The 72,089-nt window shown below is 39.3% G+C and overlaps 1 protein-coding gene across 1 annotated transcript; it reads right to left on the bottom strand.

Moving 5' to 3' along the window:
• Positions 1–39,095: 39,095 nt before the first annotated feature.
• Positions 39,096–65,136, bottom strand: C2H20orf96 (chromosome 2 C20orf96 homolog). Its single transcript, XM_044661535.1, has 11 exons — positions 65,120–65,136; positions 64,453–64,498; positions 59,221–59,335; positions 57,323–57,447; positions 56,328–56,486; positions 51,902–52,001; positions 47,646–47,803; positions 47,445–47,546; positions 47,204–47,290; positions 46,514–46,632; positions 39,096–39,219 (listed from the first exon to the last, which is right to left on the bottom strand). Exons 1-11 carry the CDS (start codon positions 65,134–65,136, stop codon positions 39,159–39,161), a joined length of 1,089 nt encoding a protein of 362 aa, XP_044517470.1. The 3' UTR covers positions 39,096–39,158.
• Between the last annotated feature and the right edge of the window lie 6,953 nt (positions 65,137–72,089).

The following is a 72,089-nucleotide window of genomic DNA, read 5'->3' as shown; positions in this document are numbered from 1 at the left end:
TAGAAAATTTTTTTTCTTTGTTTTATTCCTGTAACAAATTTTCACATAAGTTTCCATGGTTACATGATTCATGTTGTCTCTCTTCTCTCTTCCCTCCCCCCTCCTGGAATTAACAAGCAATTCCACTGGGTTATACATGTATTATCAACCAATGCCTATTTCTATATTATTCATTTTTGTAATAGAGTAATCTTTTAAAACCAAAACCCTAAATCATATACCCAAATAGACAAGTGATAAATCATATGTTTTCTTCTGCATTTTGACTCCAACTGCTCTTTCTCTGAAGGTGGATAGTATTCTTTCTTATAAGTCCCTCTTTGTGTATAATGTTCCTCCAGTTCTGCTCATTTCACTCTGCATCAGTTCATGGTGGTCTTTTCCAGTTCTTTCCAAAAACATCTGGTTCATCATTCTTTATAGCACAATAGTATTCCATCAGCATCATATACCACAATCTGTTCAGCCATTCCCCAAAAATTGAGGGACATACCTCTCCATTTCCAATTTTTTTGCCACCACAAAAAGCCCAACTATAAATATTTTTGTACAAACAGGTCCATCCCGATTTTTCTTTATCTCTTTGAGGTACAAACCTAGTAGTAGTATTGCTGGATCAAAAGATATATGCATAGCTTTTCAAACAGTTTATAATTTAATCTACACAAATATTTTATGTGCATTATTAGAAAGATCCCCAGATATGCACTTTCCATTTTCCTTTCTGTTTTTGCCTCTTGAATTTTGTCATTGTTATATAGAAAAGCTACTAACCTTTGAAGATTTATTTTGCAGCCTACAAATTTTTCAAAGCTCTATTCTCCATTTGTATTAAGTAATCCAGCATAATATTAGCAAATAGAAATAGTTTTATCCTCTCTTTACTCATCTTTATACTTTTTATTTCTCCCTCTTGTCTTATTGCTATTGCTAATATTTCAAAAATTATCTCAGATAACAATAGAGTGAGTGTTCAACAATGAAGAGAGTGAGTATCCTTGCTGCCTTTCTATGTTTATTGGGAAAGGTACTAGACTAGTGGATCCCCTTTGCATAGAACTCCTATTTTTGGCTTTGAATAGATGTATTTTATGATATTTTTAAAAGATTACTCTAGTATCTTTTTTTTTTAAGTACAAATTAGTGTTGTACTTTGTCAAAGGTTTTTCCCACAACTATTGAAATAAACACTGCAGTTTGAGATGTTAGTGTTTTTAATATGATTATATTGATTACTTTCCTAATGTTGAACTGTTCTTGCATGATTGATCTACATCCAACTTAATCTTTATGAATGTTTGTTTTCCTGAAGGAAATCTCTGCAATCTGTTTGACAGGATTTTATTTAAAATTTTTAATTGATATTCATTAATGATACTGGTCTACTGTTTTCTTTCTGTGTTATTCCTTTGTGTGGGTATTAGGATTATATTTGTTTCATAAAAGAAATCTGGTACTGTACTTTAACAAATTTTTTAAATAACCAGTGTAGTATTGATACCACTCATTTTTAATTGTTTTTCATTTCATTTCATTTTCATTTTAATAATTAAATTGTAATTATTAAATTTTTTAATGTTTAAAAAAATCCCCCTGTGAATACATTAGGAGTGTCTCTGACACTCTGTAGTTTCTTTACAGCAATTTCTAAATTTCTTGTAAGATTATTAAGATCTCTATTTAGTCTTTTTTTAGTTTGGATATTTTATAGAAGATATTCCTCTACTTATTTTGTGTTCTCAGTTTTGTTAACATATAATTATGTATAGCATGTTATAATCATTCTTTTTATTTCTTATGGTTCTGTTATAATTTCACCTTTTTATTTGCTATTGTTCATTTGATTTTCTGCTCTCTTCTTTTTTTAATCAGATTGGCTAAAAGTTTATCAATTTTATTAGTCATTTCAAAGAACCATTTTTAATTTTGTTTATTATTTCTACAGGGTTTAGTTTGTCTTTTGAAATGATTTCTCCTCTAATTTTTAATCTCCTCTTTTGTGTTTATTTTAGCTTTGCTTATTTATTTTCTTTCTAACATTTTTAATGCATATTGGTTCATTCATTTTTTATTTTCTATTTTGTTAATGTATGGATATGATTTTTCCCCAGAGGACTGTTTTTATCAGCCTCCCAGACATTGTTTTACATAATTATTATTTCTATAAGGTTTTTTTGACTCACTCATTATTTAGGATTTCTTTGATAAGGTTCCATTTGGGTTTGGGTCTTTTGTTTATGCACTCTTAACCAATTATTATTTTTATTGCATTATGATCTAAAAGGGATATGTTTATTATTTTTTAATTTTATATTTGCTTGCAATATCTCTTTGCATATACAAGGTCTGTTTTTGTAAATATCTCATGTGGTGCTGAAAAATAATACATTTATTCTTCAACAGTCCCATTTAGAAAATGCCTTAAGTTTTTTAGCTCTAGATTCTCCAGCCATTTGTCCAATTCTATGTTTTCCCTTTTGTTTAGACTTATCTTTCTGTTAGACTTATCCAAAACAGGGAGGCAGACATTGAAATCCCCTTCCACTATTGTATTACTGTCTATGTCTTCTTGTAAATGAGTTAATGTCTTTTATGAATTCAAATGCTAAGGCATTTAAAGTTTAATGATAGTCTATGATTCCTTTTAGCATAATGAAGTTTCCTTGCTTAAATCCTATTTTATACTGCAGTTCTTTATTTTTACTTTTTCTGATAGCATTGTTATAATTTTTTTTGGAATCTCTTGATCATTAGAAAAAAATTCCAGCTCCTCATTTTATTCTGTGCATATTTTTAGGTGTTTCTTATAAGTAAGATCGTGGTGTTTTACTTTCTTATCCAATGTCACTTTTTCATTTTATTGAACTGTTTAACCCATTCACATTTTAAATTGTAAGAATTGAATTTATAATTTCCTCTGATATTGAAGGGACCTTTTCCAAATTAAGATTTTCTCCTCTTTTTCTGTAAATACAGTATATTGTCTCTTCAGTCATTTTAGTCTAATCTACTTTACGAAAACCTTATTCTCACCAGCTCCCTTTTTCTTGCCCTCAAACTCATTTGTTATCCCTTTTAATAATTTTGAAGTTTTACTCAACTTAGTAGTTTCTTTTTTCCTTTTATCTAGTTCTTGAATTCTTCCCATTTCCCTTCTTAGTTAAGTAGAAATCCTCATTTCTTTTTTTCATCTTGTTTTGTTCATTAGTTTTTTACAATTTCATTTTCTGTACTTATTTTCTTAACAAAAAATCTCTTCCTCACATTCTCATAATTATTTATCTTTCCTTCCCATTATAGATTTTATTTTTTGATTCATGACCCTTATACTTATTTCTTCTTTGGTCTTCATATTTCTCACAGAACTAAAGCTTCTAAACTACCTGCATTAGGTTTCTTTTCTTAAGTTTCTGTGGTATTGCATTGGAGATTTTGACCCCTCAGTCCCTTTTCTGTTGCCATTCTTAGAAATGTATGTTCTCCCATATGTTAGAGAGGATATTGCCCCATGGTAGCAATTTTCTTGTGACCTTGATTGTGCAGTTCATTATTAATCTTTCATATTCATTTCTACTACCACCCCCATTTGCTTTGCTATCTTCCCTTGGAGTCTATGCCCTCCTACTCTCCTGGGTACTAGTTGATTCCTCCTCTGATTTTCCCTCTCCTGAGACAGGCTAAGTGGTCCATCTATGCACCAAATCCCTGAAAATAACACCCACTGGGAGGTTCCTATCTCCTTTTATAGAATACCTTTCCACTGTGAAGAGTGAATCAAACTCTCTTTGTCTATCAATCAGTAAAGTTTAAGTTAATCAATCAAAAACTTAAGTATCCCTACTTAGTACCTTCCCAGTCACTAAGTATGAGAGTTCACAAGTCACTTGCTAAAGTGGATGACAACTCCAGAGGCCACTGCCCAACCCCTAGCCAGTGCTAGGCAAATTGAAAGACTGTGATTAGTTCCCATAGAGTGGGAGAATGACAGGAAGTGACATGGAGAATACTGCTTTAAAAAAGCCAGTTCAAGGATTCAGGGGCTCTCTGTTTTGGTGAGCCAGACTGGAGAAGGAGACTCTTTCCTTGGATCTTGCAGTGGCGAGTGGAGTGATTCCTTCCTTGGTGCTTTGGTGAGGAGACCCTCTCTGCTTATTGGCTCTTTGGTGAGACATTCCTTTTAACATGAGTTCTGGTGATATTCTCGGTGGTTTTAGCCTCATGTATACTGAAGGTTATTGATAGATTCTTCAGCTTCTCCTGACTCTTCAAAAAAATTAGGACTTTGGATTCTGGTGAGATTCGTTTTCACTTTCAGATCCACATTTGCAGTTCTGGAGACATTAGGATTAAATTTAGGGTATTTTGTAGTTAGGCAGTACCTTCTGTCTCTTTATCTACATTTTTCCACTTTCACTCTTTCCACCTCTTTGTAAATAAAGCTGCTAAAAGTCATTTTGATTTAAGCTGTAATATTTTTAAATCTGCAACCACAAAATTACTTTAGAATTCTCATATTTAGCATAAAACCTAAATTTAAATTCTTACCCTACCCACAATGGGAGCATTCAGCAGTAATATTCTCTTCCACCAATGAAATGAGATTTCTCCTTCCTTCCTCCCTTATTTCAGCCCCTCCTTTTGCTTCATTATCCTTTCTACCATAGGTTCTCTTCTTCCTAAGAGATGTTAAAAGTAATTTTTTTTCTTCATTTTTAACCTTTGATTTGACTAGAGTATGTCACATATTCATTCTCCTCTATCTTCTTCTTCTCCTATCTCCTTTTATGCACTCTTGCCTTCTGTAGTTCAATTCCATAAAAAAAAAAACCATCTATAGGCAATTGTTGTAAGGTTCAGTCTCAGATGTTTCAAGACTATTTCTTTATTATCACTCCTAGTTGATTTTTGCTTTCACCCTTATCTCATATATTTTTAGAAAGAAATTTCTTAATGGTCTCTTTGTTGTTATTTTGTTGTTGGTGGTGGTGTTGTCTTTGCTTGTTGTATTATCTTTCATGTATTTCTAATATCTGAGGTGTTAGAAAGGCAAATAATTTGTTCAGATATGGTTTTCTTCCTAGAAAGGTTTCAAATGCCTCTTTTTATTAAATATTTTTATCTTTTTTCATTAATGGTTACATTCAGGTTTTATAAGGTATGTCACCTTGGGTTGTATTTAGAGTTCTTTTGCTCTTTGAAATATATTACATTCCCTCCTGAAGTTCCTAATAAGTGAAAACTAGTCTTATTCTAATTTCCTTTCCTTTATATTTGAAGGATTTCTCCTGGTAACTTGCAGAATTTCTTGTTTGGCAGTGGAATTGCTTATTCAACTACTATGTATCTTGGAGGAAAGTTGGGTTTTTTCTGGAGACTATCTGTAGGTTCTTTCCTTTGGCATTTCATTTTCAGTGTTCAGAATTTATGGGCACTTTTGTTGTGTTATTTCTTGCATTATGGTGTTGAGATTTTTTCCTTATTTGTTGAGTTCTTCTAGCAGACCAAGAATCGTTAAGTTATTACTATGTATCTTGTCTTCAAGATCAATATGTTTTGCTGAGATCATGTTTTCTTTCAGTGTTATTTTTTGTTTCTCTTTTCCAGATTGTCCTTCACCTATGTATTTCTGCATTCGCAGTTATTTTCACATTTGTTTCATTGGTGAGATTTGTCACCATGGATAAAAGTGTTTCTTTTCTGTCAATTATTTCTGCTATGTAGGCCATGAATTCTGTTCTCACAATTCTTATTCTCTTTTAAATTAGTCAGCCACATCCTATTAGGCATCCCTGCTTTTTTAGGAATCCACCATTTCATCTGCTTCATCACATGTTGGGTTAATTTTCCTTTATCTTGTAATATTTATTTATGGATATCTAACATTAATATCTTCTCTGTAATATCTTCTCTGCTTATACTCAAGGTCTTTAAATAAGTTTCCTTCCTCCTGAGATCTGTGATAATTTAATTCTTTTTACTTATTTTCTCCTATTACTCACTTTCTGACTCTTTCTCTTTGATGGAGTGTTCCCTGGGGAGCTAAACCTCAAAGCCAGCTAAACAATTCATATTTCACCAGCATTAGTCTCTGACCCAAATGACTTCTGGGTGGGAAACAACTGGTCCCAATAAGATGATAGGTTCTTTCCATCAGTTAGTCAAGTGCCAGTTAACGATATATATATGTCTTACATGAATTCTCTCTATTCCTTTGATTAAGCTCTTTTAGAGCACAGAAAGTTGCCATGTTACTGTCCTAGCCAAAATAAGCTTTTGTCTTTTAGTTTTCCCAGGCACTGGGAAGAGAGAATTAAAGAGTTAATTTCTGTTATAAGTATGCTGTTGGCAGTGGCAGAGGGGATACTTTAAGAGTATATTAAGAGTTAGGGATTAGGCTTCTCTACTGTTAGTTTTGGTGTTTTTTATTTTGATTGGGTTCTTGTTATTCTAGACTATAGGGACAGATGAGATTACTTTATTTCTTGTACGTAATTCCTATTTTGGAGAAGTTCAAGAGGTCATGTGAATCAGAGAAAAGTGTCTAATCCTTCATCTTGTTGGCCCTAACTTGATTCTTATTATTATTATTATTATTCCTATTGACTCCCAGAGGAGCATAGGGCTGCAACCATCTCATGCCAATGAACTCTGTTCTGGGCAACTGCCCCCAACTGGGCATCTCACGCCAACGGACTCTGTTCTGGGCAACTTCCACCAACTGGGCATATCTTTGCCAGGTCTGTTTTGGCCTTCCGATTTTTCTCCTTCCTGGTGGGTTCCATATTTTTTTTCATAGCATCCTGACTGATGGGACACTGAACTGTTCTTTCCCAGAGTCTGGTATTGGAGATCTTTTCAGGCCATCTGATGTCCAAGATTTGAAGTAGGCCTGGAGTTTATTGGCTTTTGCCAGCACACGTTGTGGACTCTGTTGGAGAACAATCTTCCAGACTAGGCGATCGTTGGTTTTGTTGGTTTAATGAGGTTGCAGTTTCTATAGCAAGTGAGATTTTTACGGGGTGAGGTTGCTAGCCTTGCGCCCAACCCTCCTCCTTTTTCAGCCGGACTTGGGACCGTCCTTGGCGGAGTTGCCCTAACTTGATAGTCCTATGAAAAGATTTAAACAGTAAGGCTGAATCTTCTCCTCAATGAAGGCTCAGACACCATTGGTGGCTGTAAGTAATCAGAGTAGAAAAGCTGGAAGATGGTGGAGACTAGAGAGCTTGAAAGAGTAATGAACATGAGAGGAGGAGGGAAAGGGCAGAAAGTGACACAGCTTTCTCTCAAGGAAATTTGTATCTCAGCACCTCAATTTTGTGTTTTTTTGTGTTTTTTTTTTTTTTAACCTCTAGATTCAGCTTGACTGTAGAGAAGGGGGAGGTTTAATTCTGAGGCCCAGGTTCTGTTTCCATGAATTCCTGGCTTTGGAGCTTGTCTGAAAACCAAAAGGAGGTAGAGATGTCTGCTCTTCAAAGAAGTCAAAGTACTTAGCAGTCTTCCTTTTCCTAACACCCTTGTAAGAATTAAAAATGATAAAGGCTTGTATAAATATATAAATTAGTATTTTAATTAAAGCCATGTTGATAGATAAAATCATTAGACCACGTGCTTGTAAGCATTCAAAACTGCCGCCACCTCCATTTTGTTTCCTGTTTCCTCGCCATCGCCTACTCGCCAAAGAGAGCACTCCCTCCTAACCCCGGAGATTTAAGCGCTCCCCTGCGTCAAGACGTCGGAAACGGAAACCAGTTGGACCATGTTGGATCACGGGAAATGTAGTTTTGATACATTTCCCAAATTACTTTTTACACCCTGATGAAAAAATTATGTACAGTTGTATCCATGGCTGTGTCCCACTGAAAGGCAGCAAAGATTGGAAGAGGGACATAGCTCTTTTCTCAATAGGTATGGGTTGAGCTAGACTATGGCTAGTCTTTACATATCTAAACACTTAAACTAAGGAGATTAGGATTATCAACCACAAAAGTACCCTTTAGTGCTTGGTGGAACCCTTTAACAACAACAATTACATGAAATGAACATCTAACCACCACCCTTGCCCTTATCAAAATAGGTTCAGGCACTTGGTTAGCAGCACCTCCTGGTGGTTAAATGTAAATGTAAACTTTCTAATATCTGTTAAATAGAGATGATGAGCTCCTGAAACTAGCAAAAAACAAATTTTTCACAGGCAAATTGAACTGAGGATTGGGGTAATTAATCACTACTGTTGTCACTAATAATCTTTTCTATCCAAATCTAATGACATGTTCTCCCTAATTTCTTCAAAGAATAATGATAAAAGTAACTAGTCTTACTTTATCTCTGTTCTTAGTATGAAAGCCTCTACTGTTTCTGCATTTCATATCTTGGTTTCAAATGTTTACCTTATCAAGGGAAAATGCAATGCATTCTTAAACTCTTACCTTCTGTCTTAGATTCAATTGACTCCAAGGCAGAAGAACAGTAAAAGCTAGGCAATGGGAGTTAAGTGATTTACCAAGGGTCACCCAAATAGAAGTGTCTGAGGCTACATTTGAACCCAGGTCTCCCTGACTCAAGGCCTAAAATCCTATCCCTTGTGCTACCCAGCTGCCACAAATATATTCTTTTTTTTAAACCCTTATCTTCCATCCTAGAATCAATACTGTGCATTGATATTGCACAATAGTAAGGGCTAGGCAATGGGGTTTAAGTGACTTGCCCGGGTCACACAAATGTATTCTTAAAAGCATTAATACCTGTATTTTATTAAAGGCTTTTTGTATGGGGATATGTGGGAATAACATATGATTTTTATTGTTTTTTTATTGATATACCTATCTGTGATTTCATGATGTAGATACTCATTGAAGTAATAGTAGCTACAGAAACAACTTCAGAGCCAGGAAGACCAGGGCTTCTTCTGTCTTTGACATACTGGCTCTGTGAGTTACATTTAACCAAATAAGACTTTAGGCAACTCCCTAAGATTCTAAAATTGTAGAGAAGGTGCAAACCTGTGCTGATAGAAGGAGTTTCCTTACCTGAGAGCTCCCTTTACCAGCAAAATCACAAGTCCAGTCCCTTTCCCTATTTTCCTAATATTAAACCATCCTTTCAAAACCAGTATTCATCCTAAACAAATCAAGCAGAATGAATCCTGATAGACTGATATACTCTTTATCTCTCTCCTCATTCTTCATCTCTATGAAGCCTTTGATGATACTAATCATGTCATTAGTCAAATTTCTATGCCTTAAATTTGGGCACTAATGCATTGTTGATGGAGTTGTGAACTGATCCAATCATTCTAGAAGGCAATTTGGAACAAAACCCTATAAACAGTCTATAAAACTGTGCATACACTTTGATTCTGAAATACAACTACTGGATCTGTATATCAAAAAGATTATAATAAAGGGGGAAAGACTTACTTGTACAAAAATATTTATAGCAGTTCTTTTTATGGTGGCAAAGAATTAGAAATCCAAGGGATGTCTATCAGCTGGGGGATGGCTGAACAAATTGTGGTCTATGTTGGTGATGGAACACTATTGTGCTATAAGAAATAAGCAATAAAATACGAAATAAAATGATAAGCAGGATGACTTCAGAAAAAGCTGGAAAGATCTACATGAACTGATGCAGATTAATATAAGCAGAACTGGGAGAACATGGTACACAATAACAGCAATACTATATAATAATCCACTGTGAAACACTTAGTTTGCTCTCAGTAATACAATAACACAGGAAATTTCTGAAGGACTTATGACGAAGAATGCAGTCCACCTCCAGAAAAAGAACTGTTAGAGTCAGAATACAGATCAAAGTACACTATTTTTCACTTTAGTTTATTTATGTTTTTATTTGGGAGAGTTGATTTTATATGAGTATTCTCTTAAAACAATGACCAATATGGAATTATGTTTTGCTTCATAATATATGTACAACTCAGATCAAATTGTTTACCATCTCTGGGAGAAAGGAGGGAAGAGAAGGAGAGAGACATATATAAACAATAAAAATTGTTATTCCATGTAATTGAGAAAATGAAGTATCTTTGAATAAAATTATAGAAAAAAAGAAAGAAATTCCCTATGCTTTTGGTTTCTAGGGCCCTGTACCAAGTTAAATTTCTAACAAACTTGACTTTAAGGAATTAATGTGGATTGGGGAAGACAACATGTGTATCAGTAAGTATTCCCCTAAAACAAACTCATCCTCCTGACTCCCTGTTTCATCTCCCACACTTAGGTACAAATACACAAAATTATCTTTGATTCCTTACTTTCTCTTGTGTCACATATCATGTTGGTCCCTAAGTCTCATCAGTCAAAATTCTATCTCATCATTTCCATTTCTGCTATTGCCTACTCTAGAGCAGGCTTTGCCTATTCCTGTGGACCTTGGTCAGGGTGGGCAGCCAGGTGGTTCATTGGATAAAGTGAGAGAGCTGGCAGGTACTACTTGGAAAGGGAAATGGGAGATCATGGTTTCATTTGAATTTAACCAGGCAGTAGTGGCTAAATTCTCCAAAACCTTATAAAGATGTCTCTCTATACTGATGAGTTAGGCTTGAGGGGACCCTTGAATCTGGAAAGTGAAGACTTTGAGAAATGGCCCATTTAAGTAATATCCCAAAAGGTACAGAGACAGAGACAATGCTGCATCTGCCATACCTCAGAATACTAAACTCAGGAACCCATCTTTTAATTAGGTATTTTTAAGATGGCTAAAAGGCTATTCTACTCACACTAGAGAGTTAATTTTTGACTCTGGACCACAGGAAGCATTTGAAGTTCTCACAATATTAAAGAAGAGTTTAAGTCAGTTATGGGTAAACTATAGCCAATGGGCCAGGTGCAGGCCCTCCCCAAAATGTTCTATCAGGCCCATGACATTATTCCTAATCTGACGAATACAATGAGTAGGATACAATACAATGAAACTTCCAAAGAGTTGCCTTAGAAACAGACTGACAGATGAGCATTTCATTCATTTGGCCCCCTCTTTAAAAAGTTTGCCCATCACTAGTTTAAGTCAATTCCTGGGTTAAGTCATAGTAGGTTATTAAATACCAACTCAGGTTCACTGGAGCAGCCTCTAAATTGTTGGGGTGACTCCACCAAAGACAACTTTGCCCCCAAGCCCCTGTTTCCATGGCCTCTTCTGGATAGATCATGTAATAAACCTGAGGGGGAAGCAGAGGTACTGTTGATACGCTTTAGTTTATTGTAGTGATCTCCATACTACTTAACAACGGCCAGAATGACTTGCTTTTCTTTTACACAAAAGTCTGGAGAATTCTTCCATTTTCTTTCCCCTTTCACAGGATTAAAAAAGCTTTTGTTTTCTTTTTAACTGCTTTTTCTTTTTGGGTCTTCTTTGTATCCCCAGAGACATCTAGTTAGGTGGTATAGTGAGTGGAGAGAGCACTGGGTCTGGAGTCTGAGGAAGATTCATCTTTCTGAGTTCACAACCAGCCTCAGACCCTTAATAGCTAGGTGATCCTGGACATGTCACTTCACCTTGTTTGCCTCAGTTTCCTCATTTATGAAATGAGCTGAAGAAGGAAAAGGCAAACCACTCCAATATCTCTGTCAAGAAAACCCCAAACATAGTCACAAAGAATCAGATGTGACTGAAACAACTGAACAATAACAAATTGTATATATCTCCAGCTTGGCACATGGCAAGTTTTTAATAAACGCTTATTGACTAATGTTGACTGAGTAATGAATGGCCTGATCACCCCATGCAAGTTCTCCCCAAGCTAGATCAGGTTAGGAGAAATGAATCAGAGAGGAAGTAGAATTCTCTGCCGCTTGACCAAGATCTCTGCCAAGGGCGTCAATGGAGCTTTCCCTCTCTTCCCAGTGGCAGTCTCTGTGCTAGGGATCACAGAAGGAGAGAAATGACAAATCCTATCCTTGAATTTATTATTTGCAAAGCAGTGTACTCGTAGTTCTTAATTTATGATCCAATACTTTTGACCTCTCCCATTTAAAATTAATTCCTTTATGGTAGAGACAAAGCCTTCTCCACCTTCACTAGTGGCCCATTTTTTGGTGGCCTCTGCATAAAACTGATTGTAGACAAGATGGAATGAAGAGAGAAACTGCCTGGAAGAAATTGGGGAGGCTTGATTTAAGAAGCAAACTTCACCAGCAGAAGGAATCATTTCAGTGGGGCAGGACTTGGTCATTCTGACTCTGACCTTGGTAAAGACTGCTTTCCATCCTGGGGGCCTCTACTGAGAAGGGTCCCAGGGCTTCATTAATCACTCATCCCTGTTCTCTGCCCTCAACCCACCTGCACTGTTGAATGTCTTCTACTCTGGAGATCAAAAAAGCAACAGCAACATGGTGTCACTTGGAGCTTCTCACCAACATATTCCTAGCAGCACTTTTTGTAATGGCAAAGAATTGGAAACAAAGTTGATACCCATCAACTGGGGAATGGCTAAATCAACTGGAGACACCAGAATGAAACAAGGCAATGGAAGCAGAGCCAGGAAGCCAAAATACACAAACACTGCAACAATGTAAACAGAAACAATAACCACCAAAAAGAAAAAAAGAAAAGGAGTGTTGCAAGATCACAGAGAAGGAGTGAGGATCTGAAAAGAGGCAGAGAAAAGAAAAGAACCCTGTCTCACCCTTTGATGGGGTGGGATGTCTATGCCTGCAGTGCATCACCCTGATTTTCAGACTTTATTGAGGTGTCAACCAGTTTTACTTATTATTTTCTTTCTTTTAAAAATTTTTGTCTTTAACAAATATTTGTTACATGAGATAGCTCGTTGGGAGAGGGAAAGAAGAAAGCTGGAGGAGAATTTGGTGATACGAAAAAAATCAATAAAATTCATTTAAAAAAAGAATTCTTTGTAGATTCTCTCAGTATGATATGCTATGACTATCATATTCCCCTTATTTTTCTTGAAAGAGAAACCTCAGAGGACTTGCCCATGTTCACTTACCACTGAGTGACTGTGCCCCATGCCAATCAGTGACATACCAAGGATCTCATGATTATGTCTTACCTAATTTTTTATATTCCTCATGCCTCGGCACAGGAGTCCGCAGCTTTTATTCAATTTTTCAGTTGAATTGAGTTATTATTGCCCACACAGCTAACTCTGGGGAGCTCAAAGCCTCATAGTCACCTTTAGAGAGACCCCCTCACCCCCAACTCAGGCCCATCTTACCCTGAAGAAGTCTGCTCAGAAGCGGAGTCTTCCTGGGCTCAGGGCTTTAAGGGTCTTTTTGGGGGCAGGAGGTGGGGGGCACAGAATTGGGTTTGGGCCGTGGGCCTTTGGTAAAATGATTGTTTACTTTGATTCCTCCTCAGTCCTTATCTCAGGAAACTCCTCTTTCCCTGAAAAGAACCTCAGGAAGGAATAGCAACTAGAGAGCACAGCCTGGACCCTCTGGCCTCCCAGCTCCTGTGCTGGCCCTAGAGAACCCAAGCGCCCATAAAGCCACTGGGTAGAGGCTATGGGAAAGGGTATCTAATCCTCACCGCGGGGGGAGACGATCCATTTTCTGCCCCTTGTCTTCCCAACCAGCCAACCCTCCGCCCTCAGCCCTCGCCTGTGAGTAGGCTTCCTTCAGAGCTGCACCATCTACACACTCATCAAGTACTTCGTCAGGCTGTGGTGCGTGGATGAAAGACGACACCCAGGAGACAGGCTCGAATACTTTATTGGAGCCCAGAGATGAACAGGAGATGGGATGCCAGGAGGAGGCAGCGCCGGGGATAGGCTGGGTCCCACCTGTTAACTTGCACTTTAAGATTCCGCTGGGGGCTCCGCGGGGGCATCCCCCTCTGCGGGGGGAGCATCAGCAGGTGCGCCGTCTGCAGGCGGGGCCGCAGCTCCTCCTTCAGGTGCTGCGGGGGCTCCGTCAGCGCCTGGGCCGGCGGGTGCAGGCGCGGGAGCGGCTGCAGGGGTATTCGCCCCGGCGTCTGCTGGTTTGTTGGCAGTGGAATCCGGCTCTTCCGAGGTTTCCTTCGGCACCTTATCTGAGGGCACACAGCACTTTTGCTTATTGGTGCACTGCGAATGCTGCTTCTCATTGCTCTTGCAGGTACCCCGACAACGTCCTACGTTATTCCAGCATTTTTTCGCTCCCCAGCCTCCTGTCCAGGAGGAGAGAGCCAGAAGTGAATGGGGGAACCTCCGAAAGGGAAGAGACAGAACCTGCCCTGGGGTCTACGGACTCAGGGACGCTGTGATCCCTGGCTCCAGGGTCTGGGAGAATGGGAGATCCGGATCAAAGGAGGGGGATGGATGGTAAGTGAGGAAGGGGAGGGGAAGAGGAGCCTACGAATCCTAGGGGCCGGGCCTCCCAGCCTCCCCTCTGCGGATCCCCAAGTTAGATAGAAATCCCCCGGATCCCTCGAAACCCCTTCCCATCTCCTCGCAGAATCCCAGAGCAGTTGAGAAGATGGAGAAGACTGTCTTAGGGTCTCAGCTGGATTTTCTGTCCCCAGGAAACACAAAAGAAGTTTTTTTAAATATCTGCTCAGTTCTCAGGTTCAGAAAGAAAGTCAGTCTCCAGAAGATGTTGTTAAGTTGTCCTGTCGGTCCCACTCTTTGTGAGCCCATTTGGGGTTTTCTTGGGAAAGACACAGGAGTGGTTTGCCATTTCCCTCTCTGGCTCATTTTACAGATGAGAAAATGGAGGCAAACAGAGTTAAGTGACTTGGCCAGGGTGACACAGCCCTTGAGTGGATGAGGACACATTTAAAATCCAGTTCTTCTGCCTGGGACTTGTCACTATAACCACCTAGCTGCCCCATTCCAAGAAGATGGATGCCTTTTTTGATGCTAAATGGGGTTGTGGGAAGAGATTACCAATAAAATGATTTCTTCCCCTGAACCAAGTTGGGGATGGTGGGAGGAAGATAACAGGAAAGGCTGTCAATTAGACCCTGGTCTAAATGGTGTAGTGGAAAGAATCAAGTGTCAAAGCTAGGGGGCCCAGCAAATAGAATGCCTGGCCTAGAGATGGGAGGTCCTGGCTTCAATTTCAGATACTTCCTAGCTGTGTCACCTTTGGCGAAGTCACTTCACCCCCCCTTGCTGAGCCCTTACTGTCCTTCTGTCTTGAAAACAGTACTTAGTATTGATTCTAAGACAGAAGGTAAAAGTTAAAAAAAAAATTTTTTTTAATGACTGGCTGGGCTCACACACCAGCTTTTTCACTCTCTGTGTTATTTGAGAAAATATACTTACCCTCTCTAGGCCTCAGTTTCCTCATCTGTAAAATGCAGTGGGGAGTGTTGAACTAGATAATTTCTAAATACTTTTCAGCATTGAAAGAAATCTAAGCTTCTCTGCTCTAAGGGAAGCAGTAGGTTATAGGAGAAGGAACTGCTCTGTAATCTGAAGACATGGGTTCAAACCCTACCTCTGGCACTACCTATGTGGCCTTGGACAAGTCAGCATCTCTCCCTGAGCCTCAGTTTCCTCATCTGTAGGAAAGTAGAGGGGGTTGGACTTAATGGCTTCTGAGGTCTTTTACACTTCTAAATTTGATTCTATGATCTTTAATTCTGCTAATTCCTCATTAGAAGCCCCAGAACATGTGAGGGAAAGAATAGCACCTCTGGGAGGGGAGTCTCTGACCTAGAATGCATAATATACCTGCTCCCTCTACCGCGTTCATTCCTCTGTCTCATATGCACGTGAGGCAGCATTTTAAAACATCTGCTCAACCAAGACAACTTGGAACTATTGCACTTTGCAAAGGAATCAAAGGTTTCTGTTGGTAAATTGTATTGAGATTTGGAGTAAATAGCTACTCAATTGTCATTAATGAGAGAATCCCTTCTTCTCAGACCCAGTGCCTTTCTCCCTCTTGATTCTCCTTGACTATTGTAGTCTCTTTTACAATATGCCTTATACCTCCATCTTGAAAGTTTCATCCTCTTCTTTGCTTTTGAGACCATTATATTTTCCTAGATGACTCTCTGACTCATTGACCAGTCCTCCTTCTTGGGTTTGGATCCTTCTCCTTCTGCTTCCCAATATTTGGGCATATCCTAAAGCTTTCATTTCTTCACACTTTCTAATTGACTTTTCCCCTTTCATCTTGATGTGGATGACTCACTCCCCCCCCCCCCCCCCAATCTCTGTCTCCTTTCCCAGGCTCACACTTGCAGCAGCCCATAGATCATGTCCACCTAGAAGCCCTACCAATTCTTCAGGTACAACTCACCTACAACCAATCTCTTCATCTTCTCTGTAAACCAGTTGGCTCTCCTGACTTCCTTATATCTGCTCAAGGCACCACCACCACCTAGTCATTCAGCCTCAAAAGCTCAGAATCATCTTTGTCTCCAGCCATTCCCCTGCCCATAGATCCCTTTCCTATCAGCTTCATTCCTTCTGTCCCCATCCTAGGACAGACCCTCACTAGTCCTGTGGCAAGTGTAGAATTGGTTCTGTTGCCTAGGCCAAGTCCTTGTGGTTTTCTGGACCCTTCAGCTTGGAAAAATGAAGGCTGAAAAGGGACATTGTATTAAAAATGCCAAAAGGAATGAAGCAGGATGCCACTGTGTTCATTCTGCCCCAGAACACTAGACCAAAGTAATTTTCACAAGGAATTCTTAGAAAGAGTAAAAAAAATGGTTCTACTTCCTACATTAAAGAGTTAACTTATAGCTGGTAGGGTACAGGCTGGAAATCAAACTACATTAAAGAAGAGTTTTTGTTTTTTAATTCCTAAATGAAGATGTCTGGCACTGGCTCTACACTATACTTCTGTAGAAAAACAGAGCTTATGTGATCTTACAAAGACTCTCATCCAACCCTTCTCCTTTTCCTGATGAGAACAAGGCTAGGCCCAAAGTCACAAAGGGGAGAAAGTCAACCTTTGAACCCAAGTCTTCTAGCTCCATATGCACTGTTCTTTCTGACTCACCACACTGTCTAATGCCAAAAAAATACTGCCCTCCCCCAAAGACCCAAGTCCTCCTGAAGGACAAAATGTTCATCTTTAGGGACCTTTAGGTATCCCAAGGGGCATCTCTGCTCTTTATAAATGGATTTCCATGTTCCCTGATGGCCCTGACCCTCATCCCATGGACTGTCATGAGCACCTGCAATTACTCCAGGGTGACCCAGTCCCAGCTCTCTTTCTTCCCTCAAGAGAGTTCCAGGTTACCTTGGGTTGTCTGTGCCAGAAATGAGATAATGGCAAAAGACAGGAGAAGGAGCTTCATGGCTGCTGTCCCCTGGACAGAGGGCCAGCAAGGCTAATGAAGATGTGAGGGAGCTCCCTGTGTGCTGTGGGTTGGAGCTCCAGCATTTATTACCCTCCTCAGGGGGGGCTGGTCCAGGGGTGGTGAACCAGAGAAGGAGCAGAGGAATTCGGTACTGCCCAGAGTAGTTAGATTAGGTCACACTGTCCGTTTGTAGGTGACCTCAACTGGGTGTCTCTTGGGTTCTAAGCTCCATCTTCAACACTGTTGAGGGAGACATTAAACATAGTCAATGTGGTCAGTCACAGAAGCATGGGAGGAACCTTGGGAACCATCTCATTACGGAAGAGGAAACCCCTCATTTTAGAAAAGAAAAATGAGACCCACATCACAGGTGAGGGAATGGTTTACACGAGGTCTTGCTGGCTCCCCATATTGGAACATGTATCCTTTGAATCTCAAGCCAATGCTTTTGCCATTACCCTCAATTGTCTCTCTCCATGTCTGCCTTCCTGTCAGAGGGGAAAGGATGTGTGCATTTCCTACCTTTTTCTTTTATAAAGATCTCCTAACCAGAATGTGAGACTTTGGTTTCCCTCCTTCCTTTGGTCTTCAGTTCTCATCAATTAAATATAAAAGATAATTTTAAGAAAGAAATGTAAGAGCCAGGCCTCTCTGACCAATAGAAAATGGAAAGATTTGTTTGTGCTGACTCTCAGTGGGCCTGGTTGAAGTCTTTCTCCTTAGTACCTCTCCTGGACACCCTGAGGCACTCAACACCCTGTAGCTACCTCCTCCCTCCAGCTTAAAACTGCTCTCAGAAAATTTACCTGGAGTGGTTTATAAAAAAAAAAAGGTCTGTCTGACCAGGTGAGTCAAGAGTGCAGTTCTACCTCTAGCTTCATGATTGTGAATAGAACCTTACTGCTCTGGGGGTCTCAATTCCCCCATACGTAAAATGAGATTAAATGAGGTGATTGATAAATCCCTTTGCAGCTCTGACATTCAGTGTTCCTTAGAACTTTCTTTCTTTCCAGCTCTTATCTTGTAGGATTCTAGTGTGCAACCCTCAGATTGCACTCACCCTGCCCACCCACCCCCTTATCCCTCTGTATGAATTTTAGGCATTTCCAAATTCTGAACTCTGTATGGATTATGCAGGTGGAAAATTAGCCACACCTGAGCTACATTCCCAGCATTCTTTTAAGTTATGTCCTCATTTGAGGTACAGAGGCTTTGAAGATAAACTACTTTGGAGATAAACACCCCAATTTGCTTCCTATACTTCCTTTTAACTAAAACCTTTTCCCACTCCAGGTAAGAGGTGTCCTTACTCCTACAACCAGCCCAAAATCCTTGCCTTAAAAACCTCCTCAACCCTGCCTTTGCAACCAGATTCTCCATAACTCCCACCTGGGATTCTGGCCCCCACCATTACCTCTTCACCACTAGAGGCCATTATTGAGCACTCAGTTTTACCTCTTGCTGAACTGCAATGGCTGCTTTTCTACTACTGGAGAGGAGCAATAAAATCATATAACATCATATAAAATATTATAAAATAAGAACAGCAGATCTTGAAATTGAAAATTATTTTCTTTTCCTTTTTCTTTAATCTGACCTTTATAAATACAACACCAAGCATCATGATTGCCACTTTACAAGAAACCTTTTTGGCTTTCATTCAATTGGGAACCTTTAAGTTCTCAGAATGGCTCCTTCTCCTTATACTGCTAGAGAATTTTCTTTACCAATTCCTAAATGTTAAGGCACAAAAACTTAACATACAGAAAATGCAAGCTAAAATACAAGCCAACATTCAAATTCAGTTGTACAATTTTAAGCACTCCTTAAATGGTCCAGTGGCAATAAAAGATTCCATCCAAGATATATCCGATTTTTCCAAGTCTATTTCTGAACTACCAAGAGAAATTGATACTGAAATAGACATGGAAGACCCCTCTCCTATGTCTTGGATGGAAAACCTTCTCTCTCTTATTGAGCAACTCCTGTCTAACCTTCTCTCCCCTTCTCAGTCTCCCAGTGCCCCATCCTGCCCTGTCCCTTCTACCACCCCAGAATGACCCCCAGCCCCAAAAAAAAAACCCCATCCTCCTACCATACAAGTTCCTACTTATGCTATCTCAGTATCCACACAGACACCTCCTATGAAATTACAACCATTGACTGATTCCTATGAAGGCATTTTCCCCTTAAGGGAAGTGCCCACAGTACTACCAACTAGGTATATGTTAAAATTAAAACTACATAGGCCTTTCACACCCCAGGATATAAAGGAATTTAAATGTGATGTTCCTAGTTATGAGGATAACCAATCCTGGTAACAAAAAAGATGGCCGATATATTCTTTCATTTTTATCCATCTTATAAAGATGTTGAACAATTTCTCCATGCATTTTTAACAGAAAGTGAGAGGGAAAAGATTATCTCTCTCATGTTAATAGAGCCCGAGGGCTCATTGCAGCACACTGGCCACCTGTGGATCCTCACTGGGGCTATAATGATTACAATGAATACATGGAATTATATCATGCTAGAGACACCATTCTAAAAGCAATGAGAGAATGCTCCAAAAGGCTGGATGCATGGAATAAATTCAAATGCCTTAAACAATCCGATGATGAGATATCCTCCCAATTTATAGATAGGCTCATTGAGCTGGGAGGTAGGTACTTAGACCTTGATATTTCTACAGAAAGAGACATTAGACATATAAAAGAACACTGTCGACAACTATTGCAGAGTAGTCCAAGATATTTTAAAACACATTGCCCAAAGTGGCCTGAAAAGGATATTAATGAGTTGAGGTAAACTGCTGCTTATGTCTTTAAAGGCAATAAAGAAAAACAATCAGAAACTAATGATTTACTAGAAAAGACCCAGAAAGAATTATTTAACTGACAGAATTCATAAACAAGAAAAAGGTCATGATACTCAACCAATGGCACTTGCTCCTCTCCAAGAATGTAACTATCAATCCCTATTTATTTTTTTTATTTTTTTTTTTAATTTTTTTTTAAACCCTTGTACTTTGGTGTATTGTCTCATAGGTGGAAGATTGGTAAGGGTGGGCAATGGGGGTCAAGTGACTTGCCCAGGGTCACACAGCTGGGAAGTGGCTGAGGCCGGGTTTGAACCTAGAACCTCCCATCTCTAGGCCTGACTCTCACTCCACTGAGCGATCCAGCTGCCCCTCAATCCCTATTTATAATGGAGGGAAACGTCACCCATAGCACAGGCCTTGCCTCTCCTAGCCTCCCCCTCACTTATCTCAGTAATGATGGTCAATTAGAAATCTACAACATCCCAGAACAGTAGATTGGATTATGGTTGCTGTGGTTATGTGGTTGCTGGCAATGGCAATCAAAGGGACCCCAGAGATGCTTCTCCTGAGGCATTCTGCTGCTCCTTGCTCCACCAACCAGAAGTGAGGTCAAAGGTTCCCTAATAACCTGGAAGTCCCAGAACTAGACACACTGTGCCAGAGTTCTGTTATTTTGGCCTACAGACCTCTGGCACAGAGTGTCTACACTACACTACAGCAAATGGTTCATCCTTGGCATGTAGGGGCAAACTTCTCTGTATACAGCCACATGTCATTGAAAATGGCTACGTGTGTCAGTGCTGACACGTGTGTCATAGGTTCGCCATCAGGGATTTAGGCTTTCCTGAAAGGACCCACATTTGAGCTGGATTTTGAGAGATGGATAGGATTTTGACAGGCAAACACTAGGGAAGGGCTTGAGTGAAGGCAGAGAGGCAATTTCAAAGGACCCAAAGTCAGTTAGTTTGGTTAGAACATAAGGTGTCTGAACTAGAGTGGCAGTTGTAGACATGGAAGCTTGAAAGGAGGAAGGCATGACAGAATTTGACAGTAAACTAGGTCTAGCCTGATCAAGTTAAAGGAGTCACACATCTGAAGTCAAAGGATGAGAGTTCAGGTTTGGACTCTCCTACATACTAAGTGTATGACCTGGAGGAAGTCTTTCATCAGGCTGGGCCTTGTTCCCTCAAATATAAAATGAGGCAATTAAGCTAGACACTGTGTGAGGGGTCTTCCAGATCTAAACTCAGGATATTATGGTTTCATATAGGATCCAAAGGAGAAAGAGAAATATAAACATAACTTGGAAACTTCTAACTCAAGAAAAAGGAGTTTTCATGGAAAGAAATGGAGTGGATAAGATGGTAAATTTAATGACAATACTATACAGTTATTCCCTCCACATCATGACTTTTCCCCTCGCAGTTGCGCTGTATCATGTGTTAAGGGGGAAACCAGGGAAAAGTGCCTTAAACAGTAAATATGGGTCCAGGTGGGTGTGTGGGAGACAGGAATGACAGAAAGGGGCCCAACAAGTAGGGAGTCTGGGTTATAACGGCTGTTTGGATGTCTGTAACAGAAATGGCTGTTGACCTCCAACTGCCACTCAGCATCAACAAGACAGAGCCTATGGAATCTGATAAGTAAAGGCAAGAGTTTAATAATACATTTTAATCAGGGACAAACTAAGGTAAAGGATGGGATTAGACTAAGGGCAAACCACAGGGTCAAGGGAAAGGGACTTAACTACACTCTTCTAAGATCTAACCAAGACAGGGCCCAAAGAAAGCAGTACTGGAGTCACAAGAGGAACGTTCCTCCCAACCTGGTTCCAGCCAGGTTTGGTCAGCTTGGCTAAGGACCTGAGGATGGCTTTACTTGGGATCTCATGGTTAATACAGGGATGGTTTCCAGATGCTAGGAGTAAACTCCACCAAAATAGATGATCCAAGGTATCCAGGTAGGGAGAGAAAGTTTGCAATGCTGTCCACCAGATCACAAACCACACGGTTGAAATTCGAACTTTCAATTTTCCAGATAGCCTTTCAGAAACGATGGCCATGCCTGCTTTTTGGCCGTCTTGCTCAGCTTTTTGGGGCAATTTTTTAAAAAAGGAAAGTGGCTTTCCTCACCATGCTTTCGCTAAAAGCAACAGCACGTTTTTGCCTCAGGTGGGACTCAGCCAGCCAGCCAGTCCAGCCCAAACCGCCTTGGGAGGTCAGGCCAGCCGATTCTGGCTTTTGGCTTTAAAACTAAAATGCTGGAGCCCAGCCAGTGTGTCTCTGCCATTGATCTCCTGACTCCTGACCTGATCTCCATTCCTACTGCTTCCTGACTACAAGCCTGCCAGTGTTCCAGTCCCTGTGATCTCCGCCGCTTTTCCTGACTCCATTTCTGGGAATCCGGAATCCTGAGATTTCCAAGAAGCGACCCCCACCCTGACTTGCTGAACGCTGCGGTTCAGCTTCAACTCTATCACTAAAGAATTTGGGAAGTATATTCCCCTTTCTCCCTATTTCTAGCCTTCCATGTGTTTCTCTAAAGACCTAATTTAGGCAACCCCTACCCACACAAGCTCTACACATGGGATTTTCTACAAAACTGACCTAAGTTTTTCTCTAACCCCGAGCCCACCCACGTGGACCTAGTGTCTGAACCTTGAACTAGGGATTACTTTCAGGCCACATGGCCTATTCACCCCCATACCTGCTCAGAACTTTGAACTAATAGCAAAGACTGATTATTAAAAAAAAAAAAACCTTAAACTCAGCAGAACTCAATCAAAAGAACTTTAAATTGAACCAGGGGTAGACTTTTAAACCTCGGAACTGAATGGGGTTTATTTCTGTTTTAAAGAGATTTGTATCTTACTGTATTTTGCTAATTAGTTTTGTAAATTAATCTTGCTTATTTCATTGATTTTCCTGTTGCACTGAATCATTTTAAGTTAATGAAGTTTGTGGCCGCTAGATTAATTCTGTTTATGATTTTATTGTAACTCCCAAATAATGAAAGAAAAATCTATTAGAACTGGTAAGAGGTTTTGACTAGCTTGTTTATCTGATACTACTGGATTTATAGAGCACATATTTTTTAAAATTTATTCTGTCTTGGTAATTGCAAAGAACCTTGAAAGTTTCCATGCTTTGAGAATTACCTTGTGATTTTACAAGAGGTCTTACTTTAAATCCTTAAGAATTGTTGTCTTAAAGGATAAAGCTTTTATATATTTTATTATAAGAGAAATTATTACCTTAAATGGGTAGAAGCATTTCCTACCCAGGATTTTTTAAAACAGGAAGCCAAGGAGCTCCTGTATATTCTTATCTGAGGATAATTTAGACTAGAAGGTTTTCTTTTTTAAATACCAGATTTTGCTATGGAAGCAGTAACAGAGTTTGTTGAAAAACTCTTAGCCAGATTTACAAGTTGTAACAAGTAAATGATTTTAAACATCATTGTTTATTGTTTTAAAATGTGCTATTGGAAATAATGGTACTCTATTTGAATGTGCATTGTGAATCTGCTATTTGTAAGATCCATTTGCACTCACAGAATGAAAACCTCATTTTTGGGTAACAAAACCTTTCTAGTTCTAAGCTATATATATATATTTTTTTTTTTTTGATTTTTCCTTTTTCTCATCTTGTACTGGAAGTACATATATAATCATTATTTATCTTTTTTTATAAGCTTAATGAAAATACCTGAGCCTATAGGACTGTGATTAAATGCCTCTCTGATTCCAGAAGGGAATATAAAAGCCGTTAATTAGTGCTAAAGAAAGCACATGGTCAGAGACTTGACTAAAATCTGCATGGATTGCAGGAGTTCTATGGCAATACTTTAGGGCTTGGAAATTGGGGTTTGAGTCCTGGAGTCACAGTCTTTTCTAAAACTTTAGAGGACGTGGGTCCCCTCCACTTAGATTCCTAGAAAGCACCTAAGATTGGTTATTTATTTGGCTCACTTCCCTGAAAAGCTGATGGTAAATCAGAACAGAGAGAGACATTTTCCTTAAGTCCTGGCCCTGAATGGGTAATTGCACACTGCTGAATTCACTTTAATTAGACCTTTATTCAAAGGTGTAAGTTTATTTTCCCTACATTTTTGCACATTTTACATTTCATTCACAAGTTAATTTTTTCTTCTTTTTTCTTGAATTTTATTCTTTGTATTTTGCCAATTGATTTCATATAACCCCCAGGACTCAGCCACTCATCCTTAGCTGACCTGAGGTACCAAATTTGAACTTTGGGGTGCAGTTGATTGAACTATGGGGAGTGGAAATTGAGTTGAATGCAATTTGTTCTAATTGTACACTGTTATACCAATAGGGGACTGCCCCCAAATTGGTTTTTTGTCAATGCGGCTAGTTTCATCCATTTGTTTATCCATTTCTTTTATCCCCCAAATTCTTAAATTTTAGAAGTTGTCTATTTTTACAGGTCCAGCGAAGAAAAAGGGCTAACTTTTTTTTTTTTGCCGGACCTCAGGGGGAATTTTAAAAGTGAAATTTGGGAAATGCCATCTAAAAGTATATATATTTATTTACTATGGACACGTGGGGACCTTAAAACTACATTTCCCGTGGTCCAACGGGTTTCCGGTTTGGTTTTTTGGGCATGGGGATGCCTGTGTCACCACGCAGAGGACTGTTTAAATGGGAGGAGTATCCAAAAGGAAGTCCTCTTGGCTAGCAGACTCAGGAAGAGACAGAAGGTAACAATAATGGCTGGGCAGCAGTTTTTGAATTCTTACAAGCAAGTGGTCTAATGACTATCTATCAGCATGGCTTTAATTAAAATACTAATTTCTATATTTATAACAGCCTTTATTATTTTTTATCTTAATATAGGGAATCCAGATACAACTCCCCTAGCTCTGAGATCTCCCAGGGTCAGCCACAGTTTTTGTCCCAACCCCCATGGAGTCTCTCTCAGGCACAAGCCACTTCCTCCTTCCCCTGCATTCCATTCAGAATGTCCATGACCTCCAGCTAAGGCTTTTCCTAGCCTGCTTACACACCACTTTTAAACTTATGCCTATTACACATGGGTCAGTATAAGAAATTAAATGAGAATTTGGGGAGAATCCTAGCAGAAGCTGCAGATGACATGTGAAGACCAGCAAAGCACATTAGAGAAAGGTTAGAAACTCAGAGATGCTTAAAATATATGTATACCATTGTAGAACATATTTTATCTTTTTATGCCATAAATATACACAATTTCTTTTTAAAAATTATGTAAAAAAGTTAAAGTTTGTGAGAGAAACGCCAGAGCTAGCAGATGATACACCAAGGCTAGACATATAAAGATATCTTTAAAAGTTTAGTAACTTTTTCTCTGGTACAAAGGGAGTTCTACAGCATTTTATACAAATTTTTGAGATCATGTGGGCACCATGTCCCTAACCCCTGTGCCATGGAAGGGATAGGTGTACTTGGAATTAGCAGAGACCTAGGTTTCAGTCTTCTTTCCAACACTTTTTAATTAGTTATAAGGGCCCCTACTCTCAGTTTCTTCATCTGGAAAATGTAGTGCTTATATCACACCACTGTGAGGATCAAATGAGATAATTCAAGTAAAAGCCCATATAAAACTTGAAGCTAAGAATGAGACAGAGACTGAAAGATGGAGAGACAGATAGAAAGACAGATAGGCAGAAACAGTGAGAGACTGAGAGGAACCCTCAGACCTATGAATGTGTATGGGAGCCAGACTGACTCATGATCTTTGACTTGCAGTGCTTAGAGCTCTAGAGACTGCTCTGAGAGGACCTCCTCTGAGGGAGATCATCCAATCTCTCCTTGGAGCTTAGCTTGCTCCCAACTGGAGAGTTCATTACTCTGATGTATTTTCTGATATTCTTTAATCCATAAAACTTCTCTGATCTCTACCTGCTGACTTGCTTAGACAAATGAATGAACACAAGTTGTGATAGTCTATTTTTGTATAATAAGCTAAAAATGAACCCCTCTCTTCCAAGACTGATCAGGGAAATGGATTTCCTTTTGAGCCCCTAAACTAGAGATTTTTGAGGAGTGGCAGATATAAGTATAATTGAATGTTCTTCTTAAAGACTGGAAAAAAGACAGCTCAACCTCAGCAATGCTGGACTTCGCCAGTCCCTTCCCCAGATTGCATGCTGACATTACTGGGGGAGCCCTTCTCCTGTTTTCCAGAGATGTGGTTCGGAAATCATGTCTATCCATTCCATCCTTGAGCCTGGTCAATATATGAGTGATATATATTTATATACATTTATGTTGGCATATATATATGTATATATATATATATACATGAAGAGAGAGGTAGCCTCCTATTCCCCTTACACACCTATAAAAGTAGATAGAATAGGGGGCAGCTGGGTAGCTCAGTGGATTGAGAGCCAGGCCTAGAGATGGGAGGTCCTAGGTTGAAATCTGGCCTCAGACACTTCCCAGCTGTGTGACCCTGGGCAAGTCACTTGACCCCCATTGCCTACCCTTAACACTCTTCTGCCTTGGAGCCAATACACGGTATTGACTCCAAGATGGAAGGTAAGGGTTTTAAAAAATAATAATAATAAAAGTAGATAGAATAAATGCAAAATGAATATAAGGTAATTAGAGAGAAAGCACTAGGAGTTGAAGAAATCATGAGAGACTTCCATTCATCATCATCTAGCTCAACAGAGCTAGAGAAAATCATGAAATGTCAATGACTAAGCCTACTGTAGATTTATGTTCTCTAACCTCAACTGGGTCTCACTTCAGTGAGTCAAATATCCTATTCCTACCTCATTGATTTGCTCTCCCATTCTCCATGGCAGCTATTGTAAACCTATTCTGTCTTCAAACCTTCCATGGCACCACTTTCCCCTGCCCTCTCAGTCAAGACCCTTGTCTCATATTTCACCCAATACAAGACCATTTGATAGCAGTTTTCCCTTCTCCTCTCTTCCTCAAAGACACTAATCTAATCATCTGCCTCTGAAACCATCCTTCCATTAATACAGAAATATTGGGCTTAAAAGTTAAAATGCAGGCTCAGAACAGGTGACTCAGTAAATAGAGAGCTCAATCTCTAGAGAAAGGAGGTCCTGGGTTCAGTTCTGGCCTCAGAAACTTCCTAATTGTGTGACCCTAGGCAAGTCACTTATCTCCAATTACCGGGCCCTTACCTTCCTTCTGCCTTAAAACTGATGCTTAGTATGATTCTAATATAGAAGGTAAGGGTTTAAAAAAACAAAAAAGCTCAAAATGGGGGAAAGTGTGGGAAAACTTTATGGAACTTGTTTTCTACTTTATCAGACACTGGATGGTTCTATTGCTTCTGAATTTCTTGTCTAGTCTGTTAGTCTGTTCCATTGATCTATCTCTCTGATCTTGACTAGTCTGGAAGTGCTATTCCTTCTTCATCCTTACTCTTTTTTCATAATTTCCCTTGATATTTCTAGATCTCTAATTTTCTAAATCTATTTCTCTAAATCAGTGGTTCCCAAACTTTTTTGGCCTACCGCCCCCTTTCCAGAAAAAATATTACTTAGCGCCCCCTGGAAATTATTTTTTTTAATTTTAATAGCGATTAATAGGAAAGATATATGTATTAATGTTTCTACCTTTTTCATAAAATATAGTAAAGAAAGGTGTAAATTAGAAACATTGAACTTTGAAATTATGAAACTTTACTGAACTCAGAATAGACTGTAATACAAAAAAATTTAAAACATTCGAAATCATCTTAATCAGGATGAACCTGGTGTGCTCCTACCAATTTAGTAATCCTCAGCTCTATTTTCATCATCAGTAATCTTAAATCACGAAGATTGACTATTTGCAATTGGTTTCTTTTTTTTGTTAATAAATTGGTTACCACATTGAATCCATGTTCCACTAAATATGATGAAGGAAATGCAATTAAGAACTTTGGAATTACAGGGATCTCCTTTTGCAGCCAGAATTGTTGGTAGCCACTTTTGAATTTAAATATCCATTCATCATTTGTAGTTACTTCCATCAGTTCTTCTTGTAACTGTGGAGATTCTTTGGTGTTTGCACTTGAAAAAGGATCCAAAAGCCAATCAGGTATGTTCATTTTCAAAATATCATCAAATCATTGATTAAAATCTGAATGGAGAGCATCCAAGTACTCACAATAAGAAAGTATGTCTTCATCTTTATTTTCTGCTCTTGATAAATTTGGGAACTGGCTGAATTCCCCTCATCCAAAGTTTCATTTGTACAGAAGAAGTTTTGTCACAAATGCAGAAATAACAGATTTTGTTTTTATTAAATTCACTTCATCACCTTGAAGCTGAAGATTGCTTTCATTAAATTTTAGAAACAAGTCTGTCAAGTAAGCAATGTCACTTTTGGATTTAATTAAATTGGATCGTAAAACATCATTTTTATCTTTCAAGAACTCCAGTGCCAAGTCAAACAGTTTATAAAACCTATCTAAACAGGCACCCTTTGACAACCAACAAACTTCTGTATAAAGCAGCAAACTATTAAATTCTTCATTTTTTTCAATACAAAGCTGTTTAAATAATCTGTCATTCAATGATTTCCTTCTGATTGTGTTAATAGCTTTAATTGCACATTGTAATGAGTTATGTAGGCATGCACTTAAATTTTTGGCAACTAGATGTTGACGATGAATGATACAGTGTACTGTGAATGCATTCAGCACCTCCTTTTTTAAATATGCAAGAAAACCTCTGGAGCACCATCTGTGGCTACTGATAAGATATTACTCAGAGGTATTTCTTTTTCTTTAAAAAAACTCATCCAATGCATGAAATATTGATTCTCCTGTAGTATCAGTTTGCAAATATTTTGCAAATAATAATTCTTGGCAAATTTGTTCCTCCTTTGTGAACCGCACGTATGCTAAAAGTAAAGCTTCATTTCCTGGCAGAGTTGATTCATCGAGGTGAATAGAAAACCAAGATGTTTTTAAATATCCACACAATGAATCTTCAACATATTGAGCCATTTCATCAATTCTTCTTTGCACTGTATTATTGCTCAACAAAATTTTCTTGATAATATCAGATGCTGGCTTGTGTAGCACAGTACATATTACTTCACTTATAGCCAGTATAATTAGTTCTTCACCAATGGTATGAGGTTTTCCCAACTTGGAAATCATTAACAAAATATTGTAAGAAGCAAGCAAGCCATCACCATCTTGTGTGGTTGTGCTTGAAAAGAGTTTTGTCAGTGTTGGTTGTTTGATAAATTTTTTTTTAGTGTTCGAAAATAAGATAAATCCTTATCTTTTTTATCACCATAAATTTTAGTCAAATGTTCTTGTAGTCTGGAAGGCTTCATAGCTTCATTTGATATAACTTTCTGGCAAATCAGGCACATTGGGAATGTATTGTTTACAGGCTACTCAATAAAGCCAAATTTCAAATATTTGATATTGTCTACATTTTTTCTTTGGTTGAGCCATTATTATCTGTAGAAAGAAAAAATAAAATTTTATGGAGGTATTTTTAATAATATTTTTAGTAATTTTTTGAAATATTTTTGTAAAAAACAAACTAAAATAAATACCAATGAAATAAATAAACATGATATTATTCATTGTAGAGAGCCATAAATAAACAATTTGATCTGCAAATCCTATCAGATCCAGCTATAACTGATGATTATAACCAATTCATAACTTCTTTCATTATTTAAAAGTTTTCCTGTGTAATAAATCATTTTCATTTAAAGAAAATGGGGATTATGTGGGAAGCCATTAAGAGAAATTAGAATCTCAAGTAGATATTTTTATCTGGACCCCATCAAAAGATCAAGACTGGCAGAGCCGTGTGTTGACCTTTCTCCCTATAAATAGGTATGAGACTGGAATGGGCTATCTGAGATAAAAATCTGAGATTCCTCTTTTGATTCCTTTCATAATTCACACCTTTCTTTAAAAAGCAATATAGTCTTATTGAAAAAGCTTTGAGTTCTCAGTAATCAAGCAGGAGGAGGGTTAACACTGTTCCCCTTTGACCAGGAATGCAGCTGCCTGGTACAGCCAAGGCTGAACCCTTAGCAGGGGCATTTTACCCAGAATTAAAGTAAAATAATGAGTCTCAAAAATACTGTTTAATACCATCAAGGCTGAGAAATTCAGGGGCTCTCCGTCTTAACAAAATGTCCCAGACTTCACTTAATGATAAGACATATAGTTGATAGTTTAGCATAGGTTTTATCTATACCTTGAAGCTTCTAAGGCTTTTGTTTTGACTATGGTAAAAATACTGCTCTGTGCAGTTGTGGGAAACTTTCTTGGGCTTTTGGGGAAGGGGATCTTTAACTTTCTATACAATAAACTGGTGACTCCATTGTACCTCGGAGCACTTTGAGCTAACAAGCCATGCTTCCAATCTGTTTAATTCTTTACATCCAACAACCACCCTAAGCCACTCAGAAAAGTCTCTGATTATAGAGCAGGATCTCTATAATTGTAAAGTGCATATAATTATTACAAAATAAATAAATAATACCCACCAATTATAGTCGCACTATTTGTTAGCTAACTTTAACTTGTCACTATATCACAACAATCTAACCTTTGTTTGAGTTATATTACGCGTAATAATTACGGGAAATATCCTGATTCATAGTGTGTTCCAAAATCTGCTGTTAGTACTGCCAGTAGCCAGCACTACTGCTGCCATTCCAAGCTTTGGCCTTTCGATCAACCAATCGCACGAGTGGCAGTTACCCGAAGCAATGCTTGTAGTGCTCACGTGTTTTGGAACAGCAATTCAGTGGCACCACATGAACAGTAGCAGTGCACAACTGCACATACCTCAATGCAAGTGAGGGAGTATGCGGAACCGAGCCAAAGTCCAGTACGTTGTTCAAAGAAAAATTAAGCATTATGAGCGGAATACATAAATCAATTTTTCTAAATCTTCTCTTCTTTCTTTTATACTATCACCACCCCCTTACAGTTATTCACTGCTCCCAAATGCACCTGTGGCCATCACCACTCCCCTGGATCACTGCAGCACCCGCCAGGGGGCAGTGGCGCCCACTTTGGGAATCACTGCTCTAAATGAATTTTATTACTATTGTATTACATTCTATAAATTACTTTCCTGGTAATTTGATTGGCATAGCATTAAAAATGTAATTAATTTTGGTAATAGTTATTTCTATTATATTGGCACTGCCTAGCCACAAGGACTCAATATTCCTCTAGTTATTTAAGTTGCTCTGTATTTTTTTTAACCCTTGTCTTCGGTGTTAGAATCAATACTGTATATTGACCTAGGACTGCCCATCTATAGACCTGGTTCTCATTCTACTAAGCCACCTAGCTGCTCCCACTTTATAATATTTTTAAAGTCCCTCTATACCTATACATTGTAGAATTTGTTTGTTTTAGCATAAAAGTATATTGTACTGCATAGAGAGCTGAGGCAAATTCATAAGAATCCAAATCATGCCTCAATTGATAAATGGTCAAAGGATATGAATAGACAGTTCTCAAATGAAGAAATCAAAATCATCTATAGTCATGGAAAATGCTATAAATCACTATCAATTGGAATAATGCAAATTAAAACAATTCTGAAATACCAACCTCACATCTATCAGACTGGCTAATATGACAAAAAAACGGAAAATGCTGGAGGGGATGTTGGAAAATCAGAATGCTAATCCACAGCTGGTAGATCTGTGAACTGATATAACCATTCTGGAGAAGTATCTGGAACCACACTCAAAGGGCCATCAAACTGTGCATCCCTTTGACCCAGACCTACTACTAGGTCTGTATGCCAAAGAGATGAAAGATAGTGGGAAAGGCCTGCTTGTTCAAAAAATATTTAGATCAGCTCTTTTTGTGATAGCAAAAAAAAATTGGAATTTGAAGACATGTCCATCAACTGAGGAATGGCTGAACAAGTTGTGGTATATGATTGTAATTGTACCACTATTGTACCATAAGGAATGACAAACAGAATGATTTCAGAAAACTTGTATGAACAGATATAAAGTGAAGTGAGTAGAATCAGAGGAACATTACATATAGTAACAGAGATATTGTACAACAATCAACTGTTGTAGTGCAGGATTTTGCATGCAATATTGGCTTAGGCAAACCTGTCAGTTATCAGAATGGAATTCTGGCATGGCATGTGCCAGGTGCCAGGTGCCAACCAGCAGTTGGGCTATGGCTATAAAAAGCCCCTGCAAACCCAACCTTGGGTTCTGATTTCCCCTAAGCTCACCCAGACAACTTGTTACCCCTGACCTTCCCCCTGGGGCCCCAGGTAGTGAAGGGAGAAGGGTGGTGGATCATGGATAGGAACTTAGGATAGGATAGCCTACTGGTTAGGACCATCTTCAAGATTAACCCAACAACATCTTTTGTGTAGCTACTGGCTTAAATAATATCTGGCCAAAGACTATTTACCTGCCAAGACCTTCTAGGACCTTTGCCAGCACCAGTCAGTTGCCCATAGCAACAGCTTAATAACACCTTAGCCCTCTTACCTTGGTTTCCCCTCCCCAGTTTCAAATAAATCCCTTAGCCTTAATTTGTGAATCCTGTGATTATTCCAACACCATCAAGGCTAAGGAGACTAGGGAGAGGAGAGAATACTGAGTAGTTAGAGTTACTGTGGAGTTGGATCTGAGCCTCCATTTTTAACCAGGAAGTTAAGTTCTCAGCTTCCTCCCTGCTGGGTTCTGCTCTCATCCAATAGGAAGGCTGTTACCTCAGCAGGGAGGGGCCACCTCACCTAACATCTTAAAGGAGCCACAGCTAGCAGTGAAGATACACTGGGCACCAAGCTATCAGGGTTTGAATTTATTCTCATACCAAATTCATTCCAGCTGAGGCTGCTCACCTTTGTCATTAACTAACCCCAATCTCCTGCTAAACTGGTTACTGGCTCCCAGGCCCCTAGTGACTCCTTTAACATCTTCTTCTTATCATAACACTGTGAAGGTCTAAAGTATTAACAACAATGCAAGGATCCAAAACAACTTCAAGGATCCTCATGATGAAAAATGTTATCCACAGCCATAGAAGGAACAATTAAGAGTATGAAGACAGATGAAACAATACCTTTTCTCACCTTATTTCCTTCATGAGTTTTTTCTTACATGGGCAATATATGCCTTCTTTCACAAGATAAGTAATATGGAAATTTGTATCACATGAGAACTTTGGAATAAAGTATCCATTACCATCTGGGGAGGGTAGAAGGGAGAGAAGTTGAATTGCAGAAGGCCAAAAAACAAACGTTAAAAAAGTGTTTCTATATGTAATTGAAAAAAATAAGTTTGCGTTTTTAAAAAGCGTATTGTCCTTAGTCCAAGATTCTCTTCTGCTCTATTGACATGATCATGTGGTTTTAGATGTTTTGGTCTTGAATATGATTAATTAACATTGATTGTTTTCCTAATAGTTGAACCATTCTTGCATCCCTGATATAAATCCTACTTGAGCATAATGAATGATTTCTTGGATAAATTTCTAGTCTACTTGATAAGATTTTGTTTAAAATTTTTGATTCAGTGTTCATTAGTGATACAGTAATGGGTATTAGGAGATGCTTAACAGTTTTTCATTCATTAATCGTTTCTTTGTTCATTCTCATCCACTTTTCTTCATCTATGGATGCAGTTAGTGTGGACTGCATTCTCTTGGATTGCTTTTGTAAGTTTTCATTTATTTCATATAAGGCACAGTGTCAATTGAAAGACACCTCAGCAGACATTGAAATAAACCTGTACCTGGATGGAAGCCCAAGACCTGAACACCTCAAATGAAGGAGAATTAATCACCTCCTCCAGGCAGCCCATTCTACTTTGCTACAATTCTAAATTGTTAGGAGGTTTTCCTGACACCAAATCTAAAGTTGCCTCTTTACAACTTCCACCCACTGTTCCTGGTTCTGCCCTTTGGAGCAGAATAAGTTCAATCCATCTTCTCTATGACAGCCTCTCAAATACATGTTTCCCTAGAGTCTGATCTTCTAGTGAAACACCCTCAATTCCTTCAATCAGTCCTTTCCTGATATGAACTCAGTGCCCTTCACTAAACTTGGTTGTGCTTCAACTAAGTCCTTAAACCTTAATTGTCCTTAAACTCTGGTATCCCTTAATGAACACGATATTCCACATGTGATCTGATCAGAATGGAACAAAGAGGGACTCGCCTGTATTCCTGGAAGCCATGCTTTTCTTGATGCATCTCTATCATCACATTAGCTTTTTTATAGCTATGTCGACATGGAATCTAGAGACCCCAAACTTGTGGCTTAGTGAGGTATGATGAACCCCAAGTTTAGAAATAGCTTGTAGGTTGGAGACCCCCAAAGCTTGTGCTTGTTCCTTGTTCCCAAGAGAATCCACCCTGAAGGGAATCTCAGGCTAGCAGTTGCAGATTCAATAATGGACCCTAGGGTTAATGCTAAATACCCTTTTGTCTTAGGTAGTCTTCCCCCATTGTATCAGAGACCCTTCCCAAGAAGACACACTTGGGCAGGGACCATCCTTTAGTATCCATTGTGTAAGCAGCCCCCCCTTACACCCTAGCCTCTAGCTATGATTCCTTTCCCAAGCTTGATTGTATCCTGTCAATATAATGTCAATCATCTCTCCCAGCCCCTGGATCTCCCCAAATGGTATATATAAGTTCCCCAATTTCCTTTGTTCCTTGGAGTCATCATCTAGCGGGGTGTCACTCCCAGGGGGTCAGGGAGCAGAGAGAAGCAGTGTTCAATTCTTGGACTGTGGAACCTAGAAAGAGTCAGAATTAAAAATCCTGACCCCTGTATGACATTATGGGCCTGACCCTTATATGACATTATGGTGAAATAGAATTATCCACAGGAATCCCAAACCTTGCAGACCTCCAGTCTCCCAGGACTGACCTTATCTACCTTGCAGACCTCCAGTCTCCAGGGACTGACCTTATCTACCTAGAAGACCTTCCCCTTCTCCCTTTGATCTCTTCCCCTCAGGAATTCACCTTATCTACCTTAGGACATTCCCCTTATCTACAAGATGTCCTAACCTAAGGACATTCCTCTACCCTGTTCCATTCTGACTACTACTCCATAAAAACTCTAGCCCAGGTGCAGCTTGGGGTCACTCACCAACTTTAGGTGGGAGACCCTAGCTCGAGCTAGACAATAAAGTCCCTTTGCATCTTGCATTGTTGGTTCAAGACTCATTTATTGGGATACTTCTCCGGGCATAACAGGACTCTGCACAAGGTGCAGCTCTGCAAAAGAGGCAAGGTAGACCTAATCCCCCTTTCCCTTGATTAAAGAGTGGTTTTATGACTATTTAATAGTTTTGCGTTTTTTCTAAGTTAACAGCTATTGTATTGCTATAAGCTCATACTAACCTTGCAATCTACTAAAATCCCCAGAATTTTTTTCAGTTCTTTCCAGATATCTTTATATATTGTCGACGTGGAATCTAGAAACCCTAAACTTGTGGCTTAGTGAGATCTGATGAACCCCAAGTTTTAGGAATAGCTTGTAGGCTGGAGACCCCCAAAGCTTGTGCTTGTTCCCTGTTCCCAAGAGAATCCACCCTGAAGGGAATCTCAGGCTAGCAGTTGCAGACTGAATAATGGACCCTAGGGTTAATGCTAAATACCCTTTTGTCTTAGGTAGTCTTCCCCATTGTATCAGAGACCCTTCCCAGGAAGACCCACCTGGGCAGGGACCATCCTTTAGTATCCATTGTGTAAGCAGCCCCTTCCCTTACACCCTAGTCTCTAGCTATGATTCCTTTCCCAAGCTTGATTGTATCCTGTCAGTATAATGTCAATCATCTCTCCCAGTCCCTGGATCTTCCCAAATGGTATATAAGTTCCCCAATTTCCTTCGTTCCTTGGAGTCATCATCTAGCGGGGTGTCACTCCCAGGGGGTCAGGGAGATGAGAGAAGCAGTGTTCAATCCTGGACTCTGCACAAGGCGCTGTTCTGCAAAAGAGGGCCAGGTAGCCCTGTTTCCCCCTTTCCCTTGATTAAAGAGTGGTTTTATGACTATTTAATAGTTCTGTGTTTTTTCTAAGTTAACAATATATATGTCTTTGTTGAATAATGCTATTCCATTACATTAGTGTACCACAACTTAATTGTTTCACTTTTATGATATCTGGTTGCTTGTTTTTTGTAATTACCTATAATTTTGTTATTAAAAAATTATGCAGATAAGTTCCTTTTTTTGTTTTTGGTAATACTTTCAGGGCGTATTCCCCAAATTTGAATTATTAAGTCAAAGGGTAGGATTACTTATATAACCATATTGCTCTTTTAAAAGATTCCAAAAGTTTGTTATTCTGTCAATAAAGGATAATTATACTTATTCTTCACAGACTTGCCTAGTTTTGTTGCTTTTATTTTTTCCCTTTTGATGGAGATCAACATGAAGATGAATAATTTTTTTCATATTTTGAAATTGCTTTGACTTCCATCTTTGTGATTATTAATGAAGTTGAAATTTTAAAGTTATTATTTATTTATATTTCCTCTTTTGAAATTATGTCCAGGTGGGAAGATAGCAGAAAAGGGTTTGAGGCTTTGCAATAAGATAATTTATAGTCTCTTCTATTTTTTCATTCTTTTGATTCCATTTTGTTATTTTTTGTTGTCTTAAGAAGTTATTATGGGGGGCAGCTGGGTAGCTCAGTGGAATGAGAGTCAGACCTAGAGATGGGAGGTCCTAGGTTCAAATCCGGCCTCAGCTACTTCTCAGCTGTGTGACCCTGGGCAAGTCACTTGACTCCCATTGCCTACCCTTACCACTCTTCTGCCTTGGATCCAATACACAGTATTGATTCCAAGATGGAAGGTAAGAGTTTAAAAAAAAAAAAGAAGAAGTTATTAGCTTCCCCTTGCCCAATTCTAATTTTTAATGAGTTATTTTCTTTGGTGAGTTTCTGGACCTCTTTTTCTAGTTGGTTAGCCTTTCATAATTTTCTTAGTTTTCTTGCATTAGTCTCCCCATCATATGGCTCAGCGGTGTCCTACCTTAATGTGCATGTGAGGGTATTGTCCATGAGGAATCTCGAAACCCCCAAACTTTTAGCCTAGTGAGATCTGATAACACCCCCCCCCCCCATCTAGTTAAATTGAAGGTGAAAACTTCAAGTTTTACCTTGTCACATGAGAGTTTCTCTGGGAGGAAAAGTGCAATTTCATGAATCTTGGGACTTACAATAGACCTCAAAGTAGTTTAAGTAGAGATGGCTAATCCCATCAGGTGTTAAGTATCTCTTTTTGTCCCAATGGTTTCTCCCCTTGGGAAAAAAACTCCTTTACCAAGGTAGCCCAGCCCTTTGGCTGCATCTTTCTCTTTTATATCCACTGTAAAGCATCAGCCCCTCACTGTTATTCCTGTCTAGGATTCTTCATTTTCTTTGTTACCACTGTAAAGTCAATCAACTACACTCTCTCATCCTCAGTCCTCAGTTCCCCTAAAAGGGTATATAAGTTCCCCAACTTCTTTTGTCCTTCAGAGTAATCATCTTCCTGGGAGGAGACTTAATAAGATGTTGGCAGAGAAAAGCAGCTTTATTCAGAGAAAACAGCAGATGGTGAGGAAGGGGATAAGGGGGCAGGGTGAGGGAGGGGAAGAGGAGGAAAAGGAATTTTGCCCATCAAAGTGGCTTGCTCAGGGCAAAAATGTCCTTTCTTCTTCTAGGTACAATCATAGACTTTTATAATAATCCTGATGAAAAATTCTCCTCTTCCCGTCTGTCCAATCCCACAGAAGGGACAGGAAAGTTGTGAGGTTTATAGTCTTGAGCACATGATTTTCAACATTATATACCCCTTAAAGACCCCCATGACTATCATGGGATTTTCAGGTTGAGACCACAATGATACTTTTGAAACTCACTGTACTTTCCCTTATTCAGCTTATTTTATCGTCTGGCTTTCTTCCCAGGGTACAGATAACCTCTTCTCAAGGTTTTTCAAAATAGGTCAGGAAAACTAGAAGTGTTATGGGGTGGGGGATGGGGCAGGCAGTTTTAGTCTAAGGAATACTAACACTAAGGGGTCTTGAGAATTGGGGTTACAACAAGCCAAATACTACTCTGAAAATTACACACTGAATCTCATCTCACACACCATGGTGACATGATTCATGTTGTCTCCCTCCCCACTCCTGGAACCAACAAACAATTCAACTGGGTTATACATGTGTTATCATTCAAAACCTATTTCCATATTATTCCTTTTTATAATAGAGTAATCTTTTAAAACCAAAACCCCAAATCCTATACCCATATAAGCAAGTGATACATCATATATTTTCTCCTGCATTTCTATTCCAACAGTTCTTTCTCTAGCTAGCACAAATAAAATGATTATTGTATTGCTAGCTTGCCAATACCATATGTACCTCTAGCCAAAAGATCTTTAGAGGAAAAAGCTAGTTATGTGAAATGGTTCACTGGGGAGACTAGGTATGTAAATATGGTAGATTTCAACATGCTCATCTCCCAGTACAATCACAGGGGGGATTGTGAAGATAGAATTAAACTCTCTTTGTTTATTTTTGATGTAATCAATCAGCAACCTTTAATTTAATAAATAAAAAAAAGTTCATACCCTCAAAGGCCACAAGCACTGTCCCACCTTGGGCAGTGCTAGGCAAATTGGGAGGCTGTGATTGGTTCCCGTGAAGTGGGAGAGAGACAGGAAGTGACATGGAAGAGAGCTGGATCATGCACCCTTTAGCCTGTTGGTGATCCTTCATCCCTGGACTCCAATCTCTCTCCTCATAGACCAGAAGATGCGAGAACCCACAACCACCAACTGAGGCAGAGTAGGTATAACAACTATTGGGGATACATGATCATTGGCCACTTCAGAAACTCATCCCTCCAACAACTGAAAATCACATACTACCTAAATGAAAATTTTATTTTATTATTTAACTTGAGACTGTGTGACATCAAGTAAACAAGAAGTGACAATCAGAGGGACAACAAGCTGCTGAAAACTACCCTAGTTGGACAATGATGTCCTACATGAAGCTGGGAACACAAATCCCAGGATGGAGAACAAAGATGATTGGAAGAAAAACAAGGGATCTCAGACATGATCAGCCAGAGTGGTGTCCTGTCCTGCTCCAGGGCTAAAAGGGAAGCACTTCTTCTTGGGGGATGTTAAGGATGACATCCATGTCTGGAGTACACCTAGTAGAAAACCAAGGGAGGAAGGAATGAGAGGTTACAATGAAGGGACCTTACAAGTTCAGTGGTTATCTCTAGAACAAAGCTACCACAGAGGCCTCAGGAATATGGGCAGTTGGGGACACTTGGGTGAGGAGCCTTTTCAGTCCTTCCTTCAAAGGAGGTTGGTACCGGGGATATAGTGGAGAAACAGAGGACATGCCTCTTCCCCAAAGGCTCTAGGAACTGTCCTGTGAGAGAAAAATCCCCCTATTCCCTTATATGAAAATTATATCTTAATGTTATCATTAGTCTTGAGATAATCATAATTGCAATTCTAAGATAGTTAACATAATTGTAATGATTTTAAAAGTCTTTTTCTTAATATTTTAGTAAAGTTTTCAAACTGCTTTAGCATAGGCCTTAGAGTCAGCCTCACCCTTCTGAGTTGATGGATCAGGCACCCTAACTTGTGATCCATTAAAAGACAGTATGCCTGACCTTTAGTTCAGAACATGGTACCACTCATCACCATCCACTCTTAGCCCAGGCATCACTGCTTCTCCCCTTTCCATCAAGTAATTCTTTAGTCATGGTCAAAAATTTCTTTTACCAAATAAGGGCTGATTCCCAGTTGACCTAAGCAATGATTGTTGCTTCTGGGTATCTCTATTCTTTGAGGGGTATGACTATCTTGTACTATTTTTGTACTGGTATAAAAGTTGTCAAATTCTTTGGGGTATAAAAGAAGGTCTCTCACAGTGCTTGGGGTCCTTTGATCATGACCAGGGGTCTAGCTTTGTTGTGGGACCAGCTCCCCTACAATAAACCTACCTTTCTTTATGACTTGGATATTTAGTTAATCATTTATGTATCTGTGGTTAGAAAAAATTATGCAACAATTGGCAACTCTGGTGAGACTGGCAATGTGCCATTTGGAGGGCCTACCTACAGGAAGGTGTTCTTTTCTGAGCACCCACCTTTGGGGGCTTTTTGTTCCCAATCCCTTCTGTGGGGGGAGGATTTAATGAGTATAGACACTTCACCAGTCCAAACCACAAGACCACATCCAAGCTGGTGGGTATATTTCAAATCACAGATTGAAATGTACTCATATCTCTTTTCCTTTAATCCTACTAACCTCAAAATTTCAAAATAATCATAAATTTTAAATATGCCATAGTTTCTGACTTAGGTTTTAAAACCTAACTTAGTGGAAATTGCAGTAAGTTAAACTTTTGCTTTTTTCCTTTTCCAAGCTGTATGTGAAATTTATGCTTAGAATTGTGAACAATTTAATATTGAAATTTGTCTAGGATTACAAATTACTTGTTGAAACTGGTTTTTCTATTTTGAATCTAAGGCCACTCTCACTTTTGGGCAACTAGCACTAAGCAGATAATTTGGATTTGGTTTTTGGTTTGGGGGGGGGTTTTAACTGGTACCTGGGAGAAAGGTTTTGGGGTCAGGTGGGTCACAAAGTTGAGAACAAAAGCTGGAGTGGTTGCCCACCTTGTCTCTTCTTTCAAGAAGTTTATCCAGATTACTGATAACCTCTCCTTCTTACTCACAAAAGCAGAGCTGCCTCATCTCTGGTGAAATATCACTGAATTTCTCCTATTGAAGCCAACTTTGCATAATGAGCTCTAGTTATCCCCCTGCTGCTCACTAAGTTGGATTTCTTCCTTTTGAAGCCAACTTTGAGTAACAAGCTCTAAGGGTATCTCTGTCCTGCTCATTAAGTTTTGGGTTCAGAGTGCATGCTTAGGTATCCCCCATTGAACAGGTTTTTGGGGCAATAAAAGGAGCCTAGTCTGCCCAAATTGGTTAATGTTCCTCTTCTCCAGGACTGCAGCTCTGACAGGGAGATGTCCCTTAAAATGGGCTCTAGGCTTACGAGGAGAGAAATTCCAGTGGACTCTTCTCTAGACAGATTCTTGACAGCTTGGGATAATGGAGATCTGCCAATAGGCAAAAGAAAAAACAGAGATAAATCTATTGAATACTGTTTTAATTTGTGTAAAGCAATTTCTGGCCTAAATTTGGAACTTTTAATTCTTATGCTATAGACACATTGGAATCCTTTTTAGAAAAATAGGGAAAATGGGGAAAATATTTGATTTGTTGGGGGAAAAATTACCTACTATGATTTTAAAAGAAAGCAACCAGAGGGGGCAGCTGGGTAGCTCAGTGGATTGACAGTCAGGCCTAGAGACAGGACGTCCTAGATTCAAATCTGGCCTCAGCTGTGTGACCCTGGGCAAGTCACTTGACCCCCATTGCCCACCCTTACCACAGTTCCACCTAGGAGTCAATACACAGAAGTTAAGGGTTTAAAAAAAGAAAAAAAGGAAAGAAAGCAACCAGAGAAAGAATAATAATTGCCCCTTTTGTTCTCCCTGAGCTGAAGGAGAATTAGAATAAGGGAAAGCGTGAGGAGAAGGTATCTATCCCTGCTTTCCCTTTCCAGGAAACTTAACCAACAACAAAGAAGTACCCCTACAGGACTCTAATATTATAGGAGATAGGAGAAACATTAGAGGCAACTTAATTGGAGGAATGAAGTTTTTCTCAGATAAACCAGACCCAGAGGTCATTATGGTGTGCAAGGCAATCCCAGTCACTATAAAATAGGCAGGGGTAGCTCCCGGGATCACTTAAGTACTTTCCGGTATAACATTATTAGATGTTATTGCTTATTAATATGATTCAAAAGGTGTATATATGGTGGTCTTCTTCTAATATATATTTTATTTGAGTCTTTACATTTGAATTTTATAATTGCTTGCTATACAAATTGATTTTATAAACTGGAAAACTGTAATATTGTTTAGTTATTCTTGACAACTTAACAAGAGGAGGGAAACTCTCCTTATTTCTAAAAGCTAACTAGGAATGTCTGAGATCCTAATAAATTAAAGGAGGTACATAAATTAAAAGAAAGTAGAAATTATAAGTTGAAATTTGTTTGCACATGATATGTAGATAAACTGGAATACAATTGGGGAATAAAAACTAGAGGATCTAAGCAAGTAGAAGGTAAGAGAAGTGTAGAATGAGAATTCAAAATTAGTTTGAAAGTGCTTTCCTTTTAAGCAAGTGAGATGAGGAAGAGACAGATCACAAAGTTTGAAAGATAGAGTGCCAATAAGAAACTTGAATATAGAAGAAAATTTACAAGTATGTTTGATCTGGTTATTGCACTTGGGACTATCGGTATTTTGGTTTAAGTCTATGACACAAATATATATTCCTAAAAGGAGGGATATTATTAATAATAATAATCATATCATTTGAAAATTGGTTTTGAGGGATAACATAGTTTGAAATAGTTTTATAGTTATAGTTTTGAAAAGCAAAATCAGAAATAAAATTTTTGAAACAAAATTACAAATAAAATTGATAGAAATAAAGCTAGCTTTGGTATATGATAATATAGAAATGCTATAAAATTTGTTTACAGAAAAACTTCATAGAAAATATAGGAGAAACAAATAGAAATTATTTTGGTACTAAAAGAAATACTATTTTGGCCTATATTTGAAAACTTGTCTAGAAACTCATTTTTAATGTAAGAAATAGAAAAGATCTGAGATTCTAATCAAACCTAGCAAATCCATTCTTCCTCCAACTTTTAGAAAAAGTAAAACATCTTGCTCCATATGGATTTTTCTGATAATTATGTTTAGTTAGTATGGTTTCTCCTTTAGTATAGTTTGGTATGTTTTTAGGGAATTTTCCATTGCTGCACTGACTGGGATAGAACTATTCTAAATCCCTATAATAGATTGGTACCTATAGTACCTATAGATCCAAGAGAATTCTGTTGTGAATTATAGACTATTGTATTATTGTAAGATTAAAATTAACATCCAATAACTCCAAGTATTATATTTTATAAGATGTATTAATAATGACTTGAAGTTGAGGAAATAGAAAAAAGCTGAGTAAAAAGAACTTTTCTTGGCTGAGATAACAGGAAAAGAGAAGAGAGGGTGGAGTTACAGAAACTTTTATCTACAAAACTTAAGGATATAACTGTGGGGACAAAAGAAGAATTCTGGGAAATGGAGTCCTATGGACAAAATTCTAATTACACACTATCAATAAGGAATCAGGAACATATTGTGAACTCAATGTTTTATAGATATTGAAACTGGAAAAACTGATAGTAAAGGAAATCATGAAAATGAATATATCTATCAGGACATGAAATCTAGAACAGATCCAATGAAATCAATTCCTAATCCTCCTGCACTTGAGAAAGCCTCTGTTACCTAGATCTTGTCTGTCATTTTGAGCTACAGAACATCCAAATGTGCACATTTCCTAGATACTGTCATGGACTATATTATAGACATACATTCCATATTAAAATAGATTGTTCAGTCTTTGGACAGTATTCATTGGTGGTATTCAATCTTGCCCTGTCATGCTTTAATTTAGTGGCTAAAATCTACCAGCTCATAATGTTACAGAGTCATCACTTTAGTCATAAGAATAAGAAACACATAGAATGAGAGGACACTTTCTAGTCACTTTATGAGGTTACATACAAAGCTCACAGAAATGAGTGGTGGTCCCTGTGAGCTCAGGAGAATCTATTCCTACATAGTAGCCATCATTCATTTCTACCATTACTTGGGTTTTAGTTTTGAAGTTCCTCCTGAAAGCAGTCTGACTCCCTTAAGGGTGTGCTATTACACATATCTCAGGAAAAAGGAAATAATTTTGCTTTTGCAACTGTCAATTACAACAACACAAACAATAATCATGTGGATGGAATTTCAACTCTCGGACAATTTTTTATCTCGGTTGGTCAAGCTTTTTCCTCTCTTCCTTCACATTGGGATGGCACCTGTGAAGCAGCCTTTCTAACCCTTACTCTAACCATGCAAAATCATACAGAAGCTTTGGTAAGAGTCAGCTTTTCAAGACATTTAGTTACACGAGGACATAGAAACAAGAGATCTATTTAGGAACGTTCTAATCCAATAGCAGCACATGGAAGTAGCTCTGTGTGTGAATTTTTAGGTATTGGTTCCAAAACTCAGAATTACACCAGTGATAGATTCTATAAGGAAATCATTCTTTTAATTTGAGGGATTGGCTCATAATATAACAGCTACTATCATACACATCTAGTGCTCTGTAACAAGCTTCAGGGTGAATTTCTGTTCATATGGGTATGTACTGAGCCTGTGCTATAATTAATCATGGTCACATATATATCTCAATTGTTATCATCAATGATACTGGAGAATTATAAAAATTATTAAATGATACTTTGCAAATAGCACAACATATTCATATAAATGAGGATATTACAACTAGGTGGGACCCATCCCTATGGACAGCCACGTGGTTTAATAGTGGTGGCTTATAGTAATTCATTCTTAAATAGGTCCTAATCATTTTTTTAAAAATTCTTATGATTATAACCTGTTGTATTACTCTATCTAAATGTTAGTTTGCTTCTAGGCATATGTTATAGATTGTTCTTCAGGCATGACATCTTTCCGTAACTACCTGTATTGTTTAATACTAGATCCACAACAGGGGAGGATGAGCAGAGTTTATGGCTCTGTTCGAACATGGAGCCCCAGAGAATGCAAAGCCTCTGCAGGAAGTGAACTGGGACTCAGTGCAGGAGTTATCTGCCTCCCATTATTGTTGTTTAATATTACTCTGCCTGTAAGATACTTGGTCCTTTTTAGGAAGCTAAGGTCGTGCATGGAACACCTCAGCTGGCAACGTGGCACCCGGCAAACAAGTCTTTCATCTCCAGTCCTTGGCATGGACTTTTCTGAGCTAGCTTGTATCTACACTACATGTGTCTAACCTCAAGCGTCCTTCAACCTGTTTTGTTCCTGGACTGTAATATCAGTAACTTTCATTTTCTGGAACATTTACTAGTCCCTACTGTACTTTCTGTTATTGTACTTAGGGTGATTTGATGATGTATCTTTTCTTAAGTTGTACCCATTCACAACATCATTCTGTTCACTGCTCCCAATTTGTGTTGCTCTTAGATTGTGATGATCCAGCAGAAAACTGTCTGCTGGCAGTTTTCTTTGGATCAGAGGAGGGATAATGTGAGAGAAAAAGTCCCCCTACCCCCTTTTATGAAAATTAGATTTTAATGTTATCAGTAGTCTTGAAATAATCATGTGTAATTCTAAGATAGCGTAAGTCATTAATTTAGCAGGCTTTTGTGAAAATTGTAAGTATTATGGTTTTGGATTAAGGGAATAACTGCTTTTGCACAGGCCTTAGTGACAGCCCCACCCTTCAATGTTGCTGTAGCAGGCATCCTAACTTGTGATCCATCACAGGTCAGGATGCCTGACCTTTAGTTCTTAGCCCAGGCATCACTGCTTCTCCCCTTTCCAGCAAGTGATTCCTAAGTCAGTCAAAAGATTTCTTTTACCAAATAAGGGGTGCTTCCTAGCTGACTTAACCAATGAATATTGCTTCTGGGTGTCTATTCTTTGAGGGGTATGACTATTTTGTACTATTTTTATATTGGTATAAAAGTTGTCTAATTCTTTGGGGTATAAAGGAAGGTCTCTCACAGTGCTTGGGGTCCTCTGGTCATGACCAGGGGTCTGGCTTTGTTGTGGGACCAGCTCCCCTAAAATAGACCTATCTTCCTTTATGGCTTGGATATTTTGCTTATCATTTGCATACCTGTGGTAAGAAAAAATTACACAACAGTCCTAAAAACAAAACGAAACCTAGTACCAAATTACTCCTCATATGAAGCAATGACTTAAAATCTAAATCTAAATCTTCAGAAAAGTAGTTTGCTAGGTTTCAAGGTTCCCCCAAGGAACAGGGACAATGTTTAGGCATGTTGCCCATAAAGCTTTGTGGAGGTTGGTACTGTAAATGGGATAATTATCAAGTTCTTGAGACCCCATTGAATGGTTTTTGAATTGCCTTCAATCTAATCCTGCCCCTCTCCTGTCCTTTTGCCTCTATTATGCTCTCTCCTATGTTTGCTCTGAATTACTTCTATCTTCAGCTCTATCTGATGAAATCTTTCCCATCTTCTAAGCCCCTGCTGAGATGTCCCTTCATCTAAAAACAATCAATTCTCTTTCTCTCCTTCCCTTTAGGTTTCTTATTCTCTTCCAACTTGAGGTCGCCTGAACACTTGGTGGAAGAGCTAAGAAGAAATTTCAAGACTCTGAATTTCCTTTCTAGTGATCTTGCTCCTAAAACCACTGTATCCCTCAGGATGGTGAAGGAATCCCTTTGGAGAAGGCAGGGCTCCAGAGGGAGCTTATTCCAGGCTACTTTTTAGATCACATACTTGGATTTCCGAAGCAAGATATCATCAAAGATCGCCTCCCGAGGGTGCTTTCTCCGCTTCTCAAGAGCCTTCACCTCAGCCTTCAGCTTAGGAAGTTGCTCCTTCATATAGTCAATGTGCTAAAGGGGAAGAGAAATGGAAGGAAAGTAAGAGTAAAGGAGGAGGAGTAAAGTAATTTTCTCTTTTTCAGAGGTGAGACCCATGTCTCTCAGGAAAAGTAAAATAAGTCAAAAGAAGAACAAAGAAATATTTAAAATTGCAATGAGCTGTCATCATGAGTCTGTATCAGAGTGAGCTCCCTTAGGACAGAAAGGCAGAAGAATTGCAAGATAGTCTTGGAGGGTAATAGGCATGATGGGTGATTGGGGAGGGGAGGTACTAAGGATGAATGGTGAAGCTTTAATGATGAATTTCCAATTTCCTCCCCAAACAAGTGTTTGTTGTAATTCAGAGGTGATCAGAGTGATGAAGAATGCCTCGAGCTAGTCATTCCCTATCATGAGAGAACCAGGGTAGGATTGTTTCCTGGACTCCTAAATATTGCCCCAAATCCCCTGTTAAGAGAATTCCTCCATTTGGACTGTGTTTCCAGGAAACCTAGGTTTCAACCTTAGGCAAATCAGAGTGTGAGTTGTTTGGCATGTGGCCCATTCCCCTGCTAATCCCTGTTTTCTCCCAGATCTCACCTACCGCTCTGAATTGAACCATTTGCCTCAAAAGTTGCTGGTTACTTAGGGTCCTCTTCATAAGAGCAGCTTGATAGGGACGGATGATTTTCTGTGGGAGGTAGGAGAGATCAGCGGGATGCCACAAGCAGAGGCACTGCTCTGATACAAGGAGGGAGGGAGGGAAAGGGAGACCTTGGTGCCTCACAGTCCCACTGCTGCCAATGGGTAGGTCTTCAGAAGATCCACAGGACCCTACTACTCACCTTGGCCATGACATATAAAACCTGCTCTGAATTCACCATCAGCTTTTTCGACAACATCTGAAGCACATCCTTGCCCAGCTCCTCCAGTTCCTCCAGGTCTTCCTACCAGCCAAGAGAAGGAAGTCACATCCTGGTCCCAGGATCACATCTCAGGTCCTGGGAGGAGGTGCCTGGAACAGAGAGGCAAGAGATCTCTCTTACCTGATTATTATCTTTCACAGCCTGGATCTGGCGCATAAGTTCTTCAATCTGCACAGACTTAATTGGGTACTCTTGGTCCATGTAGGTGCTCAGGAAATTCAGCTCCTCTTTGGTCTTCTGAATTCTAGTTTTCACTTTTGTTATCTGCTGTTGCAATCCTGTTAAAAGTTGTGAGGAGGAAGAGAGGAAAAGGGGAGGTTTCTGTCACCAAAAATTACACTCCTTAGTCATAAGCACCCTCCTTCCTAAAGCTATTTTATGACCTGTCCAAGATCTCACAGCAAATGCATGGCAGAATGGACTAGAATCTGATTCCTTAGCTAGGGATGTTCCCTCTATATGATGCTGACTCCATTGCAGAGACAGATAGGCTCTGTGGCTCAAGGTCTCACCACCTCTCCTTTCCTGGGGAGGGTAGTCCACAGGAGTCTGGATATAACTTATGGGCCAGATCTACTCTTCTGCTCCAGAATGGTCTGATTGTTTATTTCAACAAACATTTATGAATCTCTTACTGTGTACCAGGCACTATCCTAGGCACTGAGGATGCAAAAAAAAAAAAAAATGAAATAGTCTTTGCCCTCAAGAAGCTCACTTTCGAACAGAATATAACTCTTATTTCATTGGTCTCCCTACAGTGTGAAGCTGCTTTGTGGTAAAGAAAAGGCCTTCAACACTGGTGATCTTCCTCTTTCTCCCATCCCTCTTCCCCTACCTTTCTGAATTAACCTAAGTAAAAAAAAATCCTGTCTTATTCTGTTGGGAGGATACTTCTGGAACTTCCATCCATGAGAAGGCTAGAGTTACCTACATCAACTTTTCTGCTATCTCTCCTATTGCTTCTCCTCCTATACAATGTTTAGTTAACATATCTATCCAGCACCTACTGCATACAGAGTTATGTCCCCAGGTAGTATTATACTCTGCTTTTATTAGGAAGAAGAACTATCAGTTTTATTTACCATATGGTTTTAGTAGGTTTGGATTGTTTTCTTTTAAACTATGAAACATAGATTGTACTAAGCAACTCTCCTGGGAAAGAAAACATGCCAACAACTTAAACACAGAAAACAGGTTAATACAGAGAGACAAGAGATGAAGCAGAAAGGCCAAAGAAAAGGAATCTACCTAATGGTTCTGGTGTCTGCTGGTTTGCAGTCCCATCAAGGAGTTGAGAACCTGCTCTTTGAAATTTGGTGAAAAGGTTCCTAGGGAGTACTGGGTAGAAATAGGTATCACATCAGTCTAGATCAGTGATGGGCAAACTTTTTAAAGAGGGAGCCAAAGGAAAGGAAATGCTCAACTGTCAGTCTGTTTCTAAGGCAACTCTTTTGAAGTTTCATTGTATTATGTCCTACTCATTGTATTCGTCAGATTAGGAATAATGTCATGCAGACAGACAGAACATTTCAGGGGGCCACATCTGGCTCGCAGGTTGTAGTTTGCCCATCACTGGCTTAGAACAAAAATTCGCTGGTAAAAACAAATCCTTAAAAAGGGAAGTACAAAACATCAAGCAAGAAAATGACTCCCTAAAAATTAGAACTGGGCAAATGTAAACTAATGGTTCCATAAAACACCAGGAAACAATAAAACACATTCAAAACCAAAAAAAAAAAAAAAGAAGAAAATATGAAACATCTACAGGAAAAACAAGTGGCATAGAAAATAGATCTAGGAAAGTTACCTAAAAATCATTGCACTGCCTGCAAACCATGATCAAAAAATGAGCCTGGACTACAAGTAACCAGAAAACCCCCCAACAAGTCAAACATCATGGAGCCACAGTCAGGATTATAAAGGCCCTAGCAGCTTCTATATTAAAGGATCTAGGACTACAACTAAGAATTACCTATCCAGAGAAACTGAGCATAATACTCTTGGAGAAAAAATAGATATTTAATGGAATTTCCAAGCATCCTGGGGGAAAAAAAACAAGTTGAAAAGAAAAATGAAGACACTCAAGAGAAGCATAAAAATGTAAACAGAAAAGAGAAAACTCAAGGGACTCAGCAGGGTTAAATGAATTACATTCCTACTTGGGAAAGTGATAACTAGGATGCTTAAGATTTGAGACACCAGGTACTTAAAGTATTTAAGTTATTTAAGGGATTGAATGGAATTAAACTGATAACCTTACTATATAGGAAGATAACTAAAATACTTCAGATATCTATAGGATATTTGAAGTACCTAAGGTATTTAAAGGATTTAGGATAGTTAAGGTACTCAAAGAAATCAATGGAGTCAAACTGATAACATTACTACATGGGAAACTTAAGATATCTGTGATCCTTGAGATATTTAAAATACCCAGTGTATTTAGGATACTTAAGGTACTGAAGATACTTAAGAATTTTATCACTATTATGGCAGTGAGTAGAAGCATACATAGAAAGAGAGAAGGAAGTAAGCTGTATATGATGAGATGGTAATAAAACAAAAATTTAAAAAAGATCCAGGGATAAGAAATAGGAACACATTGGGAAAAGAGAAAAAGAAGAGAAAGACAAGGGTAAATTATCTCAGATGAGGGAGCAAATAAGAGTTAATACAATGTAGGAGAAGACAAAAGGCTAAGAATATCAAGGAATTAATAAAAAATATTAAGGAATGTGACTTTACTACAGGGATCTCAAACTATATTATAAAGTGGCCACCATCAAAACAATATTGTATTGGCTAAGAAATACAGTAGTGGATTAATAGAATAGATTAGGCAGTCAATACACAGTAGTAAATGATTATAGTAACCTAGTGTTTGACAAACCCAAAGATCCAAGCTTTTGGAAGAAGAACATTATTTGACAAAAATTGCTGAGGAAATTAGAAAACAGTATGGTAGAAACTAGGTTAAGACCAAACACTTCACGCCATATACCAAAGTAAAATCAAAATGGATACATGACCTAGAAATAAAGGGTGATACCACAAACAAATTAGGGGAACACAAAATATTTTACCTTTCAGATCTATGAACAAAGGAAGAATTTATGACCACATAAGATGTAGGGAATGTTATAAGATGTAAAACAAATAACTTTGACAATATTAAATTTAAAATTTTTTTGAGCAAACAAAACTAATTCAATCAACATTTGAAGGGAAACAAAAAAACTTGGGAAAAAATTTATAGCAAGTGTCTCTGACAAAGGCTTCATTTCTCAAATATATAGAGAACCAAGTCAAATGTATAAGTATACAAGGCATTCCCCAATTGATAAATGATTAAAGGATATGAAAAGACAATTCTCAGCTGAAGAAATTAAATGCAAATTAAAATAATACTGAGGTGCCATTTCACACTTTTCAGACTTTTTAATATGACAAAAAAAAAGGAAAATAATAAATTTTGGAGGGGATGTGGGAAAATCAGAACACTAATACATTGTTGATAGGACTGTAAATTGATGCCACCACTCTGGGGCATAATAATGTCCAAAAGGTCATAAAATTGTGCATATTCTACTATAATACCACAACTACTTCTGTATCCCAAAGAAATCAAAGAATGGGGAAAAGGACCTACTTGGACAAAAACATTTATAGTAGCTTTTTTTGTGGTGGCAAAGAACTAGAAACTGAAGGGTTGCCCATCAATTGGAAAATAGCTAAACAAGTTGTGGTATATGATTGAATAGGAATACTGTTGTGCCCTTAGAAGTGACAAATAAGACAATCACAAAGAAACCTGATAAGACTTATATAAAGTGATGCAAAATGAAGTGGGCAGCACCAGGAAAATGCTATCCACAGTAACAGCAATAATGTACTATGATCAACTGTGAATGACTTAAATAATATCAGAAATGCAAGGATCCACGTCAACATCAAGAGACTCATGAAAAAAAGGCCATGCACTGCCATAGAAGGAACTGATGGAGTAAATGTAAATTGAACCATGTCATTCTGCATTTTATTTCCTTAATGAATTTTTTCTAGTATAAGTGATATGTCTTCTGTCTTCTTTCATAACATGATGAATATGGAAATATGTATTGTATGATACTACATGTATACCCTATATCACATTTTAACCTGTCATCTCAGGAAAGAGGTAGTGGGAGAGAGGAAAGAACATGGATCACAAAATGTCAAAAAATGATTATTAAAAATTATGTTGACATATAATCTGGAAAAAAGATAATTTTTAAAAAGGAGGCTTCCTCTATCCTAAAACCACATGAATCTGTGTCCACAGGAGACAACCCATATTGGGAAGGCCAACAGCATGGCCTTCCCACAGAGGCACTCACCGTTCAGTCTGATCGATGCCTGTGTTTCCCATTTCTGGAGTTCGCCCTTTATTCTTTCCATTTCCTTATGGCTTGCGAAGTCCAGGGTGCTAATGAGAGTCTGTGTGCACAGATATAGAGGCAGGTATGGGCGAGATGGCTCTGGGCAGCTGGCTGATTGGGCTTCACCCAACTGTTACCCCTCTTGGGGGCCAACACCTTTCCCTTCCCCAGTCCGTATGACCTTCCTCACCGTGAGTCTTCCAGATCACAACGTACTCTCCGGACAGCACTCCTGAGTGCAGCAAAAATTACTTTATGGCAGGCAGCATAGGGGTAAGGAAAAGGTCACTAAATGTGGAGTCAGAAGCCCTAGTTTTGAGTTCCTGTGGTTCTGCAGTTTACCCTAGTTGATCTGTGTGGCCATGGGTGAGTCATTTAATCACTCTATGTCCCAGTTTCTTCTCTGAAAACCGTAGCTCATATTTGTGCTACCTATCTCAAAGGAATGTTGTGAGAAAAGTGCTTATGCAAATATGGACTTTTATTATAATTATATTATTGTGATTAATTTTACAGAAACAAGGCCTACATTTCTGAAATGCTAAAGGTTTGCAAAGATTTTCCTCACAAAATCTTAGGTAGGATAACATATATATATATATGATAACATATATTTGTAGATATGCACATGCATATATGTATGACTTATATACATTCATATATACATATATAATTGTAAGGTTGGGGTTTGTGCAAGGGGGATGGGACAAAAAAAAGCCAGAGAAGGAGTTGGTGACAGTTACTGACAATTGAGAAGAGCAGAGAATTCTGGGAAATTCTCCAGAGGAAGAAGAAGAGGAGAGGTTTTCTGGCGGAAGGACTTGGGAAGAGGTAGGAGGAGGACAACCCAGCTTGGATCCAGTCCTGAGGGCTTCCTGAGGATCTTTCTTTGGAAACTGAAATCCTGATTCCCTGATCAAAGCCATTCCATCACTTCTCACCCATCAAGATTTCAACCACTGAGTCAGCTAATTTTGGACTCCATTTTGGGAGCCATCTCTTACTCTCCTTCACCTATTCCCAACCTTGCTGAGAGACCCTTTTTCAGTCAAACCTTACAATTATAGAAAAGGATAGAAACAGAAGGAGAAGGGGTGAGGGGAGAATCTTAGGAGTAGGAATCCCAAAGGTTTCCACCCAAATGACAGACCCCATAGAAATAGAGAAGAGGGCACCCCCAAATCCCTCTGCCCTTCACCCCTTTCCCCAATCCCTGAATTGTGATTAATAAAAGCCATTCATCAGTCAGATAGCGTTCCAGAATGCCTGAGAAACAATGAGGGAGAGGGGAACCACAGCTTGGTCTGGCTGCCTCCATCTTGAAGCCAGATCACCCACTGTGAAATTAATTGATTTGGGGGAAGTTTGTGTGAACCTGTTACGATTAAAAATAATAAAGACTGATATAATAATATAAATTAGTATTTTAATTAAAGCCATGCTGATAGGGATAAAGTCATTAGACCATGCGCCGGTAAGAATTCAAAACTGCCGCCTCCATTTTGTTACCTCTCGTCTCTTTCCACGCCTGCTAGCCAAAGAGGGCTCACTTTCGATTCTCCTCCCATTTAAACTGTCCTCTGCGTGGTGACGCAGGCATTCCCACGCCCAAAGAACCGGAACCAGAAACCCGTTGGACCACGGGAAATGTAGTTTGATAGTTCCCACGTGTCCATAGAAAATATATATATATATATACTTTTAAATGGCATTTCCCAAATTTCAATTAACAAACCCCATCCTTATTCAGAATCAGATTGGGGTACCACATACCTCATCTTATAGGGAAGCCTGGCCCCCAACTCCTGAGGGGTGGCACAACCATCCGGGTCACCCAGTTTCAGGGTGACACCCCCTTAAAGTCTTCCACTGTATATTCGGCATGAGGAGATAGCTAGAAAAGAGTCTCACCTCATAGACTTTCTCTATCTCCCCTCTATTAAACATTGGTTATTGGCTATCTTTAATTGTTACATAATTTATATGTAAGTTATAACATATATAAGTATATACACATATACTTGCATAATGTTATAAGTATATACATATATACTTATATAACTTATAATATATGTGTGTTGTAATATCTACAAGTATATAGATACACATGTATACTTATGTAACACATATAAGTATATATACACATATATATTTGCATAACTTATATGTAAGCTATAATACATATGTACATGTATACTTGTATAACATGTGTAATAACATATATAAGTATATACACATATACTTAACATAACATATATATTATAACATATATAAGTATACACACACACACATTTTTTTTTTTTTTGTGAAGGAAGCCTTTGCAAAAATAAATGCTATATCAATGTGAATTGTTGTTAGTATGGCTTGTTCAGCTGGGAGGAAATTCCCAATAGGCACCCAGGAGGGACAGAGGCGTAAGGTTAAGGGGAATGAGATCCTGCTCTTCTTCTTCCAGTGCTATCTCCGTCACTTGCTCCTGGACTGACCCTTGGTAATTCAGTCATGTGAGCTTTGGTTTCTTCACTGGTTAATACGTAAAATAATCTCTGTCCTGTCTACTGCAGGGCAGTTAGGTGGCCCAGGGGATAGAATATCAGGCCTCAAGTCAGAAAGATTCCTCTTCCTGAGTTCAAATCTGGCCTCAGACACTTACTACCTGTGTGACCCTGGCAAATCACTTAACCCTGTTTGCCTCAATTTCTTCATCTGTAAAATGAGCTGGAGAAAGAAAGAGCAGATTACTCCAGTATTTTTGCCCAAAAAAACCCAAATGGAGTCATGGAGAGTGGCACACAGCTGAAAAACGAGTGAACAACAACCATCTGTCTACTGTTCGGGCTATTTTGAGGGTCATATGTCATATAGTAGCTGCTATATACATGCTTATTCTTTTTCACTTCCCCTTTCTCCATATCTTGAACTGGATGTTCCACAGGGATCTTAAACCCAACATGTGGAAAACCAAACTCATTAACCTTTTCCCAACTTTTCTCTTACTGTGGATGGTGCCACCAAATCATCCCATTCACCAAGGCTAACAATCTCAGCATTATCCTAACTCACTCCTATTCACCTCAATGTCCAACCCAGTGTCAAATATTATAGTTTCAATCTTCATATTTATAGATCTCCTTCTCTCCATGTACAACCACAACCCTGGTTGAGGCCTTTATCACCCCTTACCTGAACTACTGAACTAGCCTTCCAACTGGACTCTTTGCCTCCAATCTCTGTCACCCTCCTCTTTCTGCTTGCTCACAAGCACCAGTGGCTCCCTCTTACCTTTAAAATCAAATCGCATGGGGGCAGCTGGGTAGCTCAGTGGATTGAGAGTCAGGCCTAGAGACGGGAGGTCCTAGGTTCAAAGCTGGCCTTCCTAGCTGTGTGACCCTGGGCAAGTCACTTGACCCCCATTGCCTACCCTTACCACTCTTCCACCTAGGAGACAATACATAGAAGTTAAGGGTTTAAAAATAAAAATAAATAAATAAATAAAATTTTAAAGAAATCAAATCGCAGCTCCTCTGACTGGCATTTAAACCCTTCCAAATGTGTCCCTTTCTTACCTTTCTAGCCTTCTTATCCCTTTTTCCTTCTGTACATTCTAAGATTCAGTAATCTGGTCATCATGCAGTTCCTTGAAAATAGCACTTCATCTCCTATATCTGCCCCTCTACAATGGCTGTGCCCTCTGCCTGGAATGCTTTGCCCCCTTCCCCACTGCCACTAAGTTTCCTTGACTTCTTTAAGGCAGCTCAAATTCTACTCACTTCAGAGGCCTTTCCTAATCCTCCCAGGTCCTACTGACTACCCCTCTCAGATTACCTTCCTTCTACTCTGTATATATCTATCTGTCAAGTTATACACATGTTGTTTCTTATATATATATAGAATATATATATATTCTAAATATAAATTCCTAAAAGAGAGAATTAAGTGATTATATAATAATCACTTAACCAATGCCTGATGACTTGAGGTAAACCAAGACACCAATATCCTCCCTATTTTTTCTATGAGGAAACTGAGGAGCATGAAGGTTTTGCCTTGCCTATTCTCACACAGACATAAGGGTTGGAGAGGATTCAAACTCAGGTTTCTCTTGACTCCTATCTAGTAACTTAGACAGTTACTCATTGCTTCAGCTATTAGAGAAGCAATACAGAAAGATTCTTCAAAGCAAATCATGATGATTTAATTATTTTACCCTTAGAATAACCTCAAAACAAGAAGAAGAGTTTCCATTTTACAGATTGGGAAAAAGTCCAGAAATACATCAGGTCATCAGCAATATCCCACAGCAACTTGTAGATGGGCAAAAGGTGGAACACCTTGGAAAGTAGTTCTAAAGAGCTAGAAGTTTCTCAGAGTCATTCATTCTTACCCCAAACAAATCCTGCTGCTGCAGAAGCTTCCGCACTTTCACTGTGGTGCTGGCTTCTATGTCCTGGATCTTTTTTGCCAGCTCCTGGTTGGTTTTTGTGAGGGAATCAACATGCTTTTTCAGCTCTTCTAGTGAGGCCCGTCTGAACTTAAGCATTGCCTGTGGGAGTCAGAAAAGAGAGGAAACAGAGTGAATTGAGATCCAGACAGTCACTGATGTTCTTGGGTTTGCTGACTGCCTCCTAAATAAAAAAAATTCTTCATCTGCAGTGCATAAACTGTTTTTAAAAATTATTTTAATAATTATATTTCAATAGAGCTGGTTTCCTTTGTTATTCTACATGTTTTATTTTATACATCAAAAAAACATTATTCAGATAAGAGGTCAGGGGTCTGTGACACCAAAAAAAGTTAAGAACCTCTACTAAAAACCATCCCTTAGGGCAGGTATTTTGTTCAAAGGATGCCAGGAAGTGACTGATGACTGGTAGTTACCTTGCCCTCTGGTGGCCATGGATGGACATTGTATTGTGATAGAGAAAAAGAGATCTGTCCTTGCTATGAACAGAAAAGCAAAAAATATGCCTTCACTCTCTGGATGGCAAAATTCCACAGGACAATAAGGGACTAGATTTGCCTAAAATTTTCCATCTGCTTCTTACCTCCTTTATGACAAGCTTACCTCTTGACTCCTCACCCCTGCCTTGCTCTTGGATGCATTTATAATTTATTCTTCCTTACATTCAATATCATTTACCTATAGTTTTCCCTGTCTCCCTAATGTGTTTTTCAGGCTGAATCTAGAAACTCAAGTCACTGCTGTTCTTCCAACTCCTCCCCATCCTAAAGAAGGGCCCATGGTACAAAATCCTTCCCCCAAGTCTCCCAGGGCCCTAATGCCCTTGGTAGATCCTTATTCCCTCTTGTCTAGTGACCAGCTATACATCTCACTACTAGATAGTTTCCCCTGCCTTGTCTAGACAAAAAAACACTTACTTTGAGTATTTGGATGTTGGTTTGAATGCACTCTGGCTCTGCTTCTTTCGCAGACATCTTCTGTGAGCTGTTCTTCCCTGAACTGCCAAAAGACCCTGGTACTATAGACTTTCTTTGGAAAACATCTAAGAGAAATGGATTAGTCAAAAATTGCTGAATCCTCCAAGATAGCCCTACATCATGCACTGGGCAAGAGATAAGTCACTTGTTGGCCTCCTAACTGGCTACTCACATCCTTACTTTGTGGTATGTGTTAGGCAAGAGATAGTTCCCTTCCTAAATTACCTAAAGAGCATCCTACAGGATGGAAGCAGAGGATTCATCATCAAAGCTAACATTAAGTAGAGTTTTAAGGTTTGCAAAATGCCTTACATGAGTTATCTCTTTTCATCCTCCCAACAATACATAGTTTTTCAGTTATTTTTCAGTCATGTTTGAATCTTTGTGATCCCATTGTGAAGACAGAATTAACTCTCCTTTTGTCTATTTTTAGTTAATCAAATCAAGAACTTAAAGTACCCCTACTTAGTAGCTAGCTAACCATTAGGTAAGAAAGCTCACAAGTCACTTACTAGTTCACACCCCCAAAGGTCACAAGCACCGCCAGCCTTGAGCAGTGCTAGGCAAATTGAAAGACTACAATTAGTTTTGGTGAAGAGGGGGAGAAACAGGAAATGATGTGGGGGGGAAAAGATATAAAAGAAGAGACCAACATGTTCTGGCCTCTTTGCTTTCTTGGTTTTGGAGAGGCTGATTCCTTGAATTCTGTGTTGGTGAGTAGACCTGAAGAGACACACTTTTCCTTGGAATCATTCTGCATTGGTGGAACTCTGGCTAAGGACTACCAGGAAATCCACCTGGAGATCAGGACTTGGGGAGTCCCCTACTGGGGCACTGAGCTGGAGCAGCACTTAGAGCTAGTAGGCTAGACCAGGCTTTATCTCCTTCCTACATTTCCCATTTTCACTATCTCTATCTCGTTGTAAATAAAAGCTGCTAATAGTCATTTTTTTAAATTTTTTTTTTAAATTTTAAACCTTTAACTTCTGTGTATTGACTTTTAGGTGGAAGAGTGGTAAGGGTAGGCAATGGGGGTCAAGTGACTTGCCCAGGGTCACACAGTTAGGAAGTGTCTGAGGCCAGATTTGAACCCAGGACCTCCCATCTCTAGGCCTGGCTCTCAATCCACTGAGCTACCCAGCTGCCCCCGCTAATTGTCATTTTGACTTAGGGACTAATATTTTATAAACAGCAACCACTTTTATAATTCTCATATTGAGTCAAAACCTAAATTTAATTGTTATACCATTTGGAGTTTTCTTAGCAAAGAAAATGGAGTGGTTTGCCATTTCCTTCTCTAGCTTGTTTTCTAGATAAGGAAAGAGAGGTAAATGAGATTAAATGATTTGCCCAGGGTCACACAGCTTGTTTAAGGTGAAATTTGAACTCAACTGCTCCTGATTCTAACTCCATTTCTCATCCACCATACCTCCCAGCAGCCTCATAGAACCTAAACAAGTACTAAACTGTATATACTATTGTTGGTGGCATGTTTTGGCAAAACATGGATTTCAGCATATGTGAAAGTGAGTATAAACAACACCTAACAAATAGCCAACTCTAGAGTGCTCAGGCTGCCCTGGTGAAAGAGTCGATTTATCCCTTTTATATTAGCTCTCCCTGCTCATCTTCCTCTAGTATATCACCCTGTCATGACGTATATCTAGTAGTCTCATCTCTGTCACATTTTGGAACCATTCGCTGGATGGAGCTCTGGTTACTCTTTCTCTCCAAAGGACATGAAGAATCATCCCTCTATTCCCAACCCAGTCTCACTCATTCTAGGAAAGAGAAAGGGGCTTTAGGGTCACTCAAAGGTACCTTACACCTCTGCCCACCTAATCCTGTACTCGTCTTCTTCTTTGATTTCTGCTTTTCTGAAGCAACATTGCCTTTAATCTCAGGCAGGCTGAACGTGGGCTTCCTTTTTGTCTGCTGCCACTGGTCATAATCCTAATTTCCAGGAGAAACAAAAAATAAAGTATCAATCATCCCATCAAAAAGTATCTCCATGAGACTTCCGGTTAAGATGGCAGCAGAGTAAGGAGCAGCTGCTTGATCTCTCCTAACCGATGCATACAAAACTCCTCAAGGGGACATAAAAACTAAACGATCAAAGGAACACCACAACGGGGTACAACATTGAAGGTAAGCAGAATCGGGGCATTTTCACACTATAAAGGGGTGAAACAGCTCTCACTAAAACGTGAGAGGAAGAAGCTACTCCACTCCCACACACACACCATGCACAGCGCCAAGGCCAACGCACAAGAGTGAAAGCAGGATTGGGGCAACCAGTAAACCACTAGCAGTCCCAGGACTTGTACCTGTGAGCTGCCAGACATGGGACCCCAGGAGGCTGGGGGGGGGGAGGGGGGAAGCATGGACTTTCCCCTGTGGCTATGACCAGGGCGTGAATCTCTAAAGCAGGGAATTTCCCCAGAGTCTTGTGTGGGTGAAAGCACTGCCCAGGGCATGAATGAAAAGCCCTAAAGCAGGGACTTTCCAGAGCCTATGTATGGGTAAAGGCAGGGCCCTGGGAGTGAATTGAGATCTCCAGGGCAGGATAGGACATCGAGTGAGGACCCGGTGCAGACGGGAGCCCGGCTATGGAAGTAGCCCCCCAAGACTGCTGAAGGAGCCTCGGGCAGAGGGACAGACCAGGGACTACTGGGAGGCCTGACCCCAGGACAAGAAGACTGGAGCCATCGGGAGCTTAGAGGGGGCAGGCAGACCCTGAGTGTGAAGACAAAGCTGAAAAGGGACAGGGCTAACAATGGCAAGACAGAAGAAAAAGATTAGTAAGAAAAATGCTGGAACACTTGACAACTTTTACACAGAGAAAATCCGGACCACAGAGGAGGACAAACAAATAACCAAACCTTCCCCCCCAAAAAATGAAAGCTGGTCACAAGATATTGAAGAGTTCAAACATGAAATGTTGAGGAAGATGGAAGAAATCTGGCAAGAAAATAACAGTTTAAAAGGCAGAATTTCGCAATTGGAAAGTGAGGCAAGTCAACTGAAGACCAGAAATGACCAGACTGAAAAGGAAAACCAAAAGATTATAGCAGAAAACCAAAAGATTATAGCTGAAAACCAGCCCTTAAAGGCTAGAATCGAACAATTAGAAACCAATGATCTCTCAAGACAACGAGAATAAATAAAACAAAGTCAAAAGACTGATAAAATAGAAGGAAACATGAAATATCTCAATGAAAAAGTGACAGACCAAGAAAACCGGTCTAGAAGAGACAATTTGAGAATTATTGGTCTTCCAGAAAAAGCAGAAATTAATAGAAACTTGGACTCCATACTTAAAGAAATTATTCATCAAAATTGCCCTGAAGTTCTACAAGAGGGCAATATAGACATTGAAAGGATCCATAGAACACCCTCTACACTCGATCCAGATAAGACAACATCCAGAAATATAATTGCCAAATTCAAAAGCTTTCAAGAAAAAGAAAAAATCTTACAAGAAGCCAGAAAGAGACAATTCAAATATCAAGGAGCACCAATAAGGATGACACAGGATCTGGCAGCCTCCACGCTAAAAGACCGCAAGGCTTGGAATACAATATTCAGAAAGGCAAGAGAGCTGGGCCTTCAGCCACGAATCAACTACCCAGCGAAACTGACTATATACTTCCAGGGGAAAGTATGGGCATTCAACAAAATTGAAGATTTCCAAGTTTTTGCACAAAAGAGACCAGGACTAAATGGAAAGTTTGATACCCAACCACAAAAACCAAGAGAAACATGAAAAGGTAAATAAGAAACAGAGGGAAAAGAAAGAAAGCTCATAATTTTTTTTTAATTGACTCTTTAAGAGCTTAAAAAAGATCTAATTATCTGTAATACTAGGTGGAGAAATGCTATGTATAATTCTCTGTAGTGAACTCTATTCACTATTATAATATTCACTATTATAGCAACCAGAAGAATAATTCATAGGGAGAGGACAGGATACTGAATGGTCTAAGATGACATGGGGGGTGGGAAAGAGGGGGGAACAGTAGGGGACACCAAGAAAAATCTGAGTAAATAAGAAAAATAGGATATTCTATTATACACAAAGAGGGCAGGGGAAGGGGAGGGGATAAATACTATCACAAGAAGGAAAGGAAGAGAGCATTAAGAGGTAATAATCAAACCTTACTCTCAGTGTAATCAACCGGGAGAGGGAAGAGTGACTTTATTATCCATCCAGATAAAAAACTTTATCTAACCCTACTGAGAAAGTCAGAAGGGATAAACCAAAGGGAGCAGGGGAGTGGGGAGGTCAAAAAAAGGGAGGGGAGAAGAAGGGGGAGGGAATTCATTAGGCCTTTAAAAAACAAAAAGAGGGGAATAACAAGGGAGGGGGAAGAAAGGGAAGTCAATCAAGGGAGGGGATATGGGATACCGGCTCAAAGTAAACCACTGGTTTAAAAAAAAGAAAATAGTGTAAGAAGAAGGGGTGGGTCTAAGGGAATATACAAAAATGTCAGTGAATGCACAACTGACAATTTTAATGCTGAATGTGAATGGGATGAACTCACTCATAAAACAGAAGCAAATAGCAGAGTGGATCAGAAACCAAAATCCTATCATATGTTGTCTACAAGAAACACATATGAGGCGGGTAGACACACACAAGTTTAAGGTTAAGGGCTTAAATAAAATCTTTTGGGCATCAAATGAGAAAAAGAAGGCAGGAGTGGCTATTATGATCTCTGACAAAGCCAAAGTAAAAATAGATATGATTAAAAAAGACAGGGAAGGTCATTACATGCTGATTAAAGGCAGTATAAACAATGAGGAAATAACACTGCTCAATATATATGCACCACGCGGTATAGCATCCAAATTCATAAAGGAGAAACTGGCAGAGCTCAAGAAGGAAATAGATAGTAAAACCATAATAGTGAGAGATCTAAATATTCCTCTTTCAAATCTAAATAAATCAAACCAAAAAATAAATAAGAAAGAGGTAAGAGAGGTGAATGAAGTCCTAGAAAAATTAGATTTAATTGATATGTGGAGAAAAATAAATAGGGACAAAAAGGAATACACCTTCTTTTCAGCTGCACATGGTACATTTACAAAGATTGACCATGTAATAGGGCATAGAATCATTGCAAACAAATGCAAAAGAGCAGATATAATAAATGTAACCTTCTCAGATCATAATGCAATAAAAATAATAATTAGTAAGGGCACCTGGACAGGCAAATCAAAAACCAATTGGAGGGGCAGCTGGGTAGCTCAGGGGAGTGAGAGTCAGGCCTAGAGACAGGAGGTCCTAGGTTCAAACCCGGTCTCAGCCACTTCCCAGCTGTGTGACCCTGGGCAAGTCACTTGACCCCCATTGCCCACCCTTACCACTCTTCCACCTATGAGACAATACACCGAAGTACAAGGGTTTTAAAAAAAAACAATTGGAAATTAAACAATATGATTCTCCAAAACCAATTTGTCAAAGAAGAAATCATAGAAACCATCAACAATTTCATTGAAGAGAATGACAATGATGAGACATCCTACCAAACTCTGTGGGATGCAGCCAAGGCAGTACTCGGGGGAAATTTATATCCTTGAGTGCATATATTAACAAATTAAGGAAGGCAGAGATCAGTGAATTGGGCATGCAACTCAAAAAATTAGAAAGCGAGCAAATTAAAAATCCCCAGATGAAAACTAAATTAGAAATACTAAAAACCAAGGGAGAAATTAGTAAAATCGAAAGTAAAAAAACTATTGAATTAATAAATAAGACTAGAAGTTGGTACTTTGAAAAAACAGATAAAATAGACAAAGTACTGGTCAATCTAATAAGAAAAAGGAAAGAAGAAAACCAAATTGACAGTATTAAAAATGAAAAGGGAGACCTCACATCTAATGAAGGGGAAATTAAGGCAATCATTAAGAACTATTTTGCCCAATTATATGGCTACAAATATAACAATTTAGGAGATATGGACTAATATTTACAAAAATATAAATTGCCTAGATTAACAGCAGAAGAAATAAATACCTAAATAATCCCATATCAGAAATAGAAATTGAACAAGCCATCAAAGAACTCCCTAAGAAAAAATCACCAGGACCTGATGGATTCACAAGTGAATTCTATCAGACATTCAAAGAGCAACTAATCCCAATACTATACAAGTTATCTGATATGATAAGAAAAGAGGGAGTCCTACCAAATTCTTTTTATGACACAAATATGGTACTGATCCCAAAGCCAGGTAGACCAAAAACAGAAAAAGAAAACTATAGACCAATCTCCCTAATGAACATAGATGCAAAAATCTTAAACAGAATATTAGCAAAGAGACTCCAGCAAGTAATTAAGAAGATCATCCACCATGATCAGGTGGGATTTATACCAGGAATGCAAGGATGGTTCAACATTAGGAAAACCATCCACATAATTGACCATATCAACAGTCTAACAAACAAAAATCACATGATTATATCAATAGATGCTGAAAAAGCCTTTGACAAAATACAGCATCCATCCCTATTGAAAACATTGGAAAGTATAGGAATAGAAGGACCCTTCCTAAAAATAATAAACAGTATATACCTAAAACCATCAACAAACATTATATGCAATGGGGATAAATTAGAAGGCTTCCCAATAAGATCAGGAGTGAAACAGGGATGCCCATTATCACCTCTATTATTCGACATAGTACTAGAAACACTAGCAATAGCAATTAGAGAAGAAAAAGAAATTGAAGGTATCAAAATAGGCAAGGAGGAGACTAAGCTATCACTCTTTGCAGATGATATGATGGTCTACTTAAAAAATCCTAGAGAATCAACTAAGAAGCTAGTAGAAATAATCAACAACTTTAGCAAAGTTGCAGGATACAAAATAAATGCACATAAATCATCAGCATTCCTATACATTTCCAACACACTGTACCAGCAGCAATGCAATGGACATTTTAGGCAATAATGAGCAGCACGTGGCATGGTAAATGGGGTGGGTTGTGATTTGGGGCAATACAACCTGCCTGGTCATTACCATTGGACCACTCCACAGCCGCCATCCCCACCCACCCCCAACTCACCTGGGGCTTGAATTGGGAATTCTTAATGGTGAGGAGATTGTTCTTTCTGAAAAGAGCAAGAGAATCCCATGAGACAATGAATTGTCCTTTGCATCAGACAATTCTCAAAAAAAAAAAAAAAAAAAAAAAATTGCTCTTTCCCAGACAGAATGGAATTTCAGGCTCACGGAGAGGATCCAGGATTCGAACCCTTGTTAAAGGGAGACTGAAGAACCTGCGCGCCATCTTGTGGCCGAGGAGAGAGAGAGAGAAATTGTGGGACAGAGGTGGGGAGTGAGGCGGTGCGCGTGCTCCTTTTCCTGTTCACCTCTCCCAGTCCTTTACCTAAAGCTCTAGTCCTGGTAATATAAATATGAATAAGAGGATGGAGCTGAAAATGAGGCGGGCCGGGAGCATGCGCTCTACACTTGGGTGGAACCGTGGTTGCCAAAGTGCACCCAAGGGTAGCTCAGGCTTTGGGGGCCGAGGTAAGAGAAACTGGTGCGAACCCTTCGCTTGCGTGCTCGCCCACGAGCACTTCTCCTCCCCGGGTTAGAATGCAGCAGGGGACCGGGAGGGAAGACGAAGGCAGGGGCAGCCCAGAGCTCTCGGGGCTGTGGAGGTGGAGGCGGCTTCTGCTCAGGCTTGCTAAGCAAGTGGAGGACCAGCAGAGTGCGGCTTTGCTCACTTTTCAGTAGGCTGCATGGCGCAGGCTCTTCTTTCCAAGCGTTGCCACGATTAGCTGGCGTTTCCAAGGAGACAGGACCAACGCTAAGGGGCGCAGAAAGGGACTTGCTGAGCCAAGGGCGCAACGCTCCCTCCGTACCCACCCCCAAGTGACACTCTCCAGGCTCCATACATATTCTGAGTGTTAACCCCTTACCCCATCCCAATAGCTCTGGAATTTTTGCTTCTAAAAAGGAAAGGGGAGGACCGAGGAAAAAGAAACAAATCATTGGATGGATCAGCCGGCATCTTTCAAATATTTATCAAGCACCTGCTTGGTGAAAGACCATGTCCTAGGTACTGGGGTTGGAAGGAGAAATCAAAAGTCCCTGCTGTCCAAGAGGATACAACACGTAAAGGGAGAGGGGGATAATCAGGAAAAGTGAAGTAAAGCTTTGAAAGAAGCTGAGGGATGGTAAAAAATGTAATCCACTGCAAAGACAAGGTAGAGAAATAGCAAATAAACCAGTTAGGCTGGAATGAGAGTGCAAAAAGGAAGGGGAACAATGTGAAATGAGGCTGGAAAGGTGGCCTGACTGTGAAGGGCTTTTAAAGTAAGAGAGCATTTCGTTTTTATTCTAGGAGCAGAAGGAAACCAGGGAATATTCTTATTTATTTATTTGATTTAGAATATTTTTCCATGGTTACATGATTCATATTCTTTCTTTCCCTCCCCTCGTCCCTCCTCCCTCGTAGCCAATAAACAATTCCACTGGGTTTTACTTGTATCACTTATCAAGACCTGTTTCCATATTATTAATATTTGCAATAGAGTCTAGATCCCCAATCATATTCCCATCGAATCATGTGATCAAGCAAATGTTTTTCTTCTATGTTTCTACTCCCTCAGTTCTTTCTCTGGATGTGGATAGTATTCTTTCTCATAAGTCCCTCAGAATTGTCCTGGATCATTGCACTGCTGCTAGTAGAGAAGTCCATTACATTTCATTTTGCCACAATGTATCTGTCTGTGTACAATGTTCTCCTGATTCCATTAATTTCACTCTGCATCAGTTCCTGGAGGTCATTCCAGTTCACATGGAATTCCTCCAGTTCATCATTCCTTTCAGCAAAATAGTATCCCATCACCAACAGATACCACAATTTGTTCAGCCATTCCCCAATCAAAGGGCATCCCCTCATTTTCCATTTTTTTGCCACCACAAAGAGCACAACTATGAATATTTTTGTACAAGTATTTTTCCCTATTATCTCTTTGGGGATACAAACTGTTATAAGGAAAAGTTGTTAAGGAGAAAGTATGTGAGTTGGCAGAGAGCAGAGGCAAGGACAGCAGAGTAAGAGATTCTGGAATTCTTCAGAGGAGAACTGAGCTGTTACTAAGAGACAGTTGGGCTTGGGTTGTGTCTTTCTCTCTAGGATTTTGACCTGAAGAGACTGGCTATTTCCCTGTGGCTGTTTTCTACCTTATCTTCCCATCCTACCTACTGCTCTGTTATTCTGCTTCCCTGCTGACTGGTTGATATCTGCTAAGTTCCTGGTGATTCTGAGACATCTGGCATCTGATTGTGAGACCAGGCCTAGATCCTTTTGGAACTTGGACCTTATTTGGGCCCTATTAGGCTTACACAAACCCATTCCTTAAAACCAGCAAAGTGGTGTTTAGTGTTAGTTTAACCAAGAACAGTTTTTAGACAGTGAGGAGAGGAGTGGAGTAAGAAATCACTCTGAAGAAATCTCTGTGAAGAGATATTTAGATCTGTGGGTTTAGGTAGTTGGCATTAGAGATTAAGATTATCCAAACTTCCCTTTTTACCTTCCCTTGTTTAATAAATCCATCATCCATCCCTGATATATAATGGTCTGTATTTGTTAACTCAGGACAGGCTTTACTTGGACTGAGTCTGTTATCCCACAGTTAACCTAATCACATTGGCCCAGTTTAATCCATTCCCAGAACCATCTACCTTTTTACAAAATCCAGTAGTGGTATGGCTGGGTCAAAGGGCAGGCACAGGAATATTCTTGAGTGAGAGGAAGGGCAGGACCAGACAGGCTTTAGGAAGATTCTTTTGTCCATTGTATGGAGGATGTATTGAAGAGAAGAGGGATTGGGTGCAAAGAGTTCATTTAGGAGGCAGTAGTACAAGAAAACAGACCTCACTAATCCCTTCTATTCACTCTTCATCCAAGATTTAGCACTGAGAGTCACAACCCTGTTTGCCTTGAGGGAGGCAGAATAGACATCTCTAGCCTCTTCTTCTCCCACCCTTCTCTAAAAGAGATTTTCATTTCTGCCAGGAGATAAAGCAGGAGGTTGAAGCCAAAGACCACTCTCTTGTCCTCAAAAAGTCAGGATATGGGAGCAAATGGGTAGTTCAATGGATCTGAAAGCAAGGCGTAGGAGGTCCTGGGTTCAATTTTGGCCTCAGACACTTCCTTGCTGTGACCCCAGGTAAATCACTTGACTCTCATTGCCTAGCCCTTACTACTCTTCTGCCTTGGAACCAATACATAGTATTGATTCTAAGACAGAAGGTAAGGGTTTTGTTGTTTGTTTTTTTTTTTAAAGTCAGGATATCAGCCTAGAAGCATATCTGTTTCCTTAAATGTTGTTTTTCTGGGGAACATAATTGGGTTCCATCTAACTTTTAATCAATTGGTCATTTTGGTGGAAAGAGGGACCCCAAACTCTGTTTCCAAAGCTTGATCCCTTTCCCACATAATACTATTTCCACAATATATAGAGAGAAGAGCAAATAAACCTACTGATACAAATAAGATAATTAATCATGGGAAAATATATACCAGACAATACAGAGTGAAGGAGCTCTCCCACTGGGATCAAGGTAAATCAGCTCAACCAAAAGAGAGAGTCCTGGATCTCACCCAAAATTCCCCAAAGTCTCTAGAGTAGCAAGTTGGGAATAGGAATGTGATGGAGACTCTGGAAGAGTGGAAATAAATAAATTGGTATAGGAGATGATAAGAAGGAAAATTGATAAGCCTTGGCAGCTGATTGGATGTAGAGATTGAGGGAATGTTTAAAGTCAAGGATGACTGAAGTGGCGAACCTGAGTGACTGAAAGGAAAGGATTTTCTCAATAGAGATAGGAAAGTTCATAGGATAGGGGTAGATTAGGAATTGAGTTGAAGTGCTATATAGGCTATACAAGATCAAGCAAAAACTATCTGAGGGAGAAGAAGGTTGATCTCCCCTCTATCATCATCATTCCCCCATGAGCAGGCTCAAGCCAGAAGACATGATGATGGGTAAGCCTGGGTCCAGACAGAGGATGGTAAAGGCATGGAATGTCCCATTGAGATTCAAAGGCAATGACAGCAGGAACTTACTTGTTGACCTGACTTGGGCCAAGAAGATAAATGCTCAAATGATTGGGAGTGGGAGTAAGTGGAGGAAGGAGAGAGGCAAGGGGAAGAAGTGGTGGCAAAAGCCTGAGAACTCTTCCACACAGTCTTCAGGGAGGCCCAGAGCAGGAAAGGGCCCAGGACTCTTTATTCAAGAGAACTGGAGGTTAAGACATTTTCCCCAAAAAATCAATAGATCTCACCTTGCCACTAAGCAGAACAGTCACACTACTTTTCAGCAGAAGCCAGGTCCTGGCCCTTTGGCCTATCCAGTGACTGCCCAGGCCCTTCTGTAATGAATCTTTTCAGGAGAGGATAATCCCAAGTTCATCCCTACCTATCCCTATTCTTGTGCTCAGTTATCCATCTTGTCTTACATGAATGTGAGAGGTTTAAAGATTGCAGGCCTACTGACTCTCATACCCAAGATCCTGACTTGGGTGGGAGTCTTCCAGGTATTAAAACTGTACCTGGGGCAGCTAAAAGATACTTCCTAGCTTTGTGATCCTGAGAAAATCACAACCTCGATTGCCTAGCCCTAAGTGTTCTTCTGCCTCAGAACTGATACTTGGTATTGATTCTAAGATATGTATAATTGGAATTTTGAACCCTAGAACTCTCTTTCCCAACTTCCCATGTTCCTTCTCACATTATATGCTAATGTAGGGAGGCTGTGGAGGCTGGGGGGTGAGAACTTGGCAGGAAAGTTTACCAACGTGGCTTTTACGCAGGCTTTTACTTTTGTTCTTGTATTTTTCTACTTCAAGTGATTATTAATAAATCTTATAAAATGTAATACTTGGAGCTATTGGATATTAATTTAAATTTTACAGAAAGAAGGTAAGGGTTAAAAAAAAAACTACACCTGACAGAGAGGTAGTAGCTGCCTCCAACATCCCAGAATCTGGTATCTTCAGTGGCAAATGAACCACATTTGTCAGAGGAACTAAATACTGGCAGTCCAGCCTCAACAATTTTTATCTTCCTCAGTGTATATGACTCTCCCCACCTCACACACACACATTATTGCAATCAGTTAGGTGCCCTTTAAAGTCAATAATGTCCTATAGCCAAGCCCTGCTTTTTCCCACTCTGGTTATGGCTCTGCCCCTATACGTCAGCTATTATGCTTTATTGGTGGCCCACTGAAAAAACACTTTCCACTTCTCAACCTCCCCAGATGCCTCCTCTTTTCAGGTGCTCCCACCTTGTACCCTGCCTTCAGCTCTACCTCCTAAATATATATTTTGTTCCTGAATTCAGCACCCTCCAAATACATCCCTCAGTTTGGTGACTGTAAAACATAAATCAGACTCTCTACCTCCCCCTCAAAAAATCTGCTTTTCCCTACTACTCAAGTTCCTTAAACAGTTCCCCTGCCTAATACCAAATACCACTAGACCTTGACAAAAAGGCTAGATGGCACTTTTCAGTGAAAGTGGCTAAATGAGGGAGATTTCAACTCAAATCCTTTTCTTTGGTATATAGGGAGGTAAATTCTTTGAGGTATCAGCTCTGTTAGGAGGCATCCTAGTAGAGCAGAAAATGTGTATTAGCTGGCCCAGACTCAAATCTGCTACAACCTTTATTAGCTATGTTCATTGGATAAATCAGTTCACTGAACTTCAGTTTTCTCATCGTTAAAGTAAAGGGCCTAGTCTAGATGATGTCTCAGATCTCTTCCCCTCTGACATCCTATTGCTACTTTTTGTCCATTTCTTCATTTATAAAACAGAGGTAATACATACAACAAGAAGCATTTGTGGTATCATAGAGAGAGAGCTATGGCTGGCTTTAATCAGGAAGACTTGGGTTTAAGTTCCATCTCTGACATAGATCTTTGAGAAGACCTTGGACAGGCCACTTAATCTCTCAGTGGCCCAGGCAACTCTCCAGAATCTATAAGTTACCAAAGATGCTGATCTGCCTCATTGAATGGAGTTTTCACACTGGGAATTCCCTAAGGTAAAATCCCAGACTACACACACACACACACACACACACACACACACACACACACACACACACACACACACTACCTGCTTCACCAAGTTATTGTTTAAAAAAAAACTGTCCTATAAACCTTAAAATGCTATGGGTATGGGAGGTGGTGTGTTTAGGAAAACATTTTTATATTTTTCCTGTTCATTCATTTTAGGAAGCATTTGTGTAAGGTTTTGTTTTTCTTTCATTCTCATTTGGGATTTGGGGGTTTTGAGGTGGGAGGAGAAAAAGGCAGACTGAAATATATGTATATGTGTACATATACATATATAATTTATATAAAGATTAATGCTATAAAAAAAGAAAGCAACTATGTTCCATGCTTGATTGAATTGGTTTGCATTGTCTTTGGCTGTAGTTGTTTTTTTAAGTACTTTGTTTTACTGTTAACTTTTTCTTTCTTAAATACAGGATGTGGTTGGGTATTTACCAAGTTTATGTGGTTTGCTATGGTTTTGACTCGTGGTCTGCTTTAAGACCATGGACAGGAATCCCAGTTCATCTACTGATTCCTCCTCCATTCCCTCTCCCTCCCCTAAACAGCCCTCTGTATTATTCTTCTTTTCCTTCACCTTTCAAACAAGGCCCAGGGATATAGACTCAAAATATTTTGGGAAGAACCCTAGGTTGGAAGCCAGAGTACCTGGGTTCATATTCTGGTTCTGCTACCCTCTGAGTGCCCTATGTCAGCTTCTTCTATAAACATCTCATTATTTTTGAGTCGGAAGTGACCTCAGAGCCCATATCTAGTCCAACACCCTTATTTTACAGGTTAAGAAACTTCAGGCTAGGGAAATTATGTAAGTGACTTGCCTATGGTCACACAGGAGACTAATTTTATATTCTATTATATCTCTTAATTCTGCAAAAACTATAAGTTCTTCCATGGCCCAAATTACCCTTTCTGGATTTTCTCTCCTGTTTTGCCACTCAAATACAGATAAACTGAGTTAGCCCAGGTCCTCATGTAACCTGTTTACAGTAGACATGCCTAACTCTATGCATGCCCCAACCCCAACTATTCCTGCCTCCCCACCCCCCCAAAAAAAAAAGAAAGCATGTTTTTAAAGTGAATATTTTATTATGATACACACACACACACACACACAAGTTGTTTTGGTTCTCATTTGTTACAACTAAAACTATTATGGCTTCTAGAACTAACCAAAACTGCACTTTATCTTCCTCTCCCTCCCATTGGAGGCTATTTGGGTGCTACCCTGGACAGTGCTCGCTCTTTCTGGAGGGCACTGCCCATAGTCATTAGATTTAGGGAACAAACTTTTAATTGGCTCCCCACAAAACTCTGCTTCAGCACATTGTAATCTGGCCAAATTTGTACAGTTTTTTCTCTGCTGAACCTAAATGGGTAACTGGCATCCTGGACTCTTGACTGTTTTATCATTTTGGAAGCCTGGATAAGCAAGCTGCTGTGGATTTCTGCACAATGTCTTTATCGTGTTGGCCTTGTGACAAAGAGTAATCTCACTCTGTAGTCCTGACTTATGACCAGGCAACACACCACAGCGTTCATGGCTGTACCAGCCATGCTCAAAGAAATGGCAGATAACCAGGCATTCTTTCTCACATACGGTGCA

This window comes from Gracilinanus agilis, chromosome 2, assembly GCF_016433145.1.
Source record: "Gracilinanus agilis isolate LMUSP501 chromosome 2, AgileGrace, whole genome shotgun sequence".
NCBI classification, from domain to species: domain Eukaryota; kingdom Metazoa; phylum Chordata; class Mammalia; order Didelphimorphia; family Didelphidae; genus Gracilinanus; species Gracilinanus agilis.
This window is presented reverse-complemented; position numbering and strand designations above follow the sequence as displayed.

Excerpts from the sequence above, each read along its gene's own strand:
- C2H20orf96 (XM_044661535.1), bottom strand. Across the intron at positions 46,633-47,203 it reads AAATGGTTCAATTCAGAGCG|CACATTGACTATATGAAGGA; the intron begins GTAGGTGAGATC and ends CTTCCCCTTTAG. Across the intron at positions 39,220-46,513 it reads ATCTTGCTTCGGAAATCCAA|GTGTACTCCAGACATGGATG; the intron begins GTATGTGATCTA and ends GTTTTCTACTAG.